The sequence below is a fragment of the Anabrus simplex genome, chromosome 2 (assembly GCF_040414725.1).
Source record: "Anabrus simplex isolate iqAnaSimp1 chromosome 2, ASM4041472v1, whole genome shotgun sequence".
NCBI lineage: Eukaryota > Metazoa > Arthropoda > Insecta > Orthoptera > Tettigoniidae > Anabrus > Anabrus simplex.
Window position 1 is genome coordinate 775,852,509 of NC_090266.1, and position 72,089 is coordinate 775,924,597.

A 72,089-nucleotide genomic window follows, 5' to 3' on the forward strand; every position below is an offset into this window, starting at 1 on the left:
AGAGACTTGGTCAGACGACCACCCACACTCTGTGTTACAATATGAATGACAATCAGTATGTCTACTGCGATCCTCCCTCCTGGTTCATGTGTAATGCTGGTCATCACTTGTCTTCCCGTATTCATCGTTTTAGCACCTACTCATTCCTATGCTACACTGTTCTCCCACTTCTCTCTGCGAGAGGAGCGTCACCGTTAATTGCGTGGACATCACTGAAGTTCACTTTGTATTTAATACTCTGAAACGATGCCCACACTACTAACTGACTGGATACCTGTGTCCTCGGTCAAAAACCAACATGAAGTGGTACTACTAATGAAAGAAGTATGATTGGAAAGAAAGGGAGACCAAAAAAAACCAAACCCCATGGCACTACAGCCCTTGAAGGGCCTTGGCCTACCAAGCGACCGCTGCTCAGCCCGAAGGCCTGCAGATTACGAGGTGCCGTGTGGTCAGCACGACGAATCCTCTCGACCGTTATTCTTGGCTTTCTAGACCGGGGTCGCTATCTCACCGTCAGATAGCTCCTCAATTCTAATCACGTAGGCTGAGTGGACCTCGAACCAGCCCGCAGGTGCAGGTAAAAATCCCTGACCTGGCCGGGAATCGAACCCGGGGCCTCCGGGTAAGAGGCAGGCACGCTACCCCTACACCATGGGGCCGGCAAGAAAGGGAGACACTGCACATAAATAGAAAGGAAGTGGTAAATTACGACATGGTTTGCTCAATAACAAAGAAGTCACACAACCCTCTTGTAGCAGATTACTGTGTTTGGAAGCTAATGTAACTTTCGTTATAAATTAAAGAATGAATTCAAATGGAAAATGTTTGATAGTCATCAATTTATTTAGTGGTGGTATAAAAATATATCTAAATATTGCTCTTCGGACAACATTGCAGAGAGTGTCTTGTTTTTTCACTCCACCGCGGTCTTTCGTAGGCCTACCTTCCTCCTCTAGTTTCTCGGACGTGCGTCGACTGGAGTAGGTGTGGCCGAACTGATGTCTACGAGCTACTGACCACAACATGCTTTTCAGTTGCGTGGCCTTTTGTGTAAAAGAAAACCCATTGTTATAAGAAATGATCACTGAATATTTCACTCTGTCAATAAATACTCACGTGGCTATAAGAAGCAGGTATCACAATGAAAATGTCCGATTCTGTAGTTGAATGGTCAGTGTCTTGGCCTTCGGGCCCAGGATTCGATTCCCGACAGGGCCGCGGTATTTCGATCGTAGTCGGTTAATTTCCTTAGCTCGGAGAGCTTTCTCCATTACAGTCGTGATGGCTAGTAATATCCATACGAGATTATTACAACGGAAACACTTTTCTCCCATTAACCAGACACCTTTAGGTAGACGATACCCGTCTGTGGATGCTTCCGACTCGGGGAATTATTATTCGTAACCGTAAGCTGTTCTGGATTGTTAGCGAAATATTATTTTATTTCTAAAAGTGACAGTTTTATTGAGCAAGCTCGTCAGAGTTTGTCGCTGATGCATGTAATATAAATTAAAGGGGGATATAACATATTAATGGGGGGTGTGAAGATTAAGAGTTAGAGCTGTATTTCCACTGTTACATAACTGAATTTCTAAATACTAGTGTATTACAGTTGACAAAACACTATGTCCCATAGCTCTGAGCAAGTGATATATATATATACAGGATGAACCGAATATCGCGCACTCGGGCGTCGGAGCGTGACTCCTCACATTCCAACAATAAAAAAATGCCTCTCAGAAAAGTTCGTCCTGCCAGTATATCCGGCAGTAAAAGAAAGTTGAAGAGTGACGATCTGATAACACTGTAACCACATGGAGAGTAACTACCTCTGCCAGCACGCGTTAGGCGTGCTGTTCGGTTGGTGCAGTGGATAGAGTTTTGGGTTAGCATGCAGGAGGTCAAGGGGTCGATCCTGGGTTGAGGCGAATGTTTTTTATTTCGTAAATGATAAATCAATCAATACTGATCTGCATTTAGGGCAGTCGCCCAGGTGGCAGATTCCCTATCTGTTGTTTTCCTAGCCTTTTCCTAAATAATTTCAAAGAAATTGGAAATTTATTGAACATCTCCCTTGGTACGTTATTCCAATCCCTAACTCCCCTTCCTATGAATGAATATTTGACCCAGTTTGTCCTCTTGAATTCCAACTTCATCTTCATATTGTGATCTTTCCTACTTTTATAAACGCCACTCAAACTTATTCGTCTGCTAATGTCATTCCACGTAGTCCGACTCGCTGGCTGAACGGTCAGCGTACTGGCCTTCGGTTCAGCTATCTCAATCGTGCTCGTGCTAGCCCAGGAGGGCAATATAGCAAGTGGAGATGCAATTCTCCCCTAGTACGTCGGCACTGCATTGTGCTTGCAGTGGTGTCGCTACCGGCGTGCTAGCCGGCCAGTGTCTTGGAAAAGGTGCGGTACCCAACTGATGAGCTCATGCCGCACTCTGGGCGAAACACTGGTAATTTGTGACGATTGAGTTTCCTGAATTTTAATTTTAGCTATCTCAATCGGAAGTCATATTTTGCTCATGATTGTAGTTCAATATCATGGTGAAGGCGTTAAATCATATGGTGATAACTGAGCTAGGGACCAGAGGGCTGGACAAATCTGTCTACAACTTGTCTTTGCGGCCAATCATTTACCGGCCTAAGGTGGATACCAGGACAGTGTGTGGATTTCATCCTGGCGCATAGTGTTATATGGCCAGTTAAGTTGGCATACAAGTCTACGCACCCGAGTGTCGCGGGTTTAAATCTTAGCAGATTCGGGTGGGAACTTTTAGGGGCTGGTACGGCCTTAAATCTCCGGTCAAGTCCTCGGTAACTTGCCGTCCCCATGTAAACAAGGGAATGTTTCGCTGATGGAAACAAAATCGTTCGGCGTGACGACATTGCTAGCTTTATTACAGCATTTGCTTCGTTGCCATCTATATCAACCAGTTTCTCCGTATTTAGACGAGATTGGGAGAACAAGCTCTCAGGTCACGATCAATCCTTGGATGAACCCCAAACTGGAACAAGGACTTCTCTCTAAGAGAAAGGGAGGCTAATATTTTTCATCATAGCGTAAATAACAAACACAGTTATCACGAACGTTTCTATTCCTCCACGTGATCAATTTAGATAGGAAATGTAGTAATCGCTGATACACGAGATATTTCTTTCAGTAATAGGCCTACTTGAATGTAGGCGAGATAATGTGGTGTAGTGTTTAGCAGGAACACCTGACTAATAACTTGTAACGTCCTGACAGGCCGTGAGCCCACTGGGAAGTTGGCTCCACAATGAGAGAGATTGGCACCGCACAGTAGCTGGAATTATCCTGTCAAGTGCTGTGTGATCAAATCACCTGATAGCTTGTGCTATCACATACACTAGCGGGGCAATTAAGAGCAGATCTCTTCTGAGCCGTTCATACTCCCACAGCACAGTAATGTTCGGCGATTCTTCCATTGTTCCTGTGAGAGTTCCGAAGATTTAAAGATAGAAAATATAAACAGTGAATTTCAATTGTTATATTACTATTATTCATAGAAACACTTTCAGAACACAAATGACCTTCTGGGGTCGTAGAAGACCCATTACAAAACATCATTTGGGCAACTATTTAAAAATATATGTTTAAATTTTATCTAACTTTTTACTGCTCCAGAGTATGGCATAACAATATATTTTCCCCTTAAATGAAATGGCGTAAGGCCTTTAGTGCCGGGAGTGTTCGAGGACATGTTCGGCTCGCCAGATTCAGGTATTTTGATTTGACTCCCGTAGGCGACCTGAGCGTAGCGATGAGGATGGAATGATGATGAAGACGACACATACACCAAGCTCTCGTGCCAGTGGAATTAACTAATTATGGTTAAAATTCTCGACCCTGACGGGAATCGAACCGGGGATCCCTGTGGCCAAAGGCCAGCACTGTAACCATTTAGCCATGGAACCGTATATTTTACCGTTAAATATGAGTTCATGCAACTGTTCCTTAGCAGTTACATTATTTGGAAAATTAGTTTACATAATTGCCCTGTTTCGCATGATAACTATTTGCTGAATATTTATTTTAATCTTTCAGTGCAAGCCTTGATACTGCCATTTATGCACTTACTGCTCATTCGGTTACGGTGCTCCACACACAGGCTGCGCGATCAACACACATTATTATTTGTCCTTTTATATCTTTGTTTCTACTGCACGTCAGTAAACACAAAGACCGGGCCTCTTACTTGCCACTTGATTATCAGTAGTGGGTTCCTCACATGCTAGAAAACAACAAATGAGGTCAAGAAGGAATTTGAAAATTCCTTGAGAGAGGCGCATTTTCGTATGTCCTTCTAATAAAAACACGCCAGAATTTTCAGGAATGCATTTCTTCCCCATTTGAGAAATAGATCAGTTGCTCAATCAGTAGATAACAAGAGAGTTTACTCCCTCAGGGTCCAACGTCCCATAAAAATAACCGAAACGGGGAGCTTTCGGACCTCGTGGCAACAATTACCACGAAACTTTCTGAGGTGAACAAGTAAAACACAAAAGTAGGTGGTATAAAGTGTGCCTTTTCACAGTCACCCGTAAACGGTAAAACAAGGCTTATGAAAGTAGGACATGCGAAGGTAACATCTGGTATCTTAACGTGCAAAACACACTGTACCTGTGACATTTGAGACATGTAAATGCTGAGATTACGCCCATCATCTTGAATTTTAGAATGTCATATACAGAGCTTATCCTACACCGTGATAATGTGGTGTGAGAAGGCAGTGCTTCCAACAAATTTGCACCTACCGTCACGAACAGATAATGGTGCACTCAGCTGATTGTATATAAAAGAAGGAAACTTGAAAATGAAGATTTTGTTATGGAGGTTTACGGCATTCTTCCATCATGCCGTAGGCGTTCTTTCATGCGTCTTGCAAATAATTCTTATCCGTGAAGAAAATAGACGTCAAGGGGCTGACAGTACTTTGTGGTTATAGGAGGTTATAGGAGAAGTCTTATGTAGATAAACATGTGTCGATTTGACCAGATGATAAATCCAGCAACGAAAGGGATACTTCACTTACAGTTCCAGTAATTTGCGCTTCCAGCACAGTATGGGAGCTGTTGCCATCTTACTGTTTGTGTTGCAGTCATATTCTACATTTGGAGGTTGATTATGTTGTAGTGTGTCGAAAATACGTTTGCTAAGTTTACCACCCGCTTTCCGTAGGCAACAATGCCTCTGTGGCTCAGACAGCAGCGCGCCAGCCTCTCACCGCTGGGTTCCGTGGTTCAAATCCCGGTCACTTCAGGACAAAGCGGAGGCGGGGCAGGTTTTTCTCCATGTACTACGGTTTTCCCTGTCACCTTTCATTCCAGAAACACTCTCCAATATCATTTCATCTGTCCGTCATTAATCATTGCCCCAGAGGAGTGTGACAGGCCTCGGCAGCCGGCACAATTCCTATCCTTGCCGCTAGATTGGGCTTTCATTCATTCCATTTCTGACCGGGTCGAATGACTGGAAACAAGCTGTGGATTTTCATTTTTCCTGCAAACAGGAAACAGTTTCCTTTTGAGGCGTCCTGACATGGAAATAAGCACCTGAATGTAGTAGAAGTGTTTAATAGACGCAACGCTTTGAACAACAGCTTCATTCGTGTTTTTCTTCGGTCTTTGATAGTGTCCTATTTGAAGAGAATTCATACTCAAATCTACTTTAGCCCGTATTGAACATCATATCGGCATCAATTGCATTAGCGGAATTGAAGGCCGTAACGTCGCGAACAAACTCCAATGCTCTGATCGTAACGGCGGTATGTCCGACTCGTTGGCTGAATTGTCAGCGTACTGGCCTTCGGTTCAGAGGGTCCCGGGTTCGATTCCCGGCCGGTTCGGGTTTTTTAACCTTCATTGGTTAATTCCATTGGCCCGGGGGCTGGGTGTTTGTGCTGTCCCCAACATCCCTGCAACTCACACACCACACATAACACTATCCTCCACCACAATAACACGCAGTTAACTACACATGGCAGATGCCGCCCACCCTCATCGGAGGGTCTGCCTTACAAGGGCTGCACTCGGCTAGAAATAGCCACACGAAAAAAAAGATAGGTCTTATGGCGACGATAGGACAGGGAAGGGCTAGGAGTGGGAAGGAAGCGGCTGTGGCATTAATTAAGGTACAGCCCCAGCATTTGCCTGGTGTGAAAATGGGAAACCACGGAAAACCATCTTCAGGGCTGCCGACAGTGTGGTTCGAACCTACTATCTATCTATCTATCTATCTACTATCTATACTGGCCGCACTTAAGCGACTGCAGCTATCGAGCTCGGTTGGAAGAATGGTGTCACTGAGACGTGTGTTAATATTAAAGGGGAAAATATGAATAAATATTTATATCTATGTGATGGCAGTCAGGCCAAAGTAATATGAATAATATTACGAATAGATTTAAGGTAAAATAAGAACCATAAGGGTCTTGAAATATGAAGGCATACAGAATGCAGAAAGGTAACAAGTTGTGCAATTAGAAGAAATGGCTTGGTCGAGTTGTAGTGAGTCATAAAGCAGGATACTGCAGCCTGCTAAATGCGTAGTATGTCTTGTAGAAAAGGTGGATAGATGGTGAACGAAAAGGGGAGTTTTCGTTCTGGTTGGCTGTAGCCAGTTTCCATAGGAAATAGAACTTCGATACGGTTCCAGAAGATGGGCGTATCGTGGAGAGTGTATAAAACCAGGGTACACACCCTGGAAGGGGCTTTCTTTGGAAGGTTTCTACCGGGAGGCGAGCGGAAGCTCTGTCAGTCAGGTCTTCGATGATAATAATAATAATAATAATAATAATAATAATAATAATAATAATAATAATAATAATAATAATTCTGACTTAGAGTCTATACCACTGAGAGTCGACCACGCCAGCCTTCGATATTAGTATCATTTGAGGTTGAGGAGAAGCTTGTAAATACTGTATATATATTCATTGGTCTGCAATTAAAAATGGTATATGGAAAGCTGTGGACTTCGATTCTCTTCACACGTAGCGAATCCCCCAGGCCCTTAGAAGCAACTCCCATACCGCTCGGGGCGCAATCTGTCTTATCATCACTTCACGTCGTGAAAATACCAGTGTCACGACACGTTCAACAGAGGTTATCCCTTTATATTTTTCTCTGAGGAAAGCTAAAAGTCACTGTTTGCAAGGACATACTGACTACATCAGATATGATACGACGTATTACTGCTGCCTGCGCTGGAATTCTATGCTGAAATGTTAGAATGTGTGCATAAGTTTTTACATGGCAGACTGAAAGATTGTATTGAAGCTGGTGGTCGTCATTTAGAACACAATCTTTGAAGACCAATTTTCTTTCTTCTTCACAATACAAAGAATTGGTTTATTCACTTTTTTTCTGAAATTAGTGCTGATACAGGGAACAGATAACTATCGGTATTTCCAGTGTTCAAACTACTCCAGCTCGTAGACTAATATCCTGAACAAACACCATGACATTCTAATTTGCTCTAGTTTTCTCATTTGAAAAACGGAACTTTATAAAATATATACACATTCTAATAATTATTACAATCTGTGTATGGCTACACTTATGAGTCGTTGGTTAAACTTCCACGCTTTAGCATGTCGTCTTTTGTTATGTGTTGAGGCCCATGGCTGATAAAATGAATGTTGACTATTATGTCCGTGAAGTATGAATATCTTTGTCCAGTTACTCTTGTTTTAGCTTCAAATGATTATGATCTTCTAGTGTTGCATAACCCCGGCGGTTGGCGGGAGAGGGGCAGTTGCACCATTCACAAACAAAACCGTAAACTGCAGCAGAAATTTAATCGATCCGATTACTGGTGCCTGCGCCAAATAAGTGGAAGGCAAATGCTATGCAAGGAGTATGGGAGTAATAAAAACTAAATTGTTCCCTGAGCGCATCGATCTATTCATATGGATTGAAAAATTCCATGAGCCCTGGACCAATAGTTTTTGTTGTTTGAGTCATAAATCCATAGACTGGTTTGATGCAGTTCTCTATGCCACCCTATCCTGTACTAAACTTTTCATTTCTGCATAACTACTACATCTTACATCTGTTCTAATCTGCTTGTCATATGCATACCTTGGTCTACCCCTACCGTTCTTACCGCGTACGCTTATCTCGAAAACCAACTGTACAAGTCCTGGGCGTCTTAAGTTGTGTCCTCTTGGTCTCGTTAAATTTAGCCAAATCAATCTGCGCTCACCAATTCGTTTCAGTATACCTTCATTCGTGGTTCGATTTACCCATCTCACCTTCAGCATCCTTCTGTAAAACCACATTTCGAAAGCTTCTATTCTCTTTCTTTCTGAGCTAGTTATCGTCCATGTTTCACTTCCGTACAATGCAAAGACGAAAGTCTTCAAAACATCTTCCTAATTCCTCTATCGATTTTCGAAGTGAGCAGATTTTTTTCTTAAGGCCTTCCTTGCTTATGATAGTCTGCATTTTATGTCCTCCTTACTTCTACTATTGTTAGTTATTTTATTACCCAAGTTACAACACTCATCTACTTCCTTTATGACTTCATTTCCAAATCTAATATTTCCTGCATCACCTGATTTGTTCGACTGCAGTCCATTACAGTACTTTCGTTTTGGACTTACTTATTTTCATCTTGTACTCGTTCCCGAAGACTCTGTCCATACCATTCAGCAATTTCTCCAGATCATTTGCAGAGTCAGATAAAATAACGATATTGTCAGCAAATTTCACGGTTTTAATTTCCTCTCCTTGGATTGTGATTCCATTCCCAAATTCCTCTTTGATTTCCTTTACCACCTGTTCATGAAAAGGAGAGGGGTCAAACTGCAGCCTTGCCTCACTTCTCTCCAACAGTGCGAGTAATTAACAAATTATGGCTAGCCCTGGACCAATAGTACGATTAATTAGCAAATTATGGCTAGCCTTGGACCAACAGTACGATTAATTAACAAATTATAGGTAGCCCTAGACCAATAATACGAGGACTTAATAAATTATAGCTGAACCTGGAACAACAGTACGAGTAATTAACAAATTATAGCTAGCCCTGGACCAGTAGTACGAGTAATTAACAAATTATGGCTAGCCCTGGAACAACAGTGCGAGTTATTAACAAATTATAGCTAGCCCTGGACCAGTAGTACGAGTAATTAACAAATTATAGCTAGCCCTGGACCAGTAGAACGAGTAATTAACAAATTATGGCTAGCCCTGGAACAACAGTGCGAGTTATTAACAAATTATAGCTAGCCCTGGACCAGTAGAACGAGTAATTAACAAATTATAGCTAGCTCTGGAACAACAGTACGAGTAATTAACAAATTATAGCTAGCCCTGGACCAGTAGTACGAGTAATTAACAAATTATAGCTAGCCCTGGACCAGTAGAACGAGTAATTAACAAATTATGGCTAGCCCTGGAACAACAGTGCGAGTTATTAACAAATTATAGCTAGCTCTGGAACAACAGTACGAGTAATTAACAAATTATAGCTAGCCCTGGACCAGTAGTACGAGTAATTAACAAATTATAGCTAGCCCTGGAACAACAACACGAGTAATTAACAAATTATGGCTAGCCCTGGAACAACAGTGCGAGTTATTAACAAATTATAGCTAGCTCTGGAACAACAGTGCGAGTAATTAACAAATTATAGCTAGCTCTGGAACAACAGTACGAGTAATTAACAAATTATAGCTAGCCCTGGACCAGTAGTACGAGTAATTAACAAATTATAGCTAGCTCTGGAACAACAGTACGAGTAATTAACAAATTATAGCTAGCTCTGGAATAACAGTGCGAGTAATTAACAAATTATAGCTAGCCCTGGAACAACAACACGAGTAATTAACAAATTATAGCTAGCTCTGGAATAACAGTACGAGTAATTAACAAATTATAGCTAGCTCTGGAACAACAGTACGAGTAATTAACAAATTATAGCTAGCTCTGGAATAACAGTACGAGTAATTAACAAATTATGGCTAGTCCTGGAATAACAGTACGAGTAATTAACAAATTATAGCTAGCCCTGGAACAACAGTACGAGTAATTAACAAATTATAGCTAGCCCTGGAACAACAACACGAGTAATTAACAAATTATAGCTAGCCCTGGAACAACAGTGCGAGTTATTAACAAATTATAGCTATCCCCGGACCAATAGTATGAGTAATTAACAAATTATAGATAGCCCTGTATCAGTAGTATGAGTAATTAACAAATTATAGCTGACGCTGGAACAACAGTACGAGTAATTAACAAATTATAGCTAGCCCTGGACCAATAATTAACAATTAACAAATTATAGCTAGCCCTGGAATAACAGTACGAGTAATTAACAAATTATGGCTAGCCCTGGACCAATGGCACGAGTAATTAACAAATAATGGCTAGCCCTGGACCAATGGCACGAGTAATTAACAAATAATGGCTAAGCCCTTGCATGTCGTTATTTCGAGGATCGATTAACCAAACTAAAGCAAAGAACTTTGTAAGAGATGTACACTCGAAATCTTACCAAAATTGTAATAAAATACATGATTTAGCGCAGTGCCCTAGTAAAGAAGTTCATGTGCGATGTATATACAGGGTTATTGAGCTAAGTTGTCCACATCAAATAATTCTTGAACCATTAAGGATATTGGTGTTCAGTTTTCGCTTCAGTAATGGTGCCAAGGGGCTCATAATCGGACTTTCAGTACTTTTTAATGGCGTCAGTAACTTGTGACATGTGTTGTTTGAGTCATCAGTCCATAGACTGGTTTGATGCAGCCCTCCAAGCCACCCTATCCTGTGCTAACCTTTTCATTTCTACGTAACTATTGCATCCTACATCTGCTCTAATCTGCTTGTCATATTCATACCTTGGTCTACCCCTACCGTTCTTACCACCTACACTTCCTTCATAAACCAACTGAACAAGTCCTGGGTGTCTTAAGATGTGTCCTATCATTCTATCTCTTCTTCTCGTCAAATTTAGCCAAATCGATCTCCTCTCACCAATTCGATTCAGTATCTCTTCATTCGTGATTCGATCTATCCATCTCACCTTCAGCATTCTTCTGTAACACCACATTTCAAAAGCTTCTATTCTCTTTCTTTCTGAGCTAGTTACCGTCCATGTTTCACTTCCATACAATGCCACGCTCCACACGAACGTCTTCAAAAACATCTTTCTAATTCCGATATCAATATTTGAAGTGAGCAAATTTCTTTTCTTAAGAAAGCACTTCCTTGCTTGTGCTAGTCTGCATTTTATGTCGTCCTTACTTCTGCCATCGTTAGTTATTTTACTACCCAAGTAACAATATTCATCTACTTCCTTTAAGACTTCATTTCGTAATCTAATATTTCCTGCATCTCCTGCCTTCGTTCGACTGCACTCCATTACTTTTGTTTAGGACTTATTTATTTTCATGTTGTACTCCTTACCCAAGACTTCATCCATACCATTCAGCAACTTCTCGAGATCTTCTGCAGTCTCAGATAAAATAACAATATCATCGGCAAATCTCAAGGTTTTGATTTCCTCTCCTTGGACTGTGATTCCCTTTCCAAATTTCTCTTTGATTTCCTTTACTGCCTGTTCTATGTAAACATTAAAAAGGAGAGGGGACAAACTGCAGCCTTGCCTCACTCCTTTCTGGATTGCTGCTTCTTTTTCAAAGCCCTCGATTCTTATCACTGCAGACTGATTTTTATACAGATTGTAGATAATTCTTCGTTTTCGGTATCTGATCCCTATAATCTTCAGAATCATAAATAGCTTGGTCCAATCAACATTATCGAATTCCTTTTCTAGATCTACGAACGCCATGTACGTGGACTTGTCCTTCTTGATTCGATCCTCTAAGATCAGACGTAAAGTCAGGATTGCTTCACGTGTTCCTACATTCCTTCTGAAGCCAAATTGATCTTCTCCCAACTCAGCTGCAACTTGTTTTTCCATTCTTCTGTAAATAATACGTGTTAAAATTTTGCAGGCATGAGATACTAAACTAATGGTGCGGTAGTTTTCACACCTGTCAGCACCGGCTTTCTTGCGAATAGGTATAACAACATTCTTCCGAAAATCGGATGGGACTTCTCCTGTCTCATACATCTTACGCACTAAATGAAATAACCTTGCCATGCGGGTTTCTCCTAAGGCAGTCAGTAATTCAGAGGGAATATCATCAATTCCAGGTGGCTTGTTCCTATTGAGGTCACTCACAGCTCTGTCAAACTCTGACCTCAAAATTGGGTCTCCCATTTCATCAGCATCAACACCCTCTTCATGTTCCAGAACCAAATTATCTACATCTTTACCTTCATACAACTGTTGGATATACTCCTGCCATCTTTCTGCTTTGTCTTCTTTCCCTAGAAGTGGCTTTCCATCTGAGCTCTTAATATTCATACACCTAGATTTACTTTCTCCAAAGGTTTCCTTGATTTTCCTGTATGCAGCATCTACCTTTCCCAGGACCATACAGCCTTCGACATCCTTGCACTTCTCCTTCAGCCATTCTTCCTTTGCTACCTTGCACTTTCTATCCACTCCATTCTTTAATCGCCTGTATTCTTTTCTGCCCTCTTCATTTCTAGCATTCTTGTATTTTCGTCGTTCATCAATCAGGTCTAGTATCTCCTGAGTTATCCACTGATTCTTAGTTGATCTTTCCTTCCTTCCAAACATTTCTTCAGCAGCCCTACTGACTTCATTTTTCATGACTTTCCACTCTTCTTCTATAGTGTTTCCTTCGGCCTTTTCATTTAGTCCTTGTGCATCATGTTCCTTGAAACAATCCCTCACACTCTTTTCTTTCAACTTGTCTAGATCCCATCTTTTTGCATTCTTTCCTTTCTTCAATTTCTTCAACTTCAGATGGCATTTCATGACCAACAAGTTGTGGTCAGAGTCCACGTCTGCTCCTGGGAAAGTTTTGCAATCCAACACCTGGTTTCTGAATCTCTGCCTAATCATAATGAAGTCTATTTGATATCTTCCAGTGTCTCCAGGTCTCGTTCACGTATACAGCCGTCGTTTGTGGTGTTTGAACCAAGTATTGGCAAGGACTAAATTATGATCAGTGCAGAATTCAACCAGCCGACTTCCTCTTTCGTTCCTTTGTCCCAATCCAAATTCTCCTACTGTACTACCTTCTCTTCCTTGGCCTACCACTGCATTCCAGTCTCCCATCACAATTAGATTCTCGTCACCTTTTACATATTGTATTAAATCTTCTATCTCCTCATATATTCTTTCGATTTCTTCATCATCCGCTGAAATAGTAGGCATATAGACCTGCACTATTATGGTGGGCATTGGTTTGGTGTCTGTCTTGACAACAATAATTCTTTCACTATGCTGGTCGTAGTAGCTTACCCGCTGCCCTATTTTCTTATTCATTATTAAACCAACTCCTGCATTTCCCCTGTTTGATTTTGTGTTGATAATTCGGTAGTCGCCTGACCAAAAATCTTGTTCTTCCTGCCAACGTACTTCACTTATACCAACTACATCTAACTTTAGCCTATCCATCTCCCTTTTCAGATTCTCTAATCTACCACAACGATTCAAACTTCTAACATTCCACGCTCCGACTCGCAGAATGTCAGTATCCATCTTCCTGATGATCGCCCCCTCTCGTGTAATCCCCACCCGGAGATCCGAATGGGGTACTAGTTTACCTCCGGAATATTTTACCCGGGAGGAAGCCATCATCAGTACATCATTCATACAGAGAGAGCTGCATGTCCTCGGGAGTTAGTTACGGCTGTAGTTTCCCGTTGCTTTCAGCCGTGTAGCAGTATCAACACAGCTAAGCCATGTTGAGTATTATTACAAGGCCGTATCAGTCAGTCATCTAGACTGCCGCCTTTGCAACTACCAAAAGGCTGCTACCCCTCTTTCGATGAACCATTCGTTAGTCTGGTCTCTCTACAGATACTCATCCGATATGGTTGCACCTGCGGCTCGGCTATCTGCATCATTGGGACACGCAAGCCTCCCCACCGCGGCAAGGTCACATGGTTCGCAGAGGCGGCTTGTGACATAATGGTAATAATTTTGATTTTTGAATGGAACTACACTGTTTTCTACACCTAGCCTTAAACCTACAAACTTTACAAATTCAGCACTGTGATTATTTGGCAAATCGAACCAGTACTTATCGAGAAAATGTAATGTATTCAAACGTGGGAACGCTTTTCGATTATCGCTACGTATGAAAAATGAGGTAGCACATAAAATGAGGTAGTACTTAATTCCTTCACCTTCTGAGGATTGGGTATTCGCTATATTGAGCCCAAAAATACACTATGATAAAATATAAGATTTAATATCGCCATGGGTAACAGGTAAAGGCAAAACGGATATGCGATGGGTTCTATAGGACAACATTATTATCCTGACGAGTCATTAAACCATACAGGACAAAATAAGCTAGCTGCGCGGTGTGGGTCACTTAATTGATTGCGTTTGGGTAGGTGGTAGTTTCGAACCCCACCATCGGTTGCCCTGAAGATTGTTTTCCGTGGTTTGCTATTTTCACACCATTTTCAAATTAATTTAGGCCGTGACCGCTGCCTTCCCAGTCCTAGCCTTTTTCTACCACACCGTCACCGATAACCCACCTGAGTTAATGCCTAAACTAGGAGAAATCATCTGCCCGTACAACTGGGCGAAATCGACATGCGTGACACGGATCGGAACACATCCCCACCAAGCTGTGGAGAATGTGGCAGAGAAAGGAGGAGATACATTAATAAACTGAAATAAATAAATAAATAAATAAATAAATAAATAAATAAATAAATAAATAAATAAATACAGAAAGGCTAGTTTTTTATTAGTATAACTTCCCCCATGAGGAGGCTCCTACAAGGACAAAGTATGTCGACTACACAGTATTTTGTCTTCTAAATTACTGGTGAGTTTGCTAGTGTGCCAGATAGAAATAAGCATCACAAGGCTCAGGAATGTGTTAAAGTAATGGTTGTAGTGGAAGTGAGTATTATTTGAAGAAGTATAACTGGGCAATCACCCCTTCGTAAAACTAATCAGAAGGGTGAAAAGAAGTATTTTGATTCTTCGCAGAATGAACAAAAGAAAGAAAACGGCCACGAAGGCAGTGCAAATGAAAGACCTCGCAGGCTTCGCAAACCTAATACTGTCGGGATGAGAAAAGAGCAAGGGCTGACTGGGGGAAGTCGGATAGGAAAGGAAAACCGTCGTATAGACGCGATCTGCTTTTCCTTTAGCTGTTACCTACGGCGATTTTAAAGGTGTTGAATCATACACTTTATTATAGTGTGCTTATGAGCACAGTGGAGCGAATACCTAGCTGCCAGAAGAAGCTGAAGTAACTCTGTACAGTATGTCAACGGCTAGCTCACGTTTCATGCGTAGTGGGAAACGAACAGAGCTGCCAAATGAGGCACGTTTGAATACATCGGTTTCTCGAGGATTACTAGTCAGATTTTCAAAATAATCACGGCACTGAATTCATAATATTTGTAAGTTAAAGTCCAGGTACAGAAAACAGTGTAGTTCTATTTGAAAAAACAAAGCTAGTACCGTTGTCTAAACAGATATTGAGGCCATGAAAAATTACCGTAAGTCCGATTGTGAGCCCCTAGGTACCATAACTGAAAATAAAACCCAACGACGATATCTTAAACGGTTCGCGAGTTATTTGAGGTGGATATCTTACCTGAATAACCCTCTGGAATGGCTAAAATAACTCAAATACTTCATGCCCTAGTAGGCCTACGTGAATTATATTTCTTAATGAAGTGTGAAGAACCACCTACGGATAGAAATTATGCTGTCTTTATAACAAAACAAAACTAGTATAATGTTCTGTTCGCAAAATCATATTCATACATGTTGAAACACTACCCTCAGACCCAGACAGTTTGACAATCAGTACTTCGCATACATTCCTTGGGCATTTGTAACTGCTTGAAGCTTATAAAGATTTGACGTGGTTTCGACAATAATTTTCGACCATTCCTTCTTCAGATGATCGATGAAGTCTTCTTTTGACGAACATGTCCGTTTCTTTACTCCCAATTCCAACAATGCCCGCAGATTGTCTATGGGATTGAGGTCTGGGGACCGTGGAAGCGTTGAAAGTTGTTCGCGAGCGTTATACACCAGCCATTCATTTGTTATACGAGCAGGATGCTTAGATCGTTGTGTTGTTGAAAAACAAACGAGTCCTCAAGGTTTAATTTCGCAACACTGGCCTGGAATTATCACGGAGTGTGTTCACATACGCTGTGGTAGTCACACTATCCTCAACCCAAATCAGTTCTCCCACCCCAGCGTAGCATCCTCACACCATGACATGACCTCCGCCATGCTTAAAAGTTGGTACAACATTCTTAGGGTCAAATTCTTGATGTGATTTACGCCACACATACCTTCGCTCATCAGATTCAAAAAGGTTGAACTTGCTCTCATCTGAGAATATAACCTTATTTTAGTATTCCATGAGTTTGTTAAGATATACGCGAGAAAACTCCAATCTCTTCACCCTATTGCGCTTGTTAATGAATGGTTCTTTTCTTGCTACTCTGCCTTTTAAGCCAGCTTCGTGAATGCATTTCCTTATGATCTGAGGTGCTATGTTGTTCTTGCGACGATTTCATTCGGGCAATCACGCCCGAGTTTTTGCGCGCTTGTGCTACATATCGCGATTCTCGGTCCGTTAGAATTCTACGGTATCCAGACCTTCGCAAATTCGCCGTAGATTTTGTTCGTTTGTATTTGTTCACAACATACTGAACAGCAGGTTCACATTTTTTAGCAAGGTTTCGGTAACGAAGTCCCTCTTGCCACAAGGAAACCATATTTTTCCTTCACAACAGTCTTCAACTCACCCCATCGACGTCCCATTCCTGTAGACTAATATTTCCAGGTACTAATGCTCACTGTTAAACTGGATATACGATGAATAATTTGTTTTCAGCCATCAGTCGGCGACGTTTACAGGAGGTGAGGGCCTTGATCACTTACTTCAAGTAACTGTTAAGATACTATAGTACCTTATTTCATATTCTGGGGCATCTATCCCATCGCCAGCTGTATGGTGTAGGTGTAATGCATGGTATCTGCTTCTTTTGTGGATGCTCGGGTTCGATTCCCGACTCCTTCTGGGCTGAGGGCTAGAACTGGGTGTATCCATCCATGAGACTAACTGATGAGCTGTCCAATGTGAGAGTCAGAGGACACTATGAAGAAAGCCACGGAATACGACGGAGAATGACACGCTGACCACGTAGCGCTCCAGTTTCTTCAGGTCATGTGGTTGGGCAGTAGTCGTCTTGGCAGGTTAAATCTCTGATTGAGATGTATGTGTCACAGAGCTTCTTTTTCTGGGTAGGGGCACATTTCTCAGTCCCAAAATTGTTACACACAAACATGATACACCGAGCGGGTTGGATACGCGGTTCGAAAGCAGGTAGCAGTTAGCATGCAATCAGGAGATGATAGGTTTGAATCCCACTATCGGCAGTCCTGACGATGGTTCTACAGCTTTCACTCCAGGCTATCCACGGTCTCTTCCTTCCCAGTCCTAACCTTTTCCTGTCTCATAGTCACCATGAAACCTATCTGAGTCGGTAGGACGTAAAACAAATAGAGATACACAGTAGACAGCTAGGCTTACTGCCACCTCCCATCAGTTTCATTGCTTCCAAACATTTACAGAAATTCGAGTGTTTTGGTATCTCGGCTTCTTTAGTAAGCATGAAACGTTGTTCTGATGCCTTAACAGGAGCTGAACTACCCACTAATTTTGCTGTTTTTTAACCACGCGGTAAGATAGGGCTCAGTCTCCGGTAAAAAGTGGAATTATTTATGCGTTGTGCAGGGACTAAGCCTGGCAGCAGCGGCAAGCGGGGATAATTGATAATCCTTTGATTAATCTCCTCGCTTATTGGATCAGTGCGGAGGGCGGCCGCTCTTTGGATCCTGCTGCTCGTGGCTTTACTGGATTCCACATAGAAAATCCTGTAAATTACAGTATTTTGTACGATAACCTGGAAACGTAATAGATCCCACTGGGCGCAAAGTGTGTGACCCCACCTCAACTCTTGCTGTGGATTTCTTTGGCTTAATAGAGATGTTTGCTAATGCACATACACTCCGGGGAGTATACTGTATTCAACGCCACTACCGGTAATCACTTTAATGCTTTGTTGAACATATAGTTAATAAATATATACTTTAGATCTGGAGGTCCACGACTTAGTGTAGAAACATATCCTACTGGTTCGGGTTTGATTCTTTGCTCTGTCACAAGTTTAAGACTGATTTGAGGGTCTGGAATGAGGTCTGCTTAGTCTGGGGAACACAACTGAGAGGAAAAGTGGGTAAAAGTCCACTCGGTCGTCATATACAGGGTGGAGCTAGACATAAAGCTGAAAATTACAGGTCAGTCAGTTTGACATGCATTGCATGTAAGCTTTGGAAATGCATTATTTCTGATTATAATATAATTATAATTATATTAGGCATGTTCACAAAATTAATAACTGGATCGATAGAAGGCATTTCGGGTTTAGGAAAGGTTATTCCACCGAAGCTCAGCTTGTGGGATTCCAGCAAGATATAGCAGATATCTTGGATTCAGGAGGTCAAATAGACCGCATCGCGCCTGACATATCTAAGCCATTTGATAGAGTAGATCATGGGAGATTACTGGCCAAAAATGAGTGCAGCTGGACTAGACAAAGAGTGACTGAATGGGTTATGGGTTGCTATATTTCTAGAAAATAGAATTCAGAGAATTAGAGTAGGCGAATCTTTTTTTTGGCAAGTTGCTTTACGTGGCACCGACACAGACAGGTCTTATGGCGACGATGGGACAGGAAAGGGCTAGGAGTGGGAAGGAAGCGGCCGTGGCCTTAATTAAGGTACAGCCCCAGCATTTGCCTGGTGTGAAAATGGGAAACCACGGAAAACCATCTTCAGGGCTGCCGGCAGTGGGGTTCGAACCTACTATCTCCCGAATACTGGATACTGACAGCACTTAAGCGACTGCAGCTATCGAGCTCGGTAGGCGAATCTTTATCTGACCCTGTAATAAAGAGGGGAATTCCTCAAGGCAGTACAGGGGCTGATGACCTAGATATTAGGCACTTTAAACAGCAAGCAACTGCAACAACCATCAAGGCAGTATTATATGACCTTTAGTTTTCTTAGATTATCAATGATATGAGTAAAGAAGTGGAATCAGAGATAAGACTTTTTGCAGATGATGTTATTCGGTACAGAGTAATAAATAAGATTGTGAGCAACTGCAGTATGACCTCGATAATGTTGTGAGATGGAAAGTAGGCAATGATATGATGGTAAACGGGGTTAAAAGTCAGGTTGTGAGTTTCACAAATAGGAAAATTCCTCTCACTTTTAATTACTGCGTTGATGGGATGAAAGTTCCTTTTGGAGGTCATTGTAAATACCTAGGTGTTAATATAAGGAAGGATCTTCATTGGAGTAATCACATAAATATGATTGTAATTAAAGGGTACAGATCTCTGCACATGGTTATGAGGGTATTTAGGGGTTGTAGTAAGGATGTAACGGAGAGGGCATATAAGTCTCTGGTAAGAGCCCAACTAGAGTATGGTTGCAGTGTATGGGACCCTCACCAGGGTTACTTTATTCAAGAACTGGAAAAAAATCCGAACAAAAGCAGTTTGATTTGTTCCCGGATACTTCTAACAAAAGAGTAGCGTTACAAAAATGTTGGAAAGTTTGGGCTCGGAAGACTTGGGAGAAAGGAGAGGAGCTGCTCGACTTAGTGGTACGTTCTGAGTGTCAGTGGAGAGATGGCGAGGAATGACATCAGTAGACGGATAAGTTTGAGTAGTGTCTTTAAAAATAGGAAAGATAACAATATGAAGATAAAGGTGGAATTCAAGGGAACAAATCGGGGCAAATATTCGTTCATAGGTAGGGGAATTAGAAATTGGAATAACTTACCAAGGGAGATCTTCAATAAATTTCCAATTTCTTTGAAATCATTTAAGAAAAGGCTATGGAAACAACAGACAGGAAATCTGCCACCTGGGCGACTGCCCTAAATGCAGATCAGTGATTGATTGACCCAAAAGTCCGTTAACATTTGGTGAGGCAATAATAATTTACGAAATATTGGAGGTAGAGGGGCAATAATTGACACAATTGATTGGCATAACATGGGATTTTATTGACACCAAAACAAAGTAAATAATGCTTCACTTACAGTGCATTTTCTGGCAACGTCAACATGCCAGGAATACAGGCGCATCTGACACCCTCTCACAACTGCTACTTTAACGGGTCTCATGCGGGATCACTGACGTGTTGCTGTCCAACGCCATCTGTTGGCCTGTTTGTGCTTTCGTTGTTGGTGTCAATAAAACCCCGTTTCATATCAAGCATGTGTCCTGCTCCCTGGCTAAATGGTTAGCGTGCTGGTCTTTCATACATTGGGTCCCGGGTCCGATTCCCGGCCGGGTCGGAGATTTTGACCTTAATTGGTTCATTGAAATGGCTCGGGGGCTGGGTGTGTGTGCCGTCTTCAGCATTAGAATTACTCTTAGGTAGGTCCCCATCCTCACAGACGCGCAGGTCGCCTACACGGCGTCAATTTGAAAGACCTGCACTAGGCCTCTTCGGAGGCCACACGCCATTATTATATTATATTATATTATATTATATTATATTATATTATATTATATTATATTATATTATATTATATTTCAAGCATGTCTGGCCATTTGTATCTGACGTGTTGCTGTCCAGCGCCATCTGTTGGTCATTCTGTGTACTTCATTTTGGTGTCAATAAAACCCCATGTCATGCCAATCATGAGTGGCAATTGTTACCTCTCTATCTGCAATATTCCGTGAAGTATTGCCTCGACAAATATTAACGGACTTTTGGATCACTCTGTATTACAAGACTTCTCACTTCAACTCTAGACGAATGTTCACATGTCCTATACAGGATACAGGTCACAGTCGCTCCCATCTCAAATCGTAAATGAATTAAAAATACGCTCACCAGTACACCACAGCATACTTAAGAACCAAACCAAACCAAACCAAACCAAACCAAACCAAACCAACCAACCAACCAACCAACCAACCAACCAACCAACCAACCAACCAACGGACATGCCAGAATGATTGCAGCCTAGACAGATGGTATAGAGGTTTATGGAGTGACACATGTTCAGTGTGATGACATCCTCAGCTTACTGCTTCACTTTCGTGACATGGTCCACTGCCCCTCACATCAGAAAACTCCTTAGATGGTCTCACGAGTCTGAATGAACTCAGTTCCAGCACAGAAACACTGTCTATTGGTGTTCATTCTGTCTTATTGAGTAATACACCGATATCGCTTGGACACGTTGTAAACATTCCTTATGAAACTTGAGTAGGTCTCGACCGCTGTTAGAGTAATACATTCTGAGCATACACTACCTGATTATTTTAAAACTACAGCATACTAAAAACTAACTAAAATAATAACAACAACAAGAAGAACAACAACATGAAACATACTAGTAAATACACATTTGGATATCGAATTTTGGAAATCATTTGCTAAAACATTTGTTTGGAATAATTTATTATTTGTCTGCGAGAGTTGGACAAGAGGAGAACGAGAAAGGAAAAAACTGGAAGCTGCTGAAGTGTAAATAAGGAAGAAGATGATCAGACCAAACTGGACAGAGAAGAAAACCAGCATACAAGTCTTAAAGGAAGAGAAGGAAACCGAGATATCTTGGAAGAAATAAGAAAAGAGGAAAATTAAGTTCGTTGGTCACATATTGAGACAAGACTAATTTTGGAAGAAATCATCGAGGAAGACGACCAAGAAAAATCTACATGAAGGATATAAGTAGCAGGAAGTGTTTTAAGAGTTACTGTATGAAAACTGAAGAGAGCGACGGCGAATAGGAAAGAACGGTTGGAGCGACAAAGCATAGGCTTTAATTCATGATAATGCTGGCGATGATGATGATGCTTTTTTTTGCTAGGGGCTTTACGTCGCACCGACACAGATAGGTCTTATGGCGACGATGGGATAGGAAAGGCCTAGGAGTTGGAAGGAAGCGGCCGTGGCCTTAATTAAGGTACAGCCCCAGCATTTGCCTGGTGTGAAAATGGGAAAACACGGAAAACCATTTTCAGGGCTGCCGATAGTGGGATTCGAACCTACTATCTCCCGGATGCAAGCTCATAACCGCGCGCCTCTACGCGCACGTCCAACTCGCCCGGTGCGATGATGATGAGATACGAGGTTTTGTTTCTCAACGACGAAATACTGTTTGTCTTTCCTCCATTAAAAAAATACTATCAAACCTTGGTAAATCATTTCAAATCTTGTCAAACAAGGTGTGACTTTGTTTGTTTGTTTGTTTGTTTGTTTGTTTGTTTGTTTGTTTGCAATCTGCTTTACATCGCACCGACACAGGCACAGATAGTTATTATAGTGACGATGGGATAGGAAAGGGCTAGGAGTGGGAAGAAAGCGACCATGCCCTTAAGGTACAGCCCCGGCATTTACCTGGTGTGAACATGAGAAACCACGGAAAACCATCTTCAAGGTTGCTGACAGTGGGTTTCAAACTCACTATCTCCCGAATGCAAGCTGATAGCTACGTGATCTAAGCCGCACAGCCACTTGCTCGGTAACAATTTTTTGTCAAGTATTGAATTGAAAGAAAAAAATGATGGTGTACAATAGGTATTAGTCATATCTTATGCAACATCTTACTGTAATTTTATGTACGGTTAGCCCGATATAGGGTTCCCCGCACAATGCCAAAACCGTGCACGAGGCAGTAAGTCAACTAAAAAACACTACATTTTTGTGTAGGGAGGAGTCCAATTCCTTACTCATTTTTACGAAATGTTACTGTACAATACTGTACAAACCATATCCACCTGTACAGCTTTTGGTAGATTGGTCCATGAGACCATTTTCTTTTTATCGTAAAGGGTGGTCACGGTATCGTGGAAAGTGTGATAGGATAGGAACAATTTCAGACATGTCGATTCACCGCCATTTTGTACAGTCTCAGCACATGGAACTTAACAGAAAAGTGCTTTTCGCAGTATTGCACAATCTATGGCACACCAATGATATAAAGCGGATGTGCTAGCTTATGCCATGTAACTGCTACCGTTAGAGCGTTCAACAAAGGATTAAAACCGGGTCATAAGGCAGGAATACATCAGTTACTTTTGGAAGCGAGAAGTTTCGCTCTTATCGTGAATACAGAGTTATTATGCTCAATCTTCCACGCTTGAAGTAGCTGCGTGGAGTTATGCGTGATAGATATAGATATATCTGGAAACTCAGATCTGTGAAGGCTTAAACCCATCTTCACTCATACCTTTTTCATGTTTATTTCGTACTCGTTTAGGCGTCCTTTACGGAGACTCAACTTCTCTGAATTCTCAGTTCACTATCCATATAATAATATAATAATAAAATGTTCAGTTCTTTCCGAGTTGACGGCCTATAGGCGACCAGCGCGTCTGTGAGGATTGGGCCCTGCCTGTGATTCTAATGATGAAGACGACACATACCCAGCCCCCGAGCCATCAAAATTAACCCATGAAGGATAATATACCCGTCCCGGTCGGGTATCTCACCCAGGACCCACTGGACCAAATGCCAGCACGCTAACCATTTAGTCCTGGAGCCGGACAGATGTCATTATAAGGAAGTTATAATAAATATCACTATGTAAGCACCGACTTCGGACAAACGCACAGTAAATACCACCCGCAACAGTATATTGGACTCATTCAACCAAGTAACAGGCACATACTGTACTCTACGCATAGAGAATGGTTGTAAGTATCTGGGCTTAACAGGGACATGAACTTAGCACACAGTGTTGTTTTCAGCAAGGTAAATCTGTCTGCACATTCGAGTTCAGAACTTGTAACATACAAGATCAGTTTCGAAGCGATAACCGATATCATTTTCTAAATAATAAGCCCGTATTGAGATGCTAAGTGCTCAATGACATGAATATGCAATGAAATTGGTATCATAAAGCTAAATTATATATTATTTCTCCATCTTGGAAGTGCAGGGTGGACATTGTAATTGAAAGGCGCCAGCCAGTCGGCGAGATCACCTAGAAATATTATTTTTCTAACCAGGAAAATACACCTGTTGTCATTCCCACTGTCCCAAGTGAAAGTGAAGTGTTCTTGTCCTTTGTTGGTGTTATGGGATGCAACGAGTATAAAACTTATGTCGTGTGAGAACGAGATCCATGTCAGAATGTATGAATTGCAAGCCATATTAAAGTGTGGAGTTTGACAAACGATTTAATTGTTGATTTATAATGTTTGCGTTAGTGAAATGATATTGTGATATAAGTGGTCCGAAACTACACTTAATAGTTGTATGTTTGTTTACTCCCGTGCGGAAGTTTTTCTAATATAATGTAGAGTTCCGTAGCGAAACACGGGTACATCGGCTAGTCATTCAATAATGTATCATTAATGCCGAATTGGTTGACACGAAGATACGAATTATAGAAAGCGAAATGAGACCAGACATTATAGTGAGAAGTCAAGGTCAATATTTTTAGGTTATGCAATAAGCTGCAGGTTGCATAAAATTGAGTGAATAGGGGCAGCTGTAACACACGTTAGTACACAGTCATCGAACACAGTGTCATGAGCAGAACACTGCAGATTTGAAGTAAATAGTATATGAATACGTTTTTGGAAACTCTAGGTAATACTTTTCTAACGTGACGTCAATTCGGGACAATTGTAGCCTTCAGATAATGAAAAGGAAACTTGTAGCTTTACATTACTGTTGATATCGGGATCATAGCCAGAAGATATCTACTTTGAAGTATAAGCAGACTTTTCGTTTTTTAAATCCCAACCTGCTTTGGTCGGTATTTGAAGTGCTGCCACCTTGGTGAGACGCTAGTGAAATGCCACTAGGCTATCACATCCCGTAGCCTTCAAATATAAAACACACGACAGTTCTATAGTAAAAGTTTCTTAATTGCATATATATTGATGATAATAATAATAGTAATAAAAATAGTAATAATTATAATAATAGTTGAACGTCCCTCCAATTTTAAAGATGCCGTTATGTAAAATTATCCTGCAGGAGTTCTTTAACATCCCAGAAGTCACCCACACGAAGTTGTTGCATTTAAATACTCGCAAATGCTACCAACGTCAACTAGGTTTGAACTCATTACCTTGGAAACAGACAGACTGCTGCTAATTGACTGGACCATGGAGGTCGTACGGAACGGGAAGTGTGTGATAACTGCACACAGAATAGAGCACGTTTGCCTGTGACTTTCTATTCCGGCACACCCGTTGCCTCGCTGTCCATTTGAAGATAACGCGGACGCAGGAATATTTAAGCCCTAGGATTATCCTCTCATGTGAGCCAGTTTCCTCCGGCTATCACCAGGAGCGCAGCCATCGGTCGCTCCGACTTACTCAAGCTATACTGTCGAGCTGATATACTATTCCCTTTCTTTATTTTTTGTTTTACAGAGCACGTCGCTGTAGTCAAAGGATGGCATCCACTGTTTGCATTTTCATTGACGCGTTAATGTTCACTGTCACATGAAACTGCATTGTAAAATAACTTGAAACCAACAATGAACAGTATTAGAACGAACAAGAGCTACAATCTGCTCAGAAACCTCTTAGCTTGGGTCGGTTAATAGCTCTCTTTTGTGGTAAGATTGCAAATGCTTTAATTTACATAGCTAACTGGGGATTCAAATCAAAGATTGGCTATGAGAATTCAGTTAGTATGCCTTATCCTAGCACAGGTGCAGTTTGATATACGGGAAAGAGTTCCATTTCATACAGGACGAAGACAGAACAAATAAAGGTCATGTCCAAACTTTGAAGAAATTAGATCGTGCTGTGAAACACAAGTCGAAAGAAATCAGTAGCGGAATTCATGTAATACTAGGCTCTACTTGTAAACTCACGTCGTGGTGCAGCTCTTTTCATGCACTCGTGCTCATCCCCAATTGAGGCGAGTTTCACGTGCCATTGCAATCACGTATCAGCCCTCCTGAAATTCTTAAATTTCTGTCAGTACTGGGAATCGAACCCGGGCCCCAAGGACGGTAGCTAATAACAATAACCGTTACGCTACATAGGTGGACATAATAATAATAATAATAATAATAATAATAATAATAATAATAATAATAATAATAATAATAATAATAATAATAACCCGGTCAGCTTACGTGGGGGTCTGGTTCTGAAATGAGTAGGAGCTAGGCATAACCCTGCGTAAGACACTGGGGTGGGGGCCCTCAACCCCGATACGGCGCGTCCCATATGGCTGATAGGGGAAGCTCCTGTAGATATGCAGGACAGGTGTGAATAAGGCTTAGCCAAATAAGCACCCGTGGATCAACTGAGGTAAACAGAGAAATGGTCAACGGCCTCGACGGCAGAAGAGGACATATCCCATTGGCAGAGAGGGCGGAAGAACCGAATCAAATCCACTTCGCGTCTGACTTGTAGCAAGCGGCAAGTGGTCAGCGTCTGATCACCAGAGGTGCGGCTGTAAATATGCTCCAGGAACTAACAATCCCTGGTTCTACACCACTAGCGAAAGCTAGAAGATTGCTTACAAGCAGACATGACTCGTACAAGTAAAGACAAAATTACCCCAGGTGGACAATCCACCCACTCTAAAGTGGCAACCAAGCATTCGGATTCTGGGAAGCTTGGGCGAATACGAGAGAGCAAGTCGGAGTGCTCTGATAAACTTCCACGAAAGACTCACACTTTCATTGGCACATTCAACATTCAGACACTGATTCAAACAGGAAAACTGCACAATCTCACAACAGAACTTACAAAGCAGAAAATCCAAATTCTGGCCCTACAAGAAACACGCTTCACCGATTCAGAAACGATGGATTACAATAATTATAGGATCTTCAAAAGTGGAACAAACAACAAAATTTGTAAAGGAGCAGCATTGTTAGGAATGGCCTTCTGTGTAGACAAAAAAGTTTTGGATTCAGTAATAGAGGCGAAACCCATCAACACTAGGCTTATGACCTTAAGAATCAGGCATACAAACAAAAAATACACCTTTATTAATGTGCATGCACCAACAAATGGAGACAATAAAAAGGAGCCTGAAAAAACAGAAAGATTCTGGGAACAACTTGAAACAGAAATGGCCAAAATCCCTAAAAATGATGTGAAAATTCTACTCGGTGATTTCAATGCACAGCTTGGCAGGGAATACAAATACAGGAGGACAGTGGGAGACTATCCAGCCCACAGATTCACCAATAAAAATGGCACACGCCTCATTGAGTTATACCAACAAAATAACCTCAAAATTATGTCAACATCACTCCGGAAGAATCCCAAAAAGCAAAAAACTTGGCGATCACCCATCCATCATTTAGGAGAATTTCAGATTGATCATGTGGCAATATCATATGATTACCAAAAGGAAATTCATGATGTGCAAGTGCGCAGAGGCGCTAACATCGATTCGGATCATTATTTAAGCAGAATCAAAATTAAATTCACACCCAAAAGGAAATTCAACAGGAAAGCATCGGTGATTCCAAAATTTGATCTACACAAAATCAAGGACTCCAAAATTTCAGAAGAATGGGAAAAACGACCTGCAGAGAGCTGGGAGAATTTCCAGACTAAAATCATCGAAACGGCGAAGGACCTAATCCCTCTTCGCAAGAAACCAAAACATGCTTGGTGGAATCAAGAATGTGAGGCCGCACTAGAAGAAAGGAAAAAAGGCATTTCAAAACTACAATTGTAACAAATCAGAAGAAACACAGAAGAAATTCTTCGAAGTTCGCAAGCATGTATCCAAGATTTTAAGACAAAATAAACGGAAATACGTCAAGGTCCAACTGAAGTCAATTGAAGACAACTTCAAAAATTACAACACACACGATTTCTACAAGACCTTTGCGAACCAAATTAAAGGATATTCCCCACAGAACCTTTGCTTTCGGAAGCAAGATGGTAAACTAGCCTTGACAAATAAGGAAAACTGCCAAGAATTAGCTACATATTTTTCACAGCCTTTAAATTGTCCAGAACCCAAAAAGAGATTCCCGAAAGTACAGCCAGAAATCATACCGGAAAATTCGTCACCACCAACTCAAGAAGAAATTTATTCACATATCAAGAAACTTAAAGACAACAAAGCATCAGGGGAAGACGGAACTGTAGCTGAACTTCTGAAAAATTTAGGCCCAAATTCACTCAGAGAAATTACACAAATAATCCAAAACATTTGGCAAACCGAAAAGCTCCCGGATGACTGGAAGATTGCTCTAATCCATCCACTACATAAAAAAGGCAGCAAGTTAGACGTAAACAATTACAGAGGAATCTCACTTGTATCAGTCACACACAAAATACTATCAGCCTGTGTCTTGCATAGAATACAACAACAATTAGAACCTAAATTATCAGAATTTCAAGCAGGATTCAGACCAAACAGGTCATGCCCAGAACAAATTTTCAACCTCAAAACCATACTTAAACTACGAGCCCTCAGACAAAAGCCTACCGTATGCACATTTGTAGATTTCAAAAAGGCATATGATTCGATAGACAGACCCTCACTATTCCAAATTCTAGAAGAGAGAGGACTAGATCCCAAAACCCTAGAACTCATAAAACAAACACTAACGGGCACAAAATCTAAAGTGAAATTTATGGGAGAAATTTCAGAACCCTTCGACATTCAAATAGGTGTGAGACAAGGTGATGGACTCCCTCCTATTCTGTTCAACGTCGTCCTAGACAAGGTTATGGAAGAATGGGAGAAGGAACTCAAGAAACGTGAATCTTGGAAACCGATCCGATTGGGCTTTCCCAAAAACAACCTCTACGTACCATACCTCGCATTTGCGGACGATCTGGCGATTTTAACAGAGGATGAGGAGACTGCCATCAAGCAGCTTGAGATACTTAAGGAATCTGCAGAAAAAGTGGGACTACAGATTTCATTTGAGAAAACTAAATTCTTCTGTTAAAAGACAGATATCACGAGCCTGAGAACAAAATACGGTAAAATCGACCGGGTCTCGTACTTTAAATACCTCGGAGAATTCATCGAACCGACAGGCCTTGAGATCTCACAGCAAAACCGTCTCCAAAAAGTCAAGAAGGCATTAGGGTTAGTTCAAGACATCTACAACAAAAAATGCATGTCAAGACAGACAAAAATTCGGCATTGCTACACAGTCATAAAACCAACAGTCCTTTACGCAAGTGAAACATTGTTACTTAACAGTAAACAAGAATTAGAAGAAATAAAAAAGCAAGAGAGGAAGATCATCAGGAAAATCCTAGGAGCAAGATATACCCAAGATGGTTACAGGCTACAATCAATCAAAACAACAGAAAAAGTTTCAAACATTGAAATTGACATTAAGAAAAGACGAATTAAATTCTTTGGACACCTCACAAGATTACCAGAAAATCGACTGTCAAAAAGAATATTAAATTATGTTAGTTCACTTAAGAATTCAACACCTTGGCTGGACGAACTTCGAAAGGACCTCAAAAACGCAAACATATGTGCAACAGACATTTTAGAAAGAGACACCTTCAGACACAAAGTCAACAATTGGGAAGTTACATCAGAGCAACCAAAGCAAAAACAGTGCAGACCGAAATGGTCTAAAGAACGTAAACAAGCCTTCTCAGAGAGAATGAAAGCCTATTAGAAGAACAAGAAGAACCCAAAGAAAGCTTGATTGAGTTGTTTGCTTAACGTCTTCCATTATTGGGAGAATACGCTAATATTGTTATTATTATTATTATTATTATTATTAATAATAATAACCGGCAAGTTGGCCGTGAGGATAAGGGCGCGCAGCTGTGAGCTTGCATCCGGGAGATTGTGGGTTCGAACCCCACTGTCGGCAGCCCTGAAGATGGTTTTCCTTAATTAAGGCCACGGCCGCTTCCTTCCCACTCCTAGGCCTTGCCTATCCCATCGTCGTCATAAGAACTATCTGTGTCTGTGTGACGTAAAGCCAATTGCAATAAAATAATAATAATAGTAATAATAATAATAATGGAATTACGTCCTCCTAACGATGAAGTGCGATAACTGACACTTGCTTGGGCATATTTATTAACTAGCTGATGTACCCGTGCTTCGCTACGTAACTATACATTGTATACAGAATTCTAGGTTAGGTAGTGTACACGTTGTGAGCAAGATTGTATTAAATTGCTCAGCTCTTAACATTGCCCTAGAAGCACGACGGGGAAGCCACTAAACGTCTTTTCTCATATGAAGACTGAGTTAGGGAATGTTCATTGTAATGGTAGGCCCGCTTGCCTACCATCAGTCACAATCAGGTTGGCAGACACTCACTCTCCGACTGCCTTTATAGATTCTTAGAAAGACTCTCTTAGTGGTTTTCCCAACTGAAATGAACATGGGTCATTACAATCATGTCAGTAGGAATGGCACGATTAAAAGCAATGCTCTCATATGAAATACTCGATCAAATGAAAAACCACACATTTTCTCGCTTTTAACGAACAGTACTACGCTGCCGAACTAACAGTCCAAAGTTTCAGAGCTGGAATGACCAAGACGCAGACATCCGTGATCCGTGAACACTCTTCGTTTTTATCGGCGGGAGGGGGGGGGGTCGAATAGTGCATAGTCCCAGGGCAAAAACTATGCCCGTTTACTTATCTGTTTCCTGGGAGTACCCGATGAGTCGGAAAGTCTCAATTCACTACACTGGCGGCGGAAATACTATCTGACGTGGAGGCAATTTTTCCACTAAGCCAGAGGAGAAACTATATCTTCGCTGCTAATTTGGAATAAAATGAACATAGATTTAATAAAAGTGAGGAGGAAGAAGCTTTTCTTAAGAAACGGCTCTTTTCAGAGTTGAATTTTGAGTTATTTAGTGAATTGTTGTACTATAATTTGGAATAGGCCTAATTTGTAATTCTGGACCAGTTCATATTACTGCTGCTACTACTACTACTACTACTACTAAGTGAGTCTCTGTCTTGAGTGTCTTAAGAGTGGGGATCGAATAGCTGGAATACTATGATGAACCAGTGTGTTACGTACCAGCAGTATGAGAAAATGTATGAACCAGAGGAATGGCATGCTAAAGAAGAAAGTTATCTAACTCCCCAGCTATTTCCTGCCAGTATTCAGTCAGACTGTTATACTCGGTACGCAGCAGTAATCCCATTTATCGGAGTTGAGTTTCAGCATAAGAGACAAAGAACATCAAAACAAACAATGATCAATGTAATGTTATTGTTGATCAGTATTACGCGCTTTGGATATTGTAGGCCTTCACATTTAATTTTCTTCTGGCCCGGAAATACCACCCTTATCATAGCCGGTACGGTAAAGCTGAATAAAACATAAATGGTTGGAAATTGTATTCTCTATGACTTTTGTTAAGTAGTATTTTCCATAGGACCAATAACATAGGACTTTAAAAATTAAATTTCAGGTGCCTGCCCCTAAACTACCATTTCACCCAGGGTAAAGATTGTTTATAGCTTAAACGGTAGTTTCTTATTCCTCGACTCTCTATACCGATTTTCATTAAATTCTGTTTACCCATTTTCTCGGGGCTCGGCGTTGATATGGACTTAGCAGCAAAAATACAAGTTCATGAATATCTGTGTTATCATAGCCGGCACGGTAAAAATGTATAAGACATAAATGATTGGAAATTTAATTCTATATACCTTTAAATATGACCACTAATAGTCTAATATAAATATTTGAAAATTAAAAGGCCTTCCCCTAAACTACCATTTCACCCAGCAGGAATAAAATGATTTATAGCCTAGATTGTAGCGGCTCATCCCCGACTTTACATACCGATTTTTATTAAATGCTCTTCAGCCGTTTTCTCGTGATGCGTGTACAGACAGACAGACAGACAGACAGACAGACAGACAGACAGACAGACAGACAGACAGACAGACAGACAGACAGACAGACAGACAGACAGACAGACAGACAGACAGACAGACAGACAGACAGACATTACGGAAAAAACTGCATTTCCTTCTTACTGTGGACATGACCGATACAGAAATACCATTCTTTTCAAATTCTGAGCAATGTACAGACAAAACTCTAATTTTATATATACTGTATATAAAGAGAAAAAGCAACGTTGAAGGAATGTAAATACAATGTAATTACAAAGAAAACAGCAATATTTAAGGAATAAAAATAAAATGAGTCCGCCTCTGTGGTGTAGTGGTTAGTGTGATTAGCTGCCACGCCCGGAGGTCCGGGTTCGATTCCCGGATCCACCATGAAATTTGAAAAGTGGTATGAGGGCTGGAACGGCGTCAACTCAGCCTCGGGAGGTCAACTTAGTATTCACACCTGAGACATCCTAGAAGTAGTTTTCCGTGGTTGTCTAGTTGTACTTCCTCTTAAAACAATATTCACAACCATCACCACCGCTTCTTCTCATCCAGGCAAATGCGGGGTGGTACCTAACTTGAGGCTACGGCCGCTTCCTTCCCTCTTCCTTGTCTTAATCTTCCAATCTTCCCATCATCTACAACGGCCCTGTTCAATATAGTAGGTGAGGGCGCCTGGTGATTTAGTGGTCCTCCTCCCGAGTTGTATCCCCGACAAAATAATTTACCCTCCAGGACACTGCCATTGAGGTGTTAGAATGGGAACCCAGGCTGAGTCCGGGGGAAAACCAATCCTGAAGGGTAAACGGATTAAGTATATAAATATAATAATTAATACAATGAAATTACAATGTTAACAGCGGTATTTAAGGACTGAAATCGTAATGAAATTACAAAGCAAACAGAAACAGCAATGTTTTAGGAACAGGAATACAGTACAGAGAAAATCATTGTGCGAATTGAGACTCACGTCCGACCGATTCTGTCAAGCGTCGGATACTGCCCGTAAGAGAGTATCGTGGTTGTTACTGGAACCATTCCACCACTGCAACCTTGCGGTCAACATTAAAGCGTTTGCCCTTCAAAAATTTATTATGTGATCCTAACATACGGAAGTCACTTGAACATGTGGACGCGCGTTGTTGTGAAGAATAATGACACCAGACGGCAATATACTGGGACACTTCCTCCTGATGGCTTGATGTAAGTTGTTCTGTGCCGGACGGTATCAGAGGATTAGTGAAGCAGTGGGATGTGTGTGCGAATGCACAGAGAGATTTTTATTATTTAACCAGTATTGCATTTTTATGCGTTTGTATTGCTTTTATATATATTTTTTTGCTAGTTGCTTTACGTCGCACTGACACAGTGAGGTCTTATGGCGAAGATGGGACAGGAAGGGGCTAGGAGTGGGAAGGAAGCGGCCGTGGCCTTAATTAAGGTACAGCCCCAGCATTTGCCTGGTGTGAAAATGGGAAACCACGGAAAACCGATTTTGTATTTATTTTGTAATATCGTTGCATTCTTTCCTTTAATAATGTTATTTCTGATTATGTCCGCTTTGCAGTTTCACTGAATTTTTATTCCTTAAAGACTGCTGTGTCTGTGTGTATTTACTCTGTACTTTTATTCCTTAAACATTGCTGTTTACAGTGCAATTTCGTTGCACTGGTTTGTATTGATGAATGGGTCCGGATGTGTTTCAGTTGTTCATGCCTCATATTTTTGCGATGTACAGATCGACCGTGGCGTCAGAAATTCTTATTCCGCAGGAGTTATTTTACGTACTGTTAAATACAGAGTTTCTCATATAAACTGAGACCGAGCGCACGGTGTTTGTACTCTGCGCTATGGCAGCTGCCTCAACCGAACTTTTGTCGCGCGCGGCCGCCCTGCTTTAAGCGTGTAATCAATCTTCTATGAAATCTTACCTTATAAAACATACCGGAAGTGTCGTCCTTCCTGGGTTATACCGGCATTATATCTTGTAACAACATTCTGACTGACGCGAGTGAGTTCTGCCACTCTTATACACTGACTGACAGAGCAAATGCAACACCAAGAAGGAGTGGTTCGAAAGGGATGAACGTTGGGGAAAAAACAGAGACGGCACGGACGAATAATTGATGTTTATTTCAAACGGATATGCAGGTTACACAATGCGCACGGCATCGACTCAGTAGGATGTAGGACCACCGCGAGCGGCGATGCACGCAGAAACACGTCGAGGTACAGAGTCAATAAGAGTGCGGATGGTGTCCTGAGGAATGATTCTCCATTCTCTGTCAACCATTTGCCACAGTTGGTCGTCCGTACGAGGCTGGGGCAGAGTTTGCAAACGGCGTCCAATGAGATCCCACACGTGTTCGATTGGTGAGAGATCCGGAGAGTACGCTGGCCACGGAAGCATCTGTACACCTCGTAGAGCCTGTTGGGTGATGCGAGCAGTGTGTGGGCGGGCATTATCCTGCTGAAACAGAGCATTGGGCAGCCCCTGAAGGTACGGGAGTGCCACCGGCCGCAGCACATGCTGCACGTAGCGGTGGGCATTTAACGTGCCTTGAATACGCACTAGAGGTGACGTGGAATCATACGCAATAGCGCCCCAAACCATGATGCCGCGTTGTCTAGCGGTAGGGCGCTCCACAGTTACTGCCGGATTTGACCTTTCTCCACGCCGACGCCACACTCGTCTGCGGTGACTATCACTGACAGAACAGAAGCGTGACTCATCGGAGAACACGACGTTCCGCCATTCCCTCATCCAAGTCGCTCTAGCCCGGCACCATGCCAGGCGTGCACGTTTATGCTGTGGAGTCAATGGTAGTCTTCTGAGCGGACGCCGGCGCTTCACCGGGAAATTGCTGAACGAATGTATCGCGTACCCGTCGAGTCGACTCGTACTTAAAATAATAAATTTTACGTACGAAAATACGGTGTTGCAATGGTAACTGTCACACCATGTTAACAGCTGAAATTCAGATTGGCGACTCATGCTTGCGAGGTCGAACATGTGCACGCTGCTTGTAAGGTCAAGAACTATGCGCGCCCCTCCCATACTGCAGTTTACGTATTGGAGAGTAAAAACGCCGCTTGAACGGTCTTACTTTATATGAGAAACCCTGTATACTCGACACGAGGTTGAATTACTTGACCACCTTCAAAATCCACCGAACTGATTCTGCTAAGAGTTCAGAAAACCAGCACTCTATCGTTTGAGCCAGTTAGTACTTCATCCAACTTGAACTGCACATATTGTTGAAGAGGAAATATGAAGCACGTATCTTGCGTGGAAAGATACATACACCTTCGATGTTCATTGACTGAGGAAGCAGGAGTTTTGAATCCCAAGTCAATCATTTATAAAAATACTTTTGGTTTGGTTTCCGGTTTCAAATTTCAGACGGCTGGATAGTATCTATCTCAACGAGTCTTTACTTTTCATCTTCTTCCTCTTATTAACAACAACAAATAGATTACATTTCAGAGATATCCCGGTGCAATGTCTGCTTACAATAGTGTAACAACGAAGGAAAATAGAAACGTAGATTACATAACAACTAAAATACAACAAATGATTCCATGAAATTCTATGGAAACAAGACATTCCACAAAAACAAAAGAAAAATAAAGAGGATGTACTTTAAAGCAACAAAGGAAAGTCTACATTTAAAAACGACATACGGATAGTGTAATATAATAATTAAAGGCAATCGCAAAGGAATTAATACGAAATTTGTGCAAGATATTATGTTACGCTATGTGTAAGGAAAAAATAACTATCTACACACTTAAAAATTCACCCAAAACTTACAAAAATCGAGTGAGTTGGCCGTATGGTTAGTATCACACAGTTGTGAGCTTGCATTCGGGAGATAGTGTGTTCTAATGCCACCCTGAAGATGGCTTTCCCCGGTTTCCCATTTTCACACCAGGGTAATGCTGCGGCTCTACTTTAATTAAGGTCACCACTGCTGCCTTTCCAATTCTAGTCCTTTCCCATCCTTCTGTCGCCGAAGACCTTCGATGTGTTAGTGTGACGTTAAACAAGCAGCAATAAAAAAACTTACAAAATATTCCATTATGAGTAATTTGCCGCAGTATTGGTTACAACGCAATTACACAAATTCTCAAACGACCTAAATATTTCCAATGCCTTAACACTACGATTTACAATAAATCAAGTGGTACAATGACTTACTATCGGCTTAACATTGTAAAAACACCATCGCCTATAAATTCACAAATAATTTGAATATTTCCAACTCTTCGGTCACTTCTCACTTCTGTGAGCTTGCATTCGGGAGATAGTAGGTTCGAATCCCACTATCGGCAGCCCTGAAAATGGTTTTCCATGGTTTCCCATTTTCACACCAGGCAAATGCTGGGGCTGTACCTTAATTAAGGCCACGGCCGCTTCCTTCCAACTCCTAGGCCTTTCCTATCCCATCGTCGCCATAAGACCTATCTGTGTCGGTGCGACGTAAAGCCCTAGCAAAAAAAAAAAAAAAATTCTCACTTGGTCCTAGCCCGGAAGGTCTCTACCTATCAACGGAAATTAAGTAACAAAAGTTATCACACAATTTGTAATCAATCTTAGATGACTGGTATGTCTCAAGCCACTCAAGTGATACAGACACCAATGATTGATAGCATATGCATTTGCCTTGTGTACTTTTTATATGTTACCGTGTAATGATAGTGTTTTGTGTTTGTAAAAATACTACCATGGTAGCTCTCTGAACATCCGAATGATGAGAAAGCTTCCCTATCCAATCGAGGAGCGTAAGCTAATCTACTCAGCTAACAACAGTTTAAAATTCAACCAAGCGAAAACATTTGGTGGAGGTTAGTACAGTATTTGCCCATCATGCAGGTGGTTGATGGTATCGATGGTTGGGTGGAAAATGTTGTTTGATGCACCAACCGCTCGTTCTATAACTTCGTGATTTCTACTTTATGTGAAGTTCTGAAAACTTTTAAGTTCTACAGGCGCTTCCAAATTAACTTTTTTTTACCTCAGAGGTTTTGTTGGAAACTTTATATAGACTTCAAAAACTGACGGTGGGATGGATCAAGTCTTTCATAAACGTAGCTTTAATTTCTGACATGGCTCTTGTCTTCTGAGAGGTTAACAAGTGAACAAGATGAGATCAGATTGCTTTATCAAAGTAAACTTTTAAAATCAGAGTGCAATACACAACTATCTTATGTCTCAGAAAGAAAGAAAAAATATTGTAAATACAACATCGTTCAAAAGTTTTTGAACACTTCTCACTCTCAGGATTTATTGGAACAATGGGACTGACAAAGTTTTGCATTTATTCATAAATATTTAGTTAATGGAACTAAATAATAATTTCTACATTTTGCTTTGTTCAAAGTAACATACCCATACTTTACTCACTGGTTTGCATACTTTAGGCATCCTTTTAATCAAGTGTGCTAACGTTTCTCCGGAAATTCCCCTCAATTCCTTCTGCAAATGGCTCGACAGTGCATTTACGTGCAGTGTAGGGTCTCCTCCTGACTTTTCTACTCAAATTATTCGGGTGTTTGAGAGGGGAATACGATGTTTCTCAGTTCATTACTAGATTCTAATCATTCAATGTACTCCCTGCATAGTGAAGATGAACGCTTAGGATCATTATCTTGTTGCAGTATGAAACACTTGTAAATTATATGTATCCTGGATGGTTTCATGACGTTGGAGAATGTTATAATACGGTTACTTATTCATAACTTCCTCAGTCTGACAATATCGACTGTCTAACTATCGCCTAAGCAGTTCCGTATCATCACCAAAACCCATCCATACTCGAATTTAGTGGATATGCACCGAAGTGCATGTCGGACAAACTTGCAGAGTTCTGTGCCAAACAGCTCGAATTTCGATTCATCCATAAATAACACAATTTTCACTGACTGATAATCCCGTTTTCTTGTTGTATAGCCCAATATAATGTATGCCTGTTATCACCAGCCCTCAATAGGGGTTTCTTTGACGCACTGTATCCTGAAATCGTCTCTTCGCTGTAGACTAATAAATTTCTGCCGTCAGCACGGGGGATGTTTTGAAGTGATCACGGTTACTAGTGTAAAGTGCTGCATGTAAATGAAGATGTGGATAAGGACAGACAAAAACACCTATCCTCCGATCTAGAGGAATTATCCGGAGACAGTTAAAATCCACGGCCCGGCCCGGAATCGAATCGGGGACACTGAACCAAAGGCCACTACTCTGACCACTCAGCCAAGAAGCCGTACATGCAAATAGGAGTATATTCCCTGTTTATTTTGGTGAGAAGAGGAATATATATTAATTTCTGCTGTCAGCATGGGCGATATTTTGAAGTGATCACGTTTACTCGTCATTACCAACTATTTATCTTCAATTATTGACGTCATCTTGGCCTTCTCTTGTGATAGTTTTACTGCCCGATGTCTTTCCTGACGCCAGCTATATGTATAGAAATATAATCACTATTGCGTGTTTCTATGGCGTTTTGTGGTATAATGTGTTGCATGTAAAAGAAGAATCAGAGAAGTTACATAAGAGGGACGTCGTAGTATTTGTGACTGTTGAACTAAAAACGGTTCTGAATTCTTAAATTAAAACAGAATTAACTTTAAAAGGAAGGATGTTTGTAAGTGTTTAACATCGCGGCGTGTTTTTTGCTGCGATGGCATAGGAAAGGGCTAGATTTGGGAATGAAGTAGCCATGGCCCTAATTCAGATAAATTGCCTCGTGTTGGTATTGGAAAGACACGAAAAACCATCTTCAGGGCAACCATCCAGTCAAGTAGCGTGAGTGTGTTGGAGTGTACGTGGTCAGCGTAACGGCTCTTCAGCTGTATTACATCACTCTCAAGACTGGATCCACTGTATTTCACATCACAAAGATCCTCAGTTGACCTCACGCGGCTGAATGAAGATATATGAAAAGAAACCCGGGGCCTCCACATAAGAATCAGACAAGCTTCACATCACAGGGCCGTCATAATATTTGTAACTTAAACTTAAAGGGGTTCTGAATTCTTAAATTAAAACATAACTAATTTTTAAGAGAAAGACATTGCGCATATGAACGAGAAAATTATTTATGTATGAGTGTACCTAGATAACTGATTGGCTGATAGATAATTAATTATAAAATACATTAATAACAAAGGCATCAACCCCAAGCTGGAAGTCAAATATAACTTTTTCACATGGTATGCGGTTTTCTCAAGAATAAATCAAGCATTGATGGTTTTATTAGCAATATTTCAATATTTGCGAATTTCTTTATGGTTACGTACGGTTTACTGCTAAGTATAAAAGATATGTCATCATGTCCTCCTAATTTTTCGTATAGTGAAAAGTTGACAGTGAATTGATGTTACAGTTCTCTCTAATAGGAGGTAGATACAGTACATTTAAATTTTGAAACGGCACGAATGTAACCTTGCAACTTTATTTTTTATTTTTTACAATTTGTTTTACGTCGTAACGGCACTGATAGGACTTATGGAGACGATGGGATACTGATGTGAAATTGGGAAACCGCAGAAAACCATCTCCAGATTTGCCGACAGTGGGGTTCGAACCCACTATCTCTCCGATGCGAGCTCACAGCTGCGCGACCCTAAAGGCACGGCCAACTCCCCCGGTAATGTTACTTTTATGTATAATTTTAAATATTTTCTGTACGGTGTCCATCAAATATAATAATCTCCCATGTAATGCATAGTGAATCACAAATTACCAACTAACATTATATATAAACTATGAGACATTCCATATAATTAACATTCATTGAGAAAATTAGACTAATTGGAAATATCTGAATAGGATATTTGACTTTGCTTTAAATGATTCTCTATTACTATATGCATGCACACATACACATACACGCACAAGCACACTGTATTTTCAAATAAATTTTGCATTAGCCATTCCGAAGGGCAGACAGTTCACAGTTAAGTTCATTGAGAAATTTCGGTGATATGTCAATGATACTTAAAGGATTTTCGACGACGAAAGATTAGTAAAGGGCTAGGGTCGGAAAGGAAGTGGTCGTAACCTTACATAAAGAACATTTGATTGGTGTGAAAATAGAAAAACACGGAGAAACAACCTCATGGCTGCTCACGGTGGGGTTGGAACTCATGATTTCTGGAATGCAAGCTCACAGCTCACACTGCGATTCCGATCAAATGTTTCATGCTGGTAGTTGAACTAGTGTAGATTAGAAAAAACGTACGTGCCTATATTAATGTTTAATGCTGTTGAAAATGGTGAAAATAAGCGGGGAGAGGTACCGCGCAGCAGCTCGTGCCTGAGACGGGTGAGTCGCAGTTGACTATCGGGTAACTAATACGGGCTGACAAATTTAGGAGTAGCATGGAAGACACAATATGAAGAGGTGTGGTAAGGTGACGGTCAAGATAAATAATATTAATTGTTATATTTGGCAATACAGCACACGCGGTTATGCTTTCAAACATCATATGCTTGACTATCAACTAGGTCATGAAACCTGTACATTAAGCAGTATATTCGTGACCCGTTCCGCGGAAAGGGACCTAAAGTCCTATTTTCCATTTTGTGAGATTTTTATATTTCTAAAATTGGCACAAGATACTGATCATTCTTGAAAGAGAGTTCATGCTTGTAGGTGCAATACTTCAGAAGATATTAAGTATTAACTGTTGCCATTAAGAAAACTGTGTTTTGAGAAGAAAGCAATTACAGCTTACACTAATTTTCTCACCAATCGTACATATTTTTTATAAAGTCGAATGTCGAACTCAAAATACTGCTTAACTAAGTTCGTTAGGAACATCCATATGTAGAGTAAAAAAAAAAAACAACAACATAGAAACGCAGTTTACACACCCCAGGTACTTTGCTTCAGCTCTGCTATAAAATTTCCATTGCCGACTTTGGGTCACTTTCCGCCCAACAGGTCATATTTTCATTTTCGTCGGTGTTTTTTTACAATTGGCTTTACGTCGCACCGACACAGATAGGTCTTATGGTGACAATGGGATAGGAAAGGTCTAGGAGTGGGAAGGAAGCGGCCGTGCTCTTAATTAAGGTACAGCCCCAGCATTTTCCTGGTGTGAAAATGGGAAACCATGGAAAACCATCTTCAGGGCTGCCGACAAGCGGGGTTCAAACCCACTATCTTCCTGATACAAGCTCATAGCTGCGCGGCCCTAATCCCACGGCCAACTCGCCCGGTTTTCATCGGTGTACGATGTTGCCTGTGTTATTAGTAACCCCGAACTGCCCGTATGTTACACATCCGAGTGGAATAATAACCTTACGTACTCAACGATCGTGACTCAAACCCTACCGTACAAGTAAGTGATTATGTTTGTGTTGTATCTTCCGTGTTACTCCTAAATTATCAGCCCGTCGATGTCAGCCGGTTCTCAGGCTCGGTTTCATCAAGGAGAATTAAACCTTAACCTTACCTTACACCATTTTAACTCTGAATTTGACTATTGATTCTGTTTCATCAAGGAGGGTTAGTTTTAACTCTGGGATTAAGTTAACACCTTTCACTTCGATTTAACGGTTAACTCGAGGCAAGCTCAAAATGGCCGGATGCGTTGGATGCGGAGTTACTTTACTTAGTTATGTTGAATCTGGACGTCAGAGGTAAACTCTCGTGACATTTCACTAACTTTAAGGAGAGCAGAAAGAAGCTGCTGAGGCACGAATATTATTATCTTTAAGGCAAGTCGTATCAACAATTCTGACCATGATAAACTGTCGAAACAGCCAAAGTGATAAGGAGTGCGGCGGACGCCATAAGGCTGAACTGTTGTAAAAACACTTACCATTGTTTATCTCAGGTTTCTCCTTGCACATTCGATAGCATAACGTACTTTTATCTTCATTCCTGTGAAACAGTTCATATGTTTTATTTGCCGTAAGTCTGTACAAAGTTCTCCTCCAAATCAAACGGATATTGTGCATTGAATAGATGAATGGCTGCATGCATGAATGAATGAATGAATGAATGAATGAATGAATGAATGAATGAATGATAGTAATGGTGTTATTGTCATTACGTCTCACTAACTACTTTTACTGTTTTCGGAGACACCGATGTGCCGGAATTTAGTCCCACAGAGTTCTTATACGTGCCAGTAAATCTACCGACACGAGGCTGACGTATTTGAGATGAATGATTGCATGGCTGAATTGCGTTAGTGCATATATTAATGAATAAACACATCTTCCCGGTCACTCATTCTTGCGAAACTTGCACGTAAAGTTATATACCAATAAGAAGGCATGACAAAACAAGTCATAAAACCTCAAAATAATCGGTTTTGCTTTTACGATAGTTTACCTCTGACGTCCAGAAAAGGTGTTCATAACAGAAATAGGCCTTTGCCTAAGGAGGCACTATTTTCAATCTTTATCTGAGGAAAAGTTTCTGAAACTGTCGACAGTACCGTCACCGATGAAATACATGAAGGTTTGGAATACACAACGGGCGCGCAGCTGTGAGCTTGTATTCGGAAGATAGTGGTTTCGAACCCCACTATCAACAGCCCTGAAGATGGTTTTCTGTGGTTTCCCATTTTCACACCAGGCCAAGGTCGCTTCCTTCCGACTCCTAGCCCTTTTCTATATCATCGTCGCCATAGGACCTTTCTGTGTCGATGTGATTTAAAGCAAATAGTAAAAAATAAAAACAATTACTCCACAGGGCCATTTCACGTAATGGTTGGAGTCAACCTACTGTCAGTAAAAGGGTCTCTAAAGTGTCTGCAACTATAGCATTAAGCATTCGTATTTTATAGAGTTGTTTATGTTGGTTTCCTTTTAATCTCATACCATCAGTCTTCTTGCATTATATAACGCTCTGAAATGAAAGTGCCGGGAGTGTCCGAGGACATGTTCGGCTCGCCAAATGCAGGTCTTCTGACTTGACTCCCGTAGGCGACTTGCGCGTCATGATGAAGGTGAAATGATGATGAAGACGTCACATACACCCAGCTCCAGTGCCTGCGAAATTAACCAATTATGGTTAAAATTTCCGAACCTGCCGGGAATCGAACGCGGGACCCCTGTGACCAAAGGCCAGCACGCTAACCATTTAGCCTATGGAGACGGACATATAACGCTCTGATGATTAGCGACTAACTCAGTGAATACTATTTCTTCTAAAGTAGAAGAATATGTGCATCTTCTGAATCTCTTCGAGTTTTTCGATCACGGCTATCAGGCCTATCACGAAAGGATAATGGAGGATAGCGTGGAACTGTGAAAGAAAACTAAATTTCGTGCAGAACGCAAACAAAAAAACCGCGCAAGATGTGTTTTCAAAACCTCTGTTTTTTAGCCACAGCTTGACACTTCTTGATAAATTATTCTGCCACTCAGGCAAATTACGAAGGCAAGAAACTCAAGTCACTTAAAATCAAGAGGAAATGCTGGAGCAGAGGCAAAAGGGGACATCGTTAAGATATGTTCCAGATTTACGTTACTAAGTATTAAACAGAGTTTAACATACATATTATTGCTAAAGATTAGAGTGTGACTTGATAGAAGAACGAAACATGCAATTCTTTGCTTAATAGTGTGCATTTTGATCCCTTGTTCAATAATATATTTTTACGGGCGCGTTGTAGTATAATATTTATATTTAACTTGTGTGTTCGATAGAATGAAGAGATTTTAAGTTAAATTTGCTTTAAATACTCTGCTCCTACATATGACCTTCAATTTAACTGGGAACTACCATTACCTACAAGATTATTCATGCGTTAAAAGCTGACGCTGGCTAATTCCTCAACTGAAACTAGTATAATAACTAATAACTAACGAAACATAACAATGGATCCTTCCCTGCAGAATGCGTTGGTGTCGTTACCTCCATTTCAATGATCTCCTACCTGCCCTTCATTTTGTCGCTAATTCTTTTACTTGCTAGTAATTAGTGAGCTTTCTCATCAATGGCGTTTCAATTTGAAGTAACGCTTGTTGGAAAACATGAAGCTCGTTTCTTCCCTCCCGGAAAGTGTAATCTTGTTACTCGACGAGAATATAGCTGTCATATTGCTTGCGGACCGGTTAAAATTGTGCGAGCTACCAGGGGTCAACAACCGCCTGCGATCATGGTAAACACTGAGCCGCTAATCCTGCTTTCATTTGGTTTAAGGTAGTCTATTATATCGTCGTTATCCTCGAAATACAGTTAGTGACAATGCTGAGGGGAGAAATACTGTCCTGCAGCACATGGTTCACTTAGAAGGAAAATTATCTGAAATAGTTCATGCAATACCGAACAATTTTTGTTTTTTTTAAAATGCTATTTGTTCGGGGTGTCGACCTAGACAGATCTTTTTCCCCTACTTGCACCATATGTGAGGAACCTGCGTGATTTTGTAAATGGCGGAAGTGTAAAGTGTTGAATGTGAGGAAAGGAACGTTATGGACGACACAAACACCCAGTCCCCAGGCCAGGGATATTAATCATTTACAATTCAAAACCCTTGACCCGGCCTGGAATCGAACCCGTTGCTGCTGGGTGACAGGCGGACGCGTTGCCCCCTACACCGTGGAGCCGGACAATACTGAACCTTAGATGACAGAACATTTCTGGCCTGAGTTCTAAGCTGAAATACTATTACATAGCGGTTTTTCTGGGCGCAGCGACGACATGGCGTAGATTATACAGCGTTAAAAACGTATCGCGGGTCAGTATTCCATAGCATCGTAGACATTTATGAACCGAAGCACATAATTAACGTGAACAGGCATCGTGTTTAAAAATATTCGGGAATAGTTCTGAGCGTCGTTTTAGTATGGCGTTTTAATTTCTTTCTTCATTTAGAGCTCGTTCTGTGAATAGTGGTAGAGAGACGGCCTCCGGATTCCAAGACCGTTGTTCAAAGTTGGCAGAGGTAGTCGGATGTCTGAAAGGCGCAAAAATGTCCATGCGGCACTCCATGTCGTACGGTGTCAGCGTGTAGGCCTACAAGATCTCTGTGAGTCACTTGGTGTTGCCCCGATAAAAATAATTAAAAAATTAATTTTAAATTGCCCAACACAGATTTGTTTCTCTGCCATCTGTTTGAGTAAAACAGAACGCAGAAATTGACACGCAGGAAGCCCAAAATGGCATCAAATCAAAATCCCTGCACACGGTAGCTGTGGCCTACGATTATTATTATTATTATTATTACTATTATTATTATTATTATTATTATTATTATTATTATTATTATTACTGACATATTGACCTGATCTTCATTGGATATGTCCCCTTCAGGAACTGCTGTATTCATTTTTCCAAAATTATTATTCTTTTTTTTTTAGAATTTACTTTACGTCGCACCGACACAGATAGGTCTTATGGCGACGATGGGATAGGCAAGGCTTAGGAGTGGGAAGGAGTCGGCCGTGGCCTTAATTAAGGTACAGACCCAGAATTTGCCTGGTGTGAAAATGGGAAACCCCGGTAAACGATCTTCAGGGCTGCCGATAGTGGGGGTCGAACCCACTACCTCCCGGATGCAGGCTCATAGCTGCGTGCCCCAAACCCCACGGTCAACTCGTCAGGTAGATAAAAAATTAATCCCTGCTGGACATTATAATATGATATTAGGAATTCTATTCTTTCTGCTAAAACTGAAGCCAATTATGATATTTGCAGGAGACGTCAAAGAAACGGTGGGTGTTCGTAGAATTCCGGTGAAAATCAACGTAAATATAGCTTTACATGTTCACTCAAATCTTTCTTTCCTTTGTAATGCACAAATTCCGACTGGCAAATAATTTACTGAAGCGGCTAATTCAGTGGAATGGACCCTGTATCGGTTTTGGTGTTTGTTCTGTCTAATGGCTCGTATAACCCAACATGGAAACAACATTGCTTCCTGTCGTATGAACGCGAAGAGGAAAACATACAAACATGTCGAGTGTCCATCCCAAGGCCAGCATAATTATATTGGCAGTTCGTAACTCTCTCATATCTGTAACAACTTCCTTTTACCTACGCCAACCTCAGTGGTTCAGCCGGTCACTGCCGCCCCTTTGTTCTCAAGAGTGACGGGACTTCCTGGGTAAACACGATTACAGAAAATATTTTATAAACGTCATACGTAGCAGCACATTACAACTGGAGGAGTACATGAATAGTCACATTGCAACTTTGACATAAATATGTTAAATAGTTACATAAAATACATTAAATTACAATTAAGCCTAGTTTTACGACTAGATGACTTCACTGATATCAACCTCATGTGTATGACTCAACGAGCTAGAATAACATAGAGAGGCGGAAGCGCTGCCTGGGTGAAGCTAATAGAACGAAAGTCCGCCATGTTTCCTGTTGTCACACAAGCAAGGGGGCATGGCCTTTAAATGACGAAAAGTGTAGAAAATACGCATTTTAGAATCACTGGGGGAGAATTAAAGACCGTTGCCGATAGCTTGAAGCATTAAAGCGAATACCGCCACTTCATCATATTGCGGCACGATCAGTTGATTGTTTTTTTTTTTTTTTTTTTTTTTTTTTTGCAAGGGGCTTTACGTCGCACCGACACAGATAGGTCTTATGGCGACGATGGGATAGGAAAGGCCTAGGAGTTGGAAGGAAGCGGCCGTGGCCTTAATTAAGGTACAGCCCCAGCATTTGCCTGGTGTGAAAATGGGAAACCACGGAAAACCATTTTCAGGGCTGCCGATAGTGGGATTCGAACCTACTATCTCCCGGATGCAAGCTCACAGCCGCGCGCCTCTACGCGCACGGCCAACTCGCCCGGTCAGTTGATTGTAGGGTAGTTCGAAATCATCGCACAGTGACATACGAATAGGCCTCGAAATCGGAACAAGAGCGTTACCCTGCTTGGCTGTTGTGGTTAGGCGTAAATTAGAATAAAAACGATGGACATAAGTATCATAGGGACCTACAATAGGTTAGAACCTCATTCTGTTAATATTTTTAAAATTATTGCATCCTCATGAGTACTGTGTTCCTTTCTTAATCTGTTGGTTTTTCCCACGGACTCAGCGACGGATTCCACCTCTACCACCTCAAGGACAGTGTTCTGGACCGTGAGACATTGGGTCGGGGGATACAAATGTGAGGGAGGGCTGCACCTGCTATGCTGAACAGGGGCCTTGTGGGGGGGGGGGGGAAGGGAAGCGGCCGTGGCCTTAAGTTAGGTACCATCCCGGCATTTGCCTGGATGAGAAGTGGGAAACCACGGAAAATCACTTCGAGGATGGCTGAGGTGGGAGTCGAACTCACTTCTGCTCAGCTGACCTCTCCAGGCTGATAGAATCCCGTTCCAGCCCTCGTGCACCTTTTAAAATTTCGTGGCGGAGCCGGGAATCGAACCCGGGCTTCCAGGGGTGGCAGCTGCTCACGCTAACCAGTACACCACAGAGGCGGCCCATGAATACTTTACCACAATAATCGTTTAGTGTCATTATTTATTATCATATAGGGGGGATATCATGTTTCTCCCATTACCAAATCATACTGGGATTACTAGCTGAAAGGTAAGCTTGAAAGTTGTCCATTATGAAGTGTGGCATAGTTTTAAAAACCAAGGCAACAGACATATACAATAAAGGCTGTATACATTTCAAAACTAGCAGTAAAATACTGTATTTACCATACTTAGTGTACGTTTGAACGAAATAAGTGGTTTTTTGTGGTAACGTTTTCTTGGTTGTGGGCGCTCCATTTCCTTTATTTGTAAATGTGAATGAAAATTAAATAGGGCTGGAAATGTACAGAGCATAAGCAACTGAATTGAGTGGGATACCATTTACCTCTTTTCGCCCTCACAACGCATTGTTCCGTTAATTCCTTGTTCTTTAAACGAAATCTGAAACAAAATTCGACAAATAATTACCGTGGCTATCCGTACTTTCGCTAAGTAAACAATAAAATGGATTTAATTACAAACAGAAATTACAAAAAGGAATCTCGGCTATAATTCAGTAATACTTACTTAAAGTACGATATATCCTTGGTTTTATTACTCCGATTAGAACAACCATACGCTGAGCTTACGGCTGGCATTCTTGAAAGCGAGAATCTATTTTCACTTCTTAAAACTTAGGGAATTAAATTGGCTTGCACGATCTCCCTGTCACCTCAACATATGCTCTCGCGCCAATTCGCTTTGTTTTGACAACCGTTAACATGGCTGCCCCTTATCAACTTGCTTCAAGCAAGGAGCGCTGATGACAGGCTTACAGCCCCTCTATGTTATTCTAGCTCGTTGGTATGACTGTATTCACTAAACGTGTTTCTGAGGTGGCTGGTAGTGTGATGTAAATGAAAATGTGTGTTAAGATATTAGTAAATAAACAGACGTGGCTGAAATCCCTGGCCCGCCGGTAATCGAGCTCGGGACTTCACTGAAACAAAGGAGTCTGCGCTGGCCATGCAACCATTATTCCTTACCTACGATGTATAAATAACTCTAAGGAGCTGCCGTTGGCCATAAAACCCGGCTCTTAATAAATGGATATCTACTCCTTAGTCCCATTTTCTGATACATGGTCGGGGATGAGGTGAGATGAAATTATATGGCATGTTTTTACAATCGGATGCCCTTCCTGTCACCAACTCCAGTTGAGGACCTACTGAAGATGAAATGAATGACGGTTAATTGAATTGGGTAAGGAGTTGTAACGAATCGCCATGGCCTATGAATAGGAGCTATCTTGGCATTTGCCTGGAAGTGAAAATGGAAAACCACAGAAAACCATTCTCAGGACAGCCGACAGTGAGACTCGAATCAACTCGTCTTCTGAATGCAGAGCTTCGCTCCATAGCCATGGCGCGTTACCACTACCACGTGCGGCCAGTCCTTTCAGTACATACATACATACATACATACATACATACATTACATACATTACATACATACAGGCTATTTAAGAGTCTGAAGTAAGATTTCTATTGGATTGTCAAATAAATTATTCCCGTCGTTTACTGTCTAGAATACTGATAATGGCCATGGTAAGAAATGTGCATTAAGTTTTGAGATACGTTGTGCAAGATCTTTATTTATGCTTGGCAAGGACTTTCTCGCTCGACCTTGGCCGCCGATGGCAGGCCGCTACCGGCCGCTGGCGCGCGCGGTTTCTGGCACTTCCTACAGTTGCTGTGAGCTGAGCTCCGAGGTAGTCGGGTGTTTAATGAAGCTATTGCGTACTGTATGTCGTATTGTATAGCGTATATTGTGTATAGTGCTGTAATGTATGTGAAATATTCGTTACGTGAACGTGTATATCTGCACAATACTTAGATTAAGTGCAGAAAATCGTGCGCTAGTACAAGACAAAAGTTTCGAGCGAAATTTCCAGGGAGACCCATTTCTATCAATCGGATAATAAAACAACTGGCCAAGAGATTCAAACGTACAGGTTCAGTAAACAATAAAAATAGACGTAAAGGTCGTTATCTCCTTAATGAAGCGTGTTTGGTACGAGGATCATAAGTAAATATCTGTGGGGCCCTCGTAGCCTAGATTTAACGGCATGTGATTTTTACTTGTGGGGAATGTTAAAAAATGAAGTTTATGGGAACAACCCTCACACACCAAACTTAAAGACAATATAAGAGCTGCAATTGCATCCATCAGTACTGAAGAACTTGGTAGAGTAACCGAAAACGTCATTAGAAGATGCCGATTATGTTTGGCAGCACATGGGGAACATTTTCAGCATAAACTGTAAAAATGGTGAGTAAAATGCATAATAAATGCATGATAATGATTTTGAGCATAAACTGTAAACATGGTGAGTAAAATGGCATGATAATGGCATGATAATGATTTTGAGCACCGTATTCTGCCGTACATACGCACGCGCGGTAGCCGGCAACTGAACCGTCACTGGTGGCCAAGGTCGAGCGAGAAAGTCCTTGCCAAGCATAAATAAAGACCCTGTATATATTTGCAGTTTCTGATATACTACTCCTACCTGATTCCACACAGCTTATACTAAAGTATTCATGGATTTGTTTCTCTTGTGTATTAAACATTGGATAATTTTCCTACCAGTTTCATAAGTTCGGAATTTAAAATATTTAGAATCATACAACTAGTGAAAACAATGGTAATATAGTGTCTACAAGTTCAATTTTAAATGAAATATCACAACACATACCGTAATGGACTTCTAATCGATGTAGGTTTCTCATGCAATAATAGGAGGTAATTAGTTTGTAAATAAATTGTAATGTAATTAATCAACCAACCATTCGAATTTCAGACCTCATGGTTCGTTGTGTACTGACCGATGGCTAGCTAGCTTAAGGCAACATTGAGAAGCATGTGGTCATAACAACAGATTCTCCCACCGTTATTATTCCAGGTTTGAAGTTATAGGTAGCTACCATTTTGGATTAAGTAATTTTTCAACTACCCTCATGGGTCGGTGATCTTAAAACACAAAATTTAGTGTTTTATGTGGAACTCGATCCTTAGGATTGTGAGCTTCAATTTCGAAATTTCTACTTCGATTGGTCACAAATCAAACAGCAGTGAAAATGAATAATTCTGTCACTGAACTATGATGTCCCTATAAACAATGTAGGCGTAACTGTCGTTGCTGTTGTTGCTTCATGAAAGGGATATGGAACGCCCTTGGTCATTAGAATCAAATAATTGTGGGTACAGAAACCGTATGATAACCGAATACATTATGCGATGTGTGGTGGTGGATTATCTAATTCATTTGTTGTTTTGCTTGAGGTAGGTGTTCGGTTCTTGAAATAAAGTACGGTGTCCCTATTTACCTGGAGTAATAAATAAATACATGTTATTTAGAAGTTTGAAGTAAGGTTTCCATTGGATTATCTGAGCAATACTCACATAGTTCATTATTTGGAAGATTGACAATGGTCAAGATAGTTACTGTGCATTAAGTTTCGGAATTCTTTGTATGTCTTTGCGACCGTAAGGAAACTTGGGGATAAACTCACCTTGCTGGAATCAGTATCAGAAATTGAGCACTGGGTTTTCCTAAAGTTGCATCCTCTCAATAATTTCGTGTGGCTATTTCTAGCCGAGTGCAGCCCTTGCAAGGCAGACCCTCCGATGAAGGTGGGCGGCATCTGCCATGTAACTGCGTGTTATTGTGGTGGAAGATAGTGTTATGTGTGGTGTGTGAGTTGCAGGGATGTATCCTCTCAATGCTCTCGTGCGATGTGACTTGTCTTGTCTTGACTACTTGATTTAATGGGCTTCGCTTGAGAGCGGTATACCCAGTCACGAAACCGAACAATGCGACCAAAGTATGGAGGAGGCGGACAAATGAAGTCAAAAGTGTAAAAAATGTGGGAAATTAAGGAATGAAACAACACGACTACACAGGAAAACACAAGGACACAAGGGGACTAAACTTCACGCCAAAGCGACCGATACTTGGCGATTTTCTACTAATCACAAACAGACCGGGTCAACACCGAGGGGAGAAAGAAAGGTATCGAAACTACTAGACCGGGTGGGAGATAGAAAGAAAAGGATAAGGGACCTACGGTTAGATAACGAGAATCGAACACGTCTATATTGTGGTACCGCGAAAGTGGGAAAGAATGGGATATGAGGTAGATATACAACCATGATCAGAGGGAATACGTGTTATTTGGTTACATTACTACCGGCTTTCCTGGTAGACCTATTCTGTGAAGCAACAGAAGATTCGAGGTTGCGTAAAAGAGCCACAACTTCCTCCTGTAGAGTAAGGAGCCTTTTTGACCATGTGGCATCGTGCTCAGCTGCCTGAGCATACGCCCCAAGTTTATCGGAAATAGCTGGAATGAATTTCGAAACCGGGTTCGAAGCCCGGGATGTTTCTGGCTTTACGGTCGCAGGCGACACAACCTGCTGGGAAGGAGAGGGAGTGTTCGTCCCGGATACAGAGGCAATGGAAGATATGGCAGGTGTAGTCGAGGGAGGTATTTTGAGTATTTCACGGTATCCCTGGACATCATACCCTGGTGACCTATCCGGACTCGGAGTGGGGGATGAGACAACCGCCGTAAATTTACGTTTTCTGGGCTGCTGATTCTGTAGAAGCGGCGCAGATTTCTGGAGTGGAGGAAATTGTTGTGGGGTCAAAATCTATTGGACACTGGGGTAAAAAAGGACTCGGAGGATAAAGGAGAAACGTCCAAAGCCTGCTGTTTTTTCATAGCCTGTTGTCGTTTATGTTCTGGGCATTGTGGAGATCCCACGGAATGCTCCCCGGAACAATTGAGACAAAGTCTGGTAAGATTCTTACATACGGTAGTTTCATGATCTTGTGCGCAATTGGCACATCGAGGGAGTTGAGCCCTACAGTTTTTTCTGGTATGGCCGTATCGTTGGCATCGCCGACAGATCGTCGGTTGAAAGACAAATGGGTCGACCTGGGTACGAACCCGATAAATGGAGACGAAGGCAGGTAAAGTCTGGCTTCGAAATGTGAGTTTAATGGTGCCAGTTGGAATATAACTGACCCGGCCATCCTGAACGGAGCGGCGGTTCATTCTCTGAGCTCCAACAATAGGGGCGGGCGATTCGGCAACCTGACAAATTTCCTCTACGGACAAATCTTTATCAACCCCTCGAATAACTCCGATCTTATATAGCGACGCGGAAGGAATAAAAGCTTTAAGATTTTTTTCCTTTAAGAGAGGATTGGTGAGAAAGTCATTAGCTTGTGTGCCAGTCTGAAACTCAATTTGGATCCTATGGCGACCTCGCCGAGCAATTTGAGTAACACCTGAAAATTTACGGTCATAAAAAAGTTTTCCCAAAGCCATGGGATGTATACTGCCCAATTTCTTACTTACATCAAGGGCCTCCACAAATACTAAATAGGGGCCTTTATGGGTATCATCGTATGTCTGCGTTTCAGGTTTAAGAGCATACACATCAACCTTAGTAGAGGAAGCACGGTTACGATCCGATGGGGGTGGGTCATTTAACACAAGTGTATTTTCCATAGAGTACTCACGATTATCAACTTCTACGGACTCCTCCTCCATACTCTGTCCCCCACTCGACTCCGCCATGATGTGGGGAGTGAGTTAGAATTTAAGACATATAATACAAAACCTCGTACCGCTCCCAAGGAAGCTAAGGAAGACGAAACACTGAACACCTGAACCTACTCGCACCACACTGAGTAATATACTAACACCGATAGTCACACGTCCACTCTCCAACGTGCACCACAGGCGACGCGATGTGACTTAATGCGCTCGTGTATGAAGTTGGTCACGTGACTCTTGCGAGAAACATGTACTACCTTTGTGAAAACTATTGTTAATTTTCTGAATTATAACCATTATATGTTTACCTTCTTTTCGGCTGGTAATTATCGGGCATCGTCACAGTTAGGATCCCAAATTTTTAGTCTGTGCTGCAAATGTTAAATTACAGGGACTATATTTGAACATCAAGTGGGTGCTCAAGGGCTCAAGCACCCAACAGAAGACTTAAGGGTCCTGCGCACCCGTTGGGTTCTTCTGCAATATAGTACATTTTCTTGTTAATAGCATGAAAAGTTGCGCACTTTACGTTTCTGTGTGCCGGGCTGAACAGTTCAGCTGGTGGAATGCTGGCCTTCTGAGCTTAAGTTGGCGGGTTCGATCCCGGATCAGTTCAGTGAAATTTGAAGGTGCTCAAATACGTCAGCCTCGTCTCGGTATATCTACCGGCACGTTAAAGTATTCCTGTGGGACAAAATTTCGGCACCTCGGTGTCTTCGAAAACTGTAAAAGTAGTTAGTGGGACATAAAACGAATAACATTATTAATACACTTATTGTGTATTAAACCACCGCTAATGTTTAAAACCTACTTTCTACAATTAAAACAAATATTTGCAACCAATTAGATTCCAAGTACTGGGTGCTTCTGATACATACTCCGCAGTAGAATGGGTGACCTACCTGGTCCGATGTAGGAACTCCCATTGTGACCTCATCAGTGGAAATTTACCGGTGATTTGTTGAGGTGTATGGTGCGAATGTCATGTCATGTCATGTAAACAGGTGCACTTGGACAAGTTGCCAACTACTGCAGGGAACTCGATTTGCTACAGCTCGTGCATCATTCGGTAGCTGGCCCGACTTTCAGTTGTTGCATGTAGCTGTTTCGGTTATCATAATGGAAATCTCCTACAGCTGATCAGCTAGGCGACCTATTCTGCTGCGGAAAATGTATCTAAAGTATTTCGTATGGTACAGCAATAAACCGATTTGAGGAGCTAATGGAATAAATCTCTCTTTCAAAATGTCAAATATTTCAACCGTCAGTGATGAAATGAAATGGCGTATGGCTTTTAGTGCCGGGAGTGTCCGAGGACAAGTTCGGCTCGCCAGGTGCAGGTCTTTTGATTTGACGCCCGTAGGTGACGTACGCGTCGTTATGAGTATGAAATGACGACGAAGACGACACATACACCCAGCCCCCGTGCCAGCGAAATTAACAAATTATGGTTAAAATTGCCGACCCTGCCGGGAATCGAACCCGGGACCCCTGTGACCAAAGGTCAGCACGCTAACCATTTAGCCATGGAGCCGGACACCGTCAGTGATGTAACTGCAACATTCTGGTTAGTAAACAGTTTCAGTTCGTATCGGACCAATTATTTTTGTCAAGGCTTCAAATAGAGTGTTTATTACGTAATAGAGTAAAGGCGTATGTATTATAGGCTGTTATAGTGATTAGCGATAAAAAAAATGAATAACTGTGTTATTTACAAGTCGTTCTTAATGGATAAGTTCATGATAAACTTATAGAAAACGGGAAATAATTACAGAAATGAAATGGTTGGAAACCGTATTGGCTGCCATCCGGAAGAAATTAAACAATCTGGAGAAGCTTAGATAAAACAAGTAGGCCTACCCGTAAGAAAGAACGAGGTAGATGTTTTCAAAAAGTCAAGGATATTATCGTACCAGAGGCAAGATTATGAAGAAATCCACTATCTCCACCGCCACTAAAACCGAACATAGTTCATCAACTCTTTTAAAATATCCACAATTGAAAATCTTCAATTTTCAGTTACTTTTAGGGATTATTTTATCAGTGCCATTGTGTGAGTACCTACTGAAAAAATAAAATGTCGGCGCCTATGCTTGAACTATGTAAGCCAAGCGAATTACTGCCTGAGATAAAGCCATGCGGCCAGTATGCTCGAGCTACGTGGAATGATGAAGGAAATTTGTAATTACTGGTCCATCAGACAAGCCCGCCCAGGTCCGGCAGCCAACAGCCATTAAAAATTCGATCCGTGACCTGTTTGCTGAAGGATTTCACGGAAATGAAAACTGAATTGCTTTGCTGGAGAAGGGCAATCACTGTATATTCATCTTCATTTCCTTGTTAGTTAGGTTCTAACGTGGGGTGTGCTCTGTCTCGTCGCATGCGCCAAGGCAATAACACGACGACACGGCTTCTTGGGATAATCAGGGGTATTAAAACAATGGTTCACAGAGACAAATATCCTCACTCGCCCATAGGCGAAGAAGAGGTTCATGTAATTGGTGCCTCACGCATCTGTTTTACTTCACTGAAGGGCTAGGGACGTCACGTTCATCGGCCTCTTAGCATAGTGTGTATGAATATTGTCGGATATTCTGCATCATTGTAATAAGTCCGTTGCGTATTCAAGTGAAGCTTTTAGCGTGCATCTGCAGTAAACAAGGAGGGTTGGTGATCCGAGATGATATACTTTTTTTTTTGCTACTTGCTTTACGTCGCACCGACACAGATAGGTCTTATGGCGACGATGGGACAGGAAAGGCCTAGGAGTGGGAAGGAAGCGGCCGTGGCCTCAATTAAGGTACAGCCCCAGCATTTGCCTGGTGTGAAAATGGGAACCACGGAAAACCATTTTCAGGGCTGCCGACAGTGGGGTTCGAACCTACTATCTCCCGAATACTGGATACTGGAGATGATATACCATAACTACTCTATTGTAAAGAGGATTTCAGAAACAAATCAGTTCAAATGCATTCGGTTTATAAAGCTTTCAGTCTAATACATTTGCGAGCTGTCGAAGTCTGAAGTAAATTATTTTCAACTCCGGTAAGATTCTACAAGCACTGTCATTTGTACGTACTAGCTTAGGTATTTTCACTTACTTTTAGACTCGTACTGGCAAAGTGACTCCGATCTTGGCAAATGATAACTCTCCAACATTTACTTCCATGGGCAAGTATTGTAAAGTGGAAACTTCACTCTGAGGGTAGTCCCCGAACAGTAATCTCACCCAGCTATGCGTTAGGGAAGTGGCCCAGTGTCTAAATAATAATAATAATAATAATAATAATAATAATAATAATAATAATAATAATAATAATAATACCGAGTGAGTTGGTCGTGCGGTTAGGTTCGCGCAGCTGTGAGCTTGCATTCTGAAGATGATAGGTTAGGATGCCACCTTCGGAAGCCCTTGAGGTGGTTTCGCGTGGTAGTTTCCTATTTTCACACCAGGCAACATGCTGGGGCTATACCTTTATTAAGGCCACGGCCGGTTCCTTCCCAATCCTAGCCCTTTCCCATACTTGGGTCGCCGAAAACCTTCAATGTGTTAGTGCGACGTTAAAACACTAGCTAATAATAATAATAATAATAATAATAATAATAATAATAATAATAATAATAATAATATATGCTTAATGACTATACAACTTACAAGAGACTTCATTTGGATTCAACAGTGCAAATACTGTAATCTTGAGCATTGGAGGTGAAAGCCTAATCAACTACGCTACATAATAAGAGGAATAGGAACTGCGGGTAGATTAGGTATTTAACGATTTTCAGATGTAGAATAAAGGGATGGTGAAATACTTGCACCAGAAGTAAACAGGGGATTATCCACCCACAGAGGCTTGCTGACTGAATACTATATAGGTATATGCAAGATAGCTTTATGTATAAGGTAATTAAAACTCTCACGGACACACTGTATTTTACAGTCAGATATAAGGATACACAGTAGTAAGGCCCTGATACACTGTACTACTCGACACAGTCACCGTTCTTCCATTTTTTCCAAACACTTGTTCCAACAGTCCAACAGTACATAAAGGAATCGATGCTGGCATGGAAGAATCTGCGTCCAATCCCTGAAGCCACGTCATGACGGCATGCTGAATGGCCGTATCGTCATTGAATCGCTTTCCACCCAGGTACTTCTTCAACTGTCTGAAGAAATGTAAATCACTGGGTGCCAGGTCGGGTTGTATTGAGGATGGTTCAGAACCTCCTACTGGAAGCTCCGTAACAAGTCACACGTACTCCTGGCTGTGTGTAATCTGGCGTTACCGTGCAAGGCCTATTGAGAAAAGTCCAGGTTGTTTCCTGCAAATTGCTACCCGCGAACGCGTCAGTGTATCACAGTAACTGGCAGCATTTACTGTCACTTCCCCGGTGATGAAATCAATCAGAAGCACGCCCTTTTGGCCCAGAGTACTGTCGCCACAAATTTCTTCGTGAATGGAACTGTCAGGACTTTCCTGCTCTAACGGACAAGGGTTGAGATGGATGCTCGCTTCATCTACGGTGTCGCACGATGCACCCACGTTTCATCTCCTCTAATAATACGGTGCATAAACGGCACTTCTTCCTCATTAAACCACATCGTGTGTATGATGAACAATCCCATCCATGTGTCTCTCTGTCCTGTGAGGTGTATTGGTGTCCACTTTGAACACGTCTTTCGGTAGTCGAGTTGCTCGTGAATGATAGTGTGTACACTGTCTACCGGGGTGATTAGTCCATTGACAATGTCTCTAAGTCGAATGCGACGATTGTACTGGATCAGACCTTTAATACAGCACACATTGTCATCTGTGACGGACGAGCTTGGCCGGCGAGATCGTTGCTCATCTTCTACATTCGTTCTGTCATTATCGAACTCAGTGCACCTGTTTACATGACATGACATTCGCACCATACACCTCAACAAATCACCGGTAAATTTCCACTGATGAGGTGTCCTTCAGACGCGAAAACCGGATCACACTACGCACTTCCACGTTAAACCGTGTTTCCATGCGGGCAACTATGTTTTAACAAATATTGTGAGGGTCTGACAAGAAATGTACCACCCAAATGCTGCATCATACAGCTACGGTGTCCTTTCGAACGCGAGGGTGGATATGTCATCCGTGAGAGCTCCTATTACCTCATTTTTTACGTTCCTTTGTATGTACGTATGTATGCATAATAATAATAATAATAATAATAATAATAATAATAATAATAATAATAATAATAATAATAATAATAATAAGTGTACCATCAGCAAGGCATCTCCCTAGTGGTAGGCAACACCTTACACGCCTGAGGGTGGAGAAGGCTTGTGGAGATAGGCTGAAATTTCTGAAAAGCACTTGATTTTCAAGTTTATTAACATATGTCACTACGTTTGGTTTGGAATGCCACCTAGGTGCTTGGTATGAATTCATCTGTTTCTAAGTTACCACTACTGTGACTTCGAATTAAATAAAACAGTACCAGGCGAGTTGGCCGTGCGGTTAGAGGCGCATCGGGGAGATAGTGGGTTTGAGCCCCACTGTCGGCAGCTCTGAAGATGGTTTTCCTTGGTTTCCCATTTTCACACCAGGAAAATGCTGGGGCTGTTCCTTAATTAAAGGCCACGGCCGATTCCTTCCCACTCCTAGGCCTTTCCTAACCCATCGTCGCCATAATACCTATCTGTGTCGGTGCGATGTAAAGCAAGTTGTAAAAAACAAAATCAACCAGTCATCACCCAGCTCGCCCCTATAAATGAGATCAATCTTGGACCTTATGAATCTGTCTTGATCAGTGCTACGGATCGTGAGGTTCTCCTCACACAAGGCTACAGGAAAGCTGGGAGAGCTTGTAGGGTAGGCGGATAAAGAATGTATCATGTGAACTTACTGGCGTGTGGTGAGGGGAAGGTTCCAATGTTCCTCTCTAGCATGTAACAGTTTGAGTCGAGCCACGTTTACCTAATTTTAATGTAGGTTTTCTCCTAATATAACTTAATTCAACTTATTCTGTAAAATGTAGGTTTCTAGGTGTTTTGCTACGGAGTGTAACTACCCGAGCGGATGTTACGTATTAAGGATGTAGGCCTACGAGTGTGGACCCTTGTTTCCCTGATTCACTTCTGCATTTCAAATTTAAACTCCCTCCTTCTTGCTTTTTGGTCTTTACTTTCCATTTCTCAACTTAGTTACAAATGACGTATGGTTAATTCTCTGTGTCACCGGGCCTTCCGCCCCATTAGGTTTTTTGTAATCATATCTCGCGATTCCTTGTGTGGGTTCAGCATTCCATTCTAGTTTTGTTTTCGGCCTTTTATATACCATTCCTTAGCCGTGTAGTATGAGCTACTGCACCTATTTGTTTTCGATCCGTCTTATCCGCATGTTGTGTTGTTGCTTCCCTATGAATTAAGGACAGCGAGTGTCAAATAGGTGTAAATGCTGATAAGCTTTTATGGGTATAAAATGTACCTTGATATGAAGTCTAGGCTCATTCGGCCATTGATAGTGAAGTTTGAGATTTCGAACTCCCTTTAGAAAGTAAGATTTATCTATTGCAAGCTCATGCTTCTTGCCTACGCTATATCGATGGTCTAGAACCATGTTGTTCCAAGTCCCATTTACCTTATATTATAGTAGAAGTGATATCATTTTAGGGTAATCAGTTTATAACTTATTTATTATCATAGGCTGACCGTGTGAATTTATTAGCTTTGCTATGTAATTATAAGGTGTATTAATGAACAAAGCCTCCGTGGCTCAGGCGGAAGCGCGCCGGCCTCTCATCGCTGGGTTCCGTAGTTCAACTCCCGGTCACTTCATGTGAGATTTGTGCTGGAAAAAGCGGAGGTGAGACAGGTTTTTCTCCAGGTACTCTGGTTTTCCCTGCCATATTTTATTCCAGCAACACTCTCCACTATCACTTCATTTCATCTGTCATTCATTAATCATTGCCTCAGAGGAGTGCCACAGGCTTCGGCAGCCGGCACAATTCCTATCCTCGCCGCTAGATGGGGCTTCATTCATTCCGTTTATGATCAAGTAGAATAACTGGAAACAGGCTGTGGATTTTTATTTTCATTAATGAACAAGCCGTTCAAAAATTTGGAAATTAATAGCTTTTTAACAATTTGCTTTACGTCGCACCGATATAGAGTTCTTATGGCGACGAAGGGATAGAAAAGACCTAGGAGTGGGAAGAAAGCGGTCGTGGCCTTAACTAAGCTACATCCCCCTCATTTGCCTGGTGTGAAAATGGGAAACTACAGAAAACCACCTTCAGGGCTGCCCACAGTGGGGTTCGAACCCACTATCTCCCGGATGCAAGCTCACAGCCGCGCGCTCCTAACCGCACGTCCAACTCGCCCGGTGGAAATTAATAGGTGACAGGGAGGTGATGGTGATGGACATAGAATAAAATGGCGTACAGAAATAGATTTATTTCAGAGATGAAGGGCATAAATGATTCATATTAGTTATATTCATCTTAACAAATAATTGTTATACACTGTCATTCTGAGTTTCTGACATCATTGATACAAGTTTCACTTCAGGAAACAGTTCCATACATCATTGTCTTCTAATGAGAAATATTATACCTGTAAGGAGATTTAATGGCCCTTATCTTTTTTGCATCGCTTTTAAGCCTTGCAGTGCTACTTACTTTTGGTTGTGGTAAACTTACAGTAGAATTAGGCCTCGTCTTAGTGTGCACCAACATGTTAACTTCGTTAAAATAACTATCTGAAAGTGAGGTCCGGCTCCATGTCTAATTGGTTAGCGTGCTGGCCTTTGGCTACATGGGTCCCGGGTTCGATTCCCGGTTGGGTCGGGAATTTTAACCTTAATTGGTTAATTTCTCTGGCACGGGGGATGGGTGTATGTGTCGTCTTCATCATCATTTCATCCTCATCATGACGCGCAGGTCGCCTACGGGTGTCAAATCGAAAGACCTGCATCTGGCGAGCCGAACTTGTCCTCGGACACTCCCGGCTCTAAAAGCCATACGCCATTTCATTTCATTTCATTTCATTTAATTTCATTTCTGAAGATGAACATTTGTATTTCACTGTACTAACTTTTTCATACCGTAAATGCTTTAAATTTGAGTATGGCACTTTGCTTGGATTTGATTTAAGAGCAACTGATTTTAAAAAAGCATATATTTTGGTACCATTTGGCCAGCTTTGAATTTCTTATTTGACGTACAATTCAGAATAGCCCTGAACACAGACAATGGATTATCGAGTTCCATAATTCTAATGTGTCGTTCTATAACTTCATGCATCGACTTGACCTCTTGAACAATACCATGACCAGGTTCTTGGTACTTATGTTCCATAATGGTCATGTTGTGATTATACCTCTCCAAAAAACTAATTAAGGCAGTGGGAAAGTGGGGATTTTTTTCTGTGGAACACATGCATCTGACCATAAAATGATTTTATTTATACTGGGTTTATCTTTCAAACTAACTCTAAGGATTTTACTACTGTACTAACGATAAAATTTCCTGATCCATCCGAAATGCACTCATACCACAATATACAATATCCTTTGTTATTACTAATATCATAGCTTATAAGACTGTATACTGAGAACTTTGATTTATAGAAGAAACATAAGTATTTTATTGTGGACAGCTAAGTACTCGCTGAAGACCAAAACATAGCAGAATGCTGGAATCAACCACATTACTCTTATCATTACATTTTTTTCTTCGTATGAAAGTTTTTTCAAGCCTGTGTTTTGCATATCTTAAGCCATCGTCATTACTGCTTGTTTTGCTATCAATGCCTGCTCGATATGTAGCACATATTTCATAATAAGAATAGCAATCACAACATAAGGTAAACCACAGTATACTGGTAAGCGATGTTATGTCTGACCTTACGTTGGTACCGTGATTCTTGGAACAGTATGGTCCGGAAATGAGTACGAAATATGCACATAGAACGAAACATTTCTGTTGATATTGAGCGTTTTAAATGGATATCCTCACTTCCTGCCGTTCAAAGCATAGCTCCGGACATGGAACATTCCCTGAGCTTCATAATTAATATTTTAATAGAAATGGACCTTAGAAGAGTATGGTACCAGATCATCGATCATCCTTACCCCCAGTTGTTTACGAAACTCTAAAGCTTAAATTGTTGAAATTTGTTATATCCTTCTAAATATTTATTCTATACTTGCATATTCCATACTTGTTTTCATAGTTTTGAATAGAAACAAAAGAAAGAACAAATAATTATTTAGGAAATACATTCAAATTGTAAAGTTTTGTGTGTGGTCATTTTTCCAGAATCCCAGGGCCTGCCATTTTTTCCCCTTTCTGCCCATGCGCCCTTAATAGGAATAATAATATTGGTTTTATGTCCCACTAACTATTTTTGTACTTTCATATACTTCAAGGTGCCCGAATTTTGTTCCAAAGGAGTTCTTTTACGAGGCAGTAAATCTGCAGACAAGAGGATGGCGTGTTTGAACACCTTCGAATGCTACCGGATTGAACTAGGATCGAAGCCATCATCTTGGGATCAGAAGGCCAGTGCTTTACCGTTTTAACCACTCAGCCTGGTTCTATGTATATATTTGCAGAGAGCATGGCTGCCTAGTTGTACTTCCCGCTAGGCTGAGTGGATCAAGTGGTAGAGTGCACACTTTCTGAGTCCAAGTTGGAGAGTTTGGTCCCAGCTTAGTCCAGTGGTAGCTGAGGTTGCTCAAGTACTCTGTCCTAGTAACGGTAGATTTACCGACGGAACAAGAATTCCGGGAACTTGGTGCCTCCGGAAGCTATAAAATCCAAACTGTCTGCATCACTACTCTGTATGTGAGTAGAGCTAGACTTGAAATTCACATATTGCGTTGTGTCGGTCTTACCAGAGGAAAGATGTACAAGATGAATGACTATCAAATCCACATGTATTTGGGAACAGCAGCAGTTAATGTATTTGTTGTTGTTGATACGTCCAGTGGAGCATACCTTCCCCGATGGAGATCTAGTGTGACGAGCGGAATTACTGTACACTGGTACCGGGCGGGACGCCGTTTTCGTACGTAGGTATGTCATATAGCTCATTATTTATGGACCCCTTTTGTACGATTATTAGCCCATTATAATGTGATTTATTGTTCAGAAGAACTGGAGTGTTGCTGAATCATACTGGTTGGTCTATATGTCAATCAAATTTGTATTCCATTTCCTGATAAAGCTTTCCACATGCCTAATTATGGGTGTACAGTTAAATATGGCTATGAATTACCAGCTTTAAAACTTTGTTTTTTAAAATCGTATCTATCTGTACAAGGTATTTCGAAACGTTACAGAAAAACTGAAGGAGCGTTTAGACGGAATTGTGTAGAATAGCTTTCAAAGAGAAATTCTTTTCCTTCGGAGCTATCCTGAGTCAGGAGTTATTGCTGACATGGGGAAGTCTCGTAAAAGTATATTAGGCTTATTATTACATCTATACCATCATCATTCATATTGGTTATACGTTGTCTGGCTCCTTGGATGTATGAATAGCGTTGAATCCTTCCTTTCAGAGGGCCCCTGGTTCCATTCCCGAAAGGTTAATCATCAGCATAGCTCCGTATTGCAACCGAGCCAATTTCAGTTTTTGTAATACTTGTTTCAATGTTTGTAATACTTGAGGTTAATCACTGTATATTATTTTAATGTAGTTTATGTTATAACGTTAAAGTTCGTTCTTGAGATTTCAAACTTTAGTTTAACTTTCACCTTCGTTTCTTTTTGTAATAATTGCTCTGTATATTATTTTAAATGTATATTCTCATGTAGGGGCTCATTAGGCTCTGTGGCAAATCGTAACCAATAAATTCAATATTCAATATAAACCACCTAACTGAAATGCACGCAGCTGTCAGCTTGCATTCGAGATATAAAATTCCTAATGGGAACTGCCGCAAAATAGTTCCTTTTTCAGCTCGTAGTTGCTCCCTTTAAGAGGAATGGAATTCGATGTCCATTTTAGCGCAACCATAGTTCAATGTAGACAACATATTAATTACCTGCATCAGTGGTTATTCTTGGGATTCCTGAAAGGACGTCCTGGGTCAGCCAATGCATGTGAGATTTTAAAAATAAGAAATCACGTCCCTGTAGTTCACATTCCACGTAAAATGGAGGTTCTGTGCTTACAGTCACGATATTAGACATTATATAAAACTTCAAGCATGTTGGTTACTGATTCGGGGTCGGAGGGCAGATTCTCTCCGTTCCCTCATCAATCAACAACACGCAGTCTGTTGACGTGTTACTGACCACAACTAATATTGCTTTACTTAGTAGATATGGTATTTCAGGACGGATAAGATGTAGCTAATGAGTTATATTCGAGGTCACATTTAGCTATTTTGTGAGAAGCCATATCTCTCAAGTGTCACTCTCTAAGTTGAACCCTATTAATACAAGAATGTCAAACATAATCATTGAGATAGAAGTGGGGTATAAATTCTCACCAGTGTTGCCATAAAAAGATGTTACCTTCTCCTTAATAATGTGTAGCATTTTTGTCACGTTGACAAATGGGATGACACGCGCTTGTAGCTCCCCTACCTGACCCTCTGATCGCGGGTTTAAGGAAAAAGAAAGTTTTAAAAATCCATTGAAGGAACAGGTCGTTGGGAGTTTCGAAATTGGATTTTCTTAGGGATCTTCCTCCCCTTGCTGTCTCCAATCCCTCCTTTAAAAAAGGAAATTTTTCCTTTAAAACCTCCCTTTCCATCATCATCTGTCTTCATTTCGGGAAGTCTTCGATGCAAGCACAGGAATACTGAAAACAGGGGCGAGAACTGGTAGGTAATCCCAGAAATAGAACTGATAACACCGTAGTGACGTTCTCCAGAGCGGCTGCTTGGGGGAAGACAGAGGAGAGAGGGTACGATACGAGACTTTGCAAGACGAGCGGGAGCATGGTACAGCTATCGTATGACGTGCGTCAATTACAAGTTAATTCAATAGGAATGCTTAACGTACTCACTAGGTTAAATTATAAATAACTTGCGCTTTTCGGTTAGTCAGCATGCTCATAGGATATGCATATAAATAAATAAATAAATAAATAAATAAATAAATAAATAAATAAATAAATAAATAAATAAATAAATAAATAAATAAATAAATAAATAAATAAATAAATAAATAAATAAATAAATAAATAATAAGAAAAGTAATGAAATAAAAAATAAATAAAATAAGTAATAAACAATAATTAAATAAGTAATGTTAGGTATTTCGGGCGGCCATTTTTCAGATTATTTGGATTGGTGATCATTTCATCAATATTAACGATATAAACACTCGCACTAAATACAAATAAAACAAAAAGTAAGGTACAGCTCCAGCACTTGTATAGTGTGAAAATAGAATCCATGGAAAACCATCTTCATGGCTGCCGAATGTGGGTTTCGAAACATTATATCTCGAATGCAAGCTGACAGCTGCGTGCATTTCAGTTAGGTGGTGTATATTGAATATTGAATTTATTGGTTACGATTTGCCACAGAGCCTAATGAGCCCCTACATGAGAATATACATTTAAAATAATATACAGAGCAATTATTACAAAAAAGAAACGAAGGGGAAAGTTAAACTAAAGTTTGAAATCTCAAGAACGAACTTAAACGTTATAACATAAACTACATTAAAATAATATACAGTGATTTACCTCAAGTATTACAAACATTGAAACAAGTATTACAAAAACTGAAATTGGCTCGGTTGCAATACGGAGCTATGCTGATGATTAACAAAGAGTTAATATAATGATCTTAAATGTTGCCAGAAGTAAGGAGTCTACGTACAGTGTAGATATAGTACTGTCCCGAAGCAATTGGAATTAACAGCCCAACTGGGAAAATTGAATCTGTAACCACTGTTCCATTGGAAAGTGACGGCATTGGCGACGAAAGGTAATGCATTATGAATAAAGAGGTGCCGGAGAATCAAATATATAATCTGGAATATTACATATGTTATCATCAACTGAAAACCATTTATACACCGGGTGAGTTGGCCGTGTGGTGAAGGGCGCGCGACTGTGAGCTTGCATCCGGGAGATAGTGGGTTTGAACTCCACCTGAACATTGTTTTCCGTGTTTTCACGTTTTCACACCAGGCAAATGCTAGGGATGTACCTTAATCAAGGCCACGGCCGCTTCCTTCCCAGTCCCAGGCCTTTCTTATTCCTTCGTCGCCATAAGACCTATCTGCGTCGGTGCGACATAAAGCCAATTGGTAAAAAAGGAAACCATTTATGTAGGCCTAAATACAACACTTTGAAATAAAGAACAACGATACAATAATTTTCTCTACCACTATGCTCTGTCGTACTGATCATCTCTGGCCGCAAGAATGCTAACGAATCATTGACATGTTTTGCAAGCGTGAAATGATTCACTTGGTCAAATGTTTGTATTTTCAAGAGGAATAATTTGCTACCTGCTTTCATTGCAGCAACTAATGTTCCGGTATGAAAGTTATAATTTACACGTCCATACATTTCTAATTAATGGGGGAGGCAGTTACATGTCTCCTTAGGCAAAATAGGATTTTTAAACCCCATTACCGTGTATGCCTTATTTGTAACTGGTTAAATGATTATATTTCCATCAAACCAACTATTCATTGCACCCACTATAGCAACTCCACTGAAGCAAATGATATAAGTCAAAATAACAACATAAAATCCGTCTTATTGCATCGCGAGGGGTGACTGAGCCAATGCACTGGACCGTACAGGAAAGGTGCAGAGCCTGTGCTAGTCTCCGTTTCCTTACGACCGAATTTTCAGACGATAACAACGAGAAGGGCTTATATCTGCTTAAACTATTCAGATATTCATGAACTTCTGTGCCCTCTGTGATGAATGGTGTCTTATGTCCATGACTCAGTCGAGATAGCCACGAGCCATTTCAATTCTCGTTTAAGCTACAACTTAAATTTTTTACGTAATCTATGCAACAATAACTCAAGGTCTGGTCATTTTCACGACCGTAAACCCTGGGAATACAAATGGCTAAGTTAAAGTTTCATTTAAAAAGGAATTTAATGATTGATGATTGATGTTCGTTGTTTAAAGGGGTCTAACATCGAGGTCATCAGCCACAAATGGTACGAAATGAGACGAAATGAAATGACAACTTAAAAGTCCAAAATCCTCCACTGACCAGAATTCAAAGCCTGAGGACGAAGAATGAATGGATGGACGGATGTGAATTTAAAACGATCAGTGGATTCGACCCACAGTGCCTCACATGCACAGATGCTGGTACAGAACAATAGTATTACTGACCAACGGACTGCTTCTATAGCACGATGCTGAATCGATTATTCTTATAGTCGAAACGGGTGCAAAATCCAGGATATCAGCCCCTCATAATGGTATTTATCGCTAGGAAAGTAGAACCATGCTATGTGTAATGTTGCGGTACTAATCAAAAGTAGCGGAGACTCGCGGTATTCCACACATTATGGTACTATGTACAGGTAGTGTAATGCGCACATGTAACACATACCTATGGTGTTTAGCACATTGCGGGGCTATTTGCAGGCAACGCAAACCTATAAAACGCAAACCAATGGCGCTCCTCATATAAGTGGACTAACCACAGGGAGTCGTACTATCCCGTGGAATTTCTCACATAGTTGGAACTGAGCATAGGTAAGGCAGAACTATGGTGTCGCTCATATAGGGGTATGAATCACAGGTACTGTAGGACCCACCTCCTGATTCACACTCTGTCGCTACTAATCACAAACCTATTGCGTACCTAACATAGTGGTATTACGCGCAAGTAAATGCAACCCATGGTGTTCCCTGCGTGATGGTACTAATTACAAGTAGTTTCATGGTTCTAATTGGATCATCCCTTCGTCGACCCTTTTAGTCGCCTCTTACGACAGGCAGGGGATACCGAGGGTGAATTATTCGTCTGCCTCCCCCACCCACAGGCGGTGTGTGTTTGGTCCGTGAGAGGTATTTTATTTCCCTCAAGTCCGCCGGCAAGCCGGTTAGGACCCCCCTATCCGCCACCTGGGACGCACCACGTGGGAGTATCACCTCTTCCCCTGCTACGCCAGCGTAGCAGGTTCGTGGAAAAGGAATTTAAGAAGACCAGCGTGACTGAGAAGTATACTTCATCGTATAAGTGATCGGATCGCCTCGAAATTCAACACGCGGTGTTTCTCAATCAAGATTCGCAGTCTGAATCGCGTCACTTGTTGACAAAATCGATGTGAAACCATACTGGATCAAGTGGGTGTAAATCAAACCCTTGATGCAGTCTCAAATGGTGCGCTCCCAGAATTTGTGTGTGTGTGTGTGTGTGTAGAGGTGTCCCAATAAAACACCGACAACGATTAGTATAATACCAATATAAATGGTCCGTTATTGGACATTATAAATTTTCCAGCTAACTCATTCTTGGTTGCCAGCGTTTCGCCCTCGTGTGCTAGGGTGGGCTCATCAGTTGGTACCTAGCACACCTACCAATACGCTGGCTAGTGCATACCGTGGAGGCCACTGCACAGGCTAACTGGAGCCACCGGCAGTGCCAAGCAGGCATCAATTTTTGATAATGAGACAAAGTCTCTTAGTGCAGGCATCAATTTTTGATAATGAGACAAAGTCTCTTAGTGCATTGGCACTGCCGGTGGCTCCAGTTAGCCTACGCAGTGGCCTCCACGGTATGCACTAGCCAGCGTATTGGTAGGTGTGCTAGGTACCAACTGATGAGCCCACCCTAGCACACGAGGGCGAAACGCTGGCAACCAAGAATGAGTTAGCTGGAAAATTTATAATGTCCAATAACGGACCATTTATATTGGTATTATAAATTTACTCATTCAGGACAGGTATTTCAGATTCCCTATGGGAATCAACATCTATATCATCTGATGGCCAAGCAGGCATCAATTTTTGATAATGAGACAAAGTCTCTTAGTGCATTGGCACTGCCGGTGGCTCCAGTTAGCCTACGCAGTGGCCTCCACGGTATGCACTAGCCAGCGTATTGGTAGGTGTGCTAGGTACCAACTGATGAGCCCACCCTAGCACACGAGGGCGAAACGCTGGCAACCAAGAATGAGTTAGCTGGAAAATTTATAATGTCCAATAACGGACCATTTATATTGGTATTATAAATTTACTCATTCAGGACAGGTATTTCAGATTCCCTATGGGAATCAACATCTATATCATCTGATGGCCAAGCAGGCATCAATTTTTGATAATGAGACAAAGTCTCTTAGTGCATTGGCACTGCCGGTGGCTCCAGTTAGCCTACGCAGTGGCCTCCACGGTATGCACTAGCCAGCGTATTGGTAGGTGTGCTAGGTACCAACTGATGAGCCCACCCTAGCACACGAGGGCGAAACGCTGGCAACCAAGAATGAGTTAGCTGGAAAATTTATAATGTCCAATAATGGACCATTTATATTGGTATTATAAATTTACTCATTCAGGACAGGTATTTCAGATTCCCTATGGGAATCAACATCTATATCAACGATTAGTATGTTGTGCGGGAAGGCAAATGGATCAATTTTCAAGAAGGAACCCATATCCAGAAGCGCATGGCTTGGACGCTGTAGCGCTTCGAAGTGTTAGATGGGTGTGCGTTCCACATGTTGTCAATAACCTCAACATTGGGCTCATTACAAACGGCGTTCGAACTTTGTACCTCATACGTCATTGCAGAGCCTACACCTGCGGCGTTGAGCCTCATGCACATGACCCAATACGTGTGCTTGTTTTGAAGAATTTCAATCACTCCGTGGACTCGAGCAATAACGTTTCAAGAGTATCACACACCAAACTCTTCATACTATCTACGTGGAACTGTCCGGCTTCTCTTAGTCGTCTCTCGATGGCCACGAACGTGGAATGATGTGAGGTACGTCTGTTTGGAGAACGTTCCGCGTACAATCATGTAGCAGCTCTACCATGGCAATCCGCTTTGCCATATACAAGCACCATGTCGGTCATTTCCTCAGCTGTGTACCGGTTAATGTCGCACTGCTGTTAACAACGATTCTGCACTGGCAAACTACAGTACACCAGTAACGCAGTAGGATGCGCATCAACGACTGTGTGGAAGAAGGTAGCACATACGCAGGAATCTCATTAGGCTGAAGTCGTTCATCCGCAGTACACAGATGGCTAAAGAGTTGCATACCTTCCGCATTAAGACACCAAATCAGAAAAAAAAGTCACAACCGTCCTCAGACTTCGACGCTCTCCAGCGCCCAAACCGTGCATTTTCGGACAGGGGCTCCTGCTTGGAAATCGATCAGTCCGACATCGGTGTTTTCTGGGACACCCTGAATGTATGTATGTATGTATGTATGTATGTATGTATGTATGTATACGTGTGTGTGTGTGTGTGTGTGTGTGTGTGTGTGTGTGTGTGAAGCGAGTTGCTTCTAGACTGGCACGAGGAATCTTTGATTAAACTCTTCCAGCATTGGTGATCTAGCGAGGATCCCTCTATTAATATTTATGTTTGTATTAACTTAGTTTATTTATTCGAGCATTTGTTCTTGAATTAGATCAAAAACTAAAAATAACAGAGGGAAATGCCTGTTAAAAGTGACGCATTTCGCTATCATTTGCAACTCGTCTACACCAGAACCTTCCTTCTTCTTCTTCTTCTACTTCCCTCTTGGCAACTGGATTAAGGTACTCACGGCAGAAACATCGGGCAAACTTGCCTATGTTTCCCTGTATCAGCCTCTCGCCCGTCTTGTCAAGGGTCGAATGAGATCTAAATTGACAGCGTGAAAGACACATTGACACGTAAAACACAAGTTCTTGAGCAGCCACAGCTCGACATGAGTGTGTTAAGCCATGCAGAGGATGTCTTCGACACTGATAGACAAGCCAGGTTAATGGACAATGGGGGTGAAGAAGAAGATAAGTGGATAACTGTATCCAGCACCTGTGACTCTGTCCCTTTGTAGACTAGCTCAGTGTAATGAGATTGGGGCGAGAGCAGGGAAACGTCAACATCTCGGGCTGAAGGGGATTTTCGTCCTTCTTGCGAGAAAAGTCAGAACTATGTTTTCATTTCTAGAGCTAGTTTAATTTTAGCGGTGGGCTTTAATGGAGACCAAGATGATAGAGTCATAGTGGATCAGTGGTAAAGGCGTTAACTTCTCAACTGGATGAACTGGTGATCAATCGTGAGAACTGGTAGGAACATAAGGAGAGTAAAAATAAAGAAATTCTCATTGGCGATAATTCGTTAAAAGTGTTCAGTGGCGACTTAGCCAAAATGACCTATACATTTTCCATTCTATCGAACACAAGATAAAAATTTACTAAACACTGGAACATACTGAAAAAGAAAACGTTATTATTATTATTATTATTATTATTATTATTATTATTATTATTATTATTATTATTATGAAATGTTTTGTTCTGTAAGAACATCCGAAGATTCTGTCAAGTAACTTGTTTACAATTATATAAGACTGACTGCGTCGTGCAAACTTGTCACTGATTATGAATGGGTGATATGTCCGGCTCCATGGCTAAATGGTTAGCGTGCTGGCCTTTGGCCACAGGGTCCCGGGTTCGATTCCCGGCAGGGTCGGGAATTTTAACCATCATTGGTTAATTTCTCCTGCACGGGGGCTGGGTGTGTGTGTTGTCTTCATCACCATTTCATCTTCATCACGACGCGCAGGTCGCCTGTAGGAGTCAAATCGAAAGACCTGCACCTGGCGAGCCGAACATGTCCTTGGACACTCCCGGCACTAAAAGCCATACGCCATTTCATTTCAATGGATGATATGAATAAATAAAAGAAAAGGAACTTGAAAGTTAAAATTCTGTTTTTTCAATTTGAATTACGTCGCACCGACCAGATACCGGTAGTTCTTACGGCAACGATAAGGTAGGAAAGGGCTAGGATTGGGAAGAAAGCGGTCGTGGACTTAATTAAGGTACAGCCCCAGAATTTTTCTGGTGTGGAAGTGGGAAACCATGGAAAACCATATTCAGTGCTGCCTACTGTGGGGTTCGAACCCACTTTCTC